The sequence below is a fragment of the Neoarius graeffei genome, chromosome 16 (assembly GCF_027579695.1).
Source record: "Neoarius graeffei isolate fNeoGra1 chromosome 16, fNeoGra1.pri, whole genome shotgun sequence".
NCBI lineage: Eukaryota > Metazoa > Chordata > Actinopteri > Siluriformes > Ariidae > Neoarius > Neoarius graeffei.
In genome coordinates this window covers 50125946-50181852 of record NC_083584.1, presented here as the reverse complement: position 1 = coordinate 50181852, position 55907 = coordinate 50125946, and the positions used below count along the sequence as shown (strand labels likewise).

Below are 55907 nucleotides of genomic sequence, written 5' to 3'. Positions count from 1 at the left end.
TGCTAACCACTACACCACCATGCCACCCAGACCTGACCAGAGAATCAGTATACTCTCGGAGTCCTTTAGGTGCCTGCCATATTCTTTTTACTTAGGAATGGTTTCAGTCTAGCCAATCTTCCATAAAAAGCTGATTTATAGAGTATTTCTGAGATAGCTGCCCTTCTGACAGGTTTCCCATTTCTATGGAGAACTTCTTGAGCTTCCTTAGAGTCACCATTGAGTTTTTGGTCACCTCCCTGACCAAGGAAATAGATGATGTGTAGAACCACCAGGACTCTTCCCAGGGCTAACCATCTGGTCAAACTATAATGGGGCTATAAGGGCCTTGGTCACTTCTCTAACCAAGGCCCTTCTAGCCCCATTATAGTTTGGACAGATGGTCAGCCCTGGGAAGAGTCCTGGTGGTTCCACACTTCATCTATTTCTCAATGATGGAGCCCATTGTGCTCCTCAAAGCTTCAGAAATGGAGAATAGAATTTTATCCCCTCACGCAGATTTGTCTCCACACAATTTCATAGAGGTCTACAGAGAATGTCCTGGACTTCATGGCTTGGATTTTGGTCTGACATGCATTGTGAATGGTGGGACCTTTTATATATATTTTTTTAACCTCATTCGTTTGTTCCTGCAGATGCTGTGCCCATCTCCCTCTCTGCTCTTAAGCTTATGGCGATGTTTTGGCAGTGATTGCACTTCAGTGTGGCATGAGTGCAACTCTCTGATTAAAGTGAAATGCAATGCATTTCACTTTAAGTGTGTTACTTTAAGTGTGTTACACTTTAAGAGTGTTACATTCCCTTCTGACATGAAGTCAGCATTTATTTCTGGAAAAAAAAATCAACCCCCTCCTGATTGCGTTTCAGCTATTTTTCACCAGCCAGCTTTTTCACTGACAAGATCAAGTGACGTAAAAAGCAATGAAATGCAGGTTTTGCTTTTCAGTGTGACATGTTGGCTTTATGTCTCACAAATGAATAGCAACATCATCTGTTTTTTTTTTCTTTTTTTGTGGCACAGAATTTTCTCCATATATATCATGTATGGAGATATCATGAAGACATCATTGGAAATATCTCCACATATACATTCAGACATAGCATCTAAGTGAAACCATATTCTGAGATATATATATATATATTAAGATTGGGAGTGGCACGGTGGTGTAGTGCAGCCTTTCTCAACCGGGGTGCCGCGGCACCCTGGGGTGCCGTCTGGCTTTGTTAGGGGTGCCATCAAAAAATTATATATTCTAACATTGAAATAAATAAAATGAATTAAAATTCCAAGTTAATAGTTAATAATAATAATAATAATAATAATAATAATAATAATAATGCATTTTATTTAGAAGCGCCTTTCAAAACACTCAAGGACACTATACAAACAATAAAAACAAGTAAAAACAACAATAAAAACAGTAACACAAGACACAATAAAAGCACAGAGAAAGTAAACAGAGAATTTAGAGATGGTAAAAGTCACAATGAATATGCTAGCTAGTTACACTAATGCATTTTTTATATGGGGGTGCCTTGAGAATTTGCATACTCCTGAAGGGTGCAGTGACTGAAAAAAGGTTGAGAAACACTGGTGTAGTAGTTAGCACTGTTGCCTTACAGCAAGAAGGTTCTGGGTTCGAGCCCTGTGGCCGGCGAGGGCCTTTCTGTGCGGAGTTTGCATGTTCTCCCCGTGTCCGCGTGGGTTTCCTCCGGGTGCTCCGGTTTCCCCCACAGTCCAAAGACATGCAGGTTAGGTTAACTGGTGACTCTAAATTGACCGTAGGTGTGAATGTGAGTGTGAATGGTTGTCTGTGTCTATGTGTCAGCCCTGCGATAACCTGGCGACTTGTCCAGGGTGTACCCTGCCTTTCGCCCGTAGTCAGCTGGGATAGGCTCCAGCTTGCCTGCGACCCTGTAGAACAGGATAAAGCGGCTACAGATAATGGATGGATGGATATTAAGATTGGTAGCAGAAAGGAACAATTCACTTGTGTGCTGTCAGGTCAGTGAAACTGGAAACGATAAGTTTTTTATGCAGTGTTTCAAGATACAGCCTATTTAGATTTATCATCCACCTGCTTCCCAGGAAAATAAAACAAAATGGCCTCACATCCCGAAGCATACTGAAACTCAGACCACTATGACCACCACTTGTAACCACCCACCCATCTGCAGTGCCTCTCACAATCGTGCTGCTATAAATAGCTTCAGACACATTAATTACATGGCTGCTAGAGTGAGGTGCCTGAAATTAGCCAATATACAGGCGTCAAACCAAAGGCAGGCAGTTGCCAAAATACCAGGGAAAACTCTTAAATGGCTTCAACCCATCATGAGTGAATGCTCAGGGACCAAAATTTTATTGTGAATTTGTCTCATGCCACTGACCATCTCACAGAGGTCTATCACATTTTCATGACTTATACTACAGTGCTGCTGAATTCTTGAATCTGATTGGTCAGAAGATCAGTTCATGTTTATCTTTTGTTAGTAACATGATGCCTGTATGTTGATTGATCTGAAGCTAATACTTGCATACAGAGTTCCAGTCAAAAGTTTGGACACACCTACCCATTCATAGGTTTGGATAATTTTCTACATTGTAGAACAAGACTGAAGACATCAAAACTATGAAATAACATATGGAACATGTATGGAATCGTGGTAAACAAAAAACGTTAAAAAAACAAAATACAACCCCGATTCCAAAAAAGTTGGGCCGCTGTGTAAACTGTAAAGAAAAACAGAATGCTATAGTTTGCAAATCATTGAAACCCTATATTTAATTGAAAATAATACAAAGACAACATAGCAAATGTTGAAACTGAGAAATTTTATTGTTTCTTGAAAAATATATGCTTATTTTGAATTTGATGTCAGCAACACATTTCAGAAAAGTTGGACAGGGGCACGTTTGGGAACTGGGGAGACCAATTGCTGTAGTTTTGAAAGAGAAATGTTGTCCCATTCTTGCCTGATATACAATTTCAGTTGCTCAACAGTTTGGGGTCTCCTTTGTCATATTTTATGCTTCATGATGTGCCAAATGTTTTAAATGAGAGACAGGTCTGGACTGCAGGCAGGCCAGTTTAGCACCCAGACTCTTACTATGGAGCCATGCAGTTTTAATATGAATATGTGCAGAAAGCGGTTTGGCATTGTCTTGCTGAAAGAAGGAAAGTCTTCCCTGAAAAAGATTTTGTCTGGATGGCAGCATATTGCTCTGAAACGTATTTATATCATTCAGCATCAATGATGCCTTCCCAGATGTACAAGCCACCCATGTCATGTGCACTAATGCACCTGATAACAATACACTGATAACAAGCCAGATGATCCCTCTCCTCTTTAGCCTGGAGGATGTGGTGTCCATGATTTCTAAAAAGATTTTCTACTTTTCATTCGTCAGACCTCGAGACAATTTTTCACTTCGCCTCAGTCCATTGTAAAAGAGCTCGGGCCCAGAGAAGATGGCGGTGTTTCTGGATATTGTTTATATCTGGTTTTAACTTGCATTTGTGGATGCAGTAATGAACTGTTTTCACAGATGGTTTTCTGAAGTGTTCCTGAGCCCATACAGTGATTTCCACTACAGACATGTGTCTGCTTTTAATACAGCATCTCCTGAGGGCCTGAAGATCACAGGCATCCAATGTCAGTTTTCAGCCTTGTCTCTTGCATACAGAGATTTCCCCAGATTCTCTAAATCTTTTCATGATATTATGTACCATAGATGATGTGATCCCCAAATTCTTTGCAGTTTTACATTGAGGAACGTTATTCTTAAATTGTTGCACTGTTTGCCCACGCAGTCTTTCACAAAGCGGTGAACCCCTCCCCATCTTTAGTTCTGAGAGACTCCACCTCTCTGGGATGCTCTTTTTGTACCCAATCATGTTACTGACCCGTTGCCAATTAACCAAGTTAGGGTTTTTTTTTTAGCATTACACAACTTTTTCAGTTTTTTATTGCCCCATCCCAAGTTTTCTGAAACATGTTGCTGACATCAAATTCAAAATGAGCATGTTTAAAAAAAAAAACAATAAAATTTCTCAGTTTCAACATTTGATATGTTGTCTTTGTACTATTTTCAATGAAATGTAGGGTTTCAATGATTTGCAAATCTTCACATTCTGTTTTTATTTATGTTTTACACAGTATCCCAACTTTTTTGGAATTGGAGTCATATGTTTCATATTTTAGATTGTTCAAAGTATCCAGCGTTTACCTTGATGACGCTTTCCACACTATCGGCATTATCTTACCCAGCTTCATGAGGTCGTCACCTGGAATGCTTTTCAATTAACAGGTGTATCCCATCAAAAGTTACTTAGTGGACGAGTTTCTTTTCTTCTTAATGTGTTTGAGATCAAACAGTAAACAGTAAATAATAAAAATACAGTAAATAACCCTATTCCACAGCTGTAGTAATCCATGTTATATCAAGAACGGCTCGACTAAGTAAAAAGAAACGACGTCCATCATTACTTTAAGACATGGAGTCTTTTAATTAATAAAAATAAATCAAAACCACTGACTTCGAAGGTGTGTCCAGACTTTTGACTGGTACTGTACAGTATAACTTGTTTAAAGGTAAGATGTGATGCTGTGTTTACCGTTCATGCTGTGAGCAGCCATGTTGGTTTGAGGAGGCGAGTTCCCAAGGAAGAATTCATGTTCGTAGTGGGAGCATTTTCTTTATGTTGTTCCTCATAGGAGGCATTATGAGTTACAACTATGGTGTTTTTCATGTGTAATCACACTCACTAAACAAAACAATGAAGCTGATTTTATTTAAAGTAATAATAAAGAGGTCGGCACGGTGGTGTAGTGGTTAGCGCTGTCGCCTCACAGCAAGAAGGTCCGGGTTCGAGCCCCGTGGCCGGCGAGGGCCTTTCTGTGTGGAGTTTGCATGTTCTCCCCGTGTCCGCATGGGTTTCCTCCGGGTGCTCCGGTTTCCCCCACAGTCCAAAGACATGCAGGTTAGGTTAACTGGTGACTCTAAATTGACCGTAGGTGTGAATGTGAGTGTGAATGGTTGTCTGTGTCTATGTGTCAGCCCTGTGATGACCTGGCGACTTGTCCAGGGTGTACCCCGCCTTTCGCCCGTAGTCAGCTGGGATAGGCTCCAGCTTGCTTGCGACCCTGTAGAACAGGATAAAGCGGCTACAGATAATGAGATGAGATGAATAATAAAGAGAGGACATTACACGGTTGCTCGAAGATATGAAGTTTATCATTGAGTGGTGAACATATTTATGAGTGATTGAAGCGAATGAGTGAAAATGTTTTTCAACACGAGAAGATAAACTTCATGTTTTCGGGCCACCGTGTAATGTTATTTATATTATATGGACACATCCATTAATCAATCAATCAATCAATCAATCAATCAATCAATCTATCTATCTATCTATCTATCTATCTATCTATCTATCTATCTATATATATATATATATATATATATGCAAGTTAATCAAAGGAATTTTAATTTTGAACTGGTTCGCCATTTTGACAATGCGCATCTACTCAGCAGGAAACACTGGAAGTGACATCATCAGAGTGAAATATCAGAAATTATTATACATACAGAAGACATTTTTTCCATGGAATAAAAACATGTATTCTATTCCCTTCTAGCGGGTTTCGTTCATTTGGTTTGATAGCATGCAAAATTGTTAGCATATCACTTATCCTTTGTGTATTATGTCACTCTACCTAATGGAAAATAAGCGTTAAATATGGTTTACGATATTGCATGGTTGTCAAGACAACATGACATCACACGTCAGAGCTGATGCGAATATCCAATGAGAAAGTTTTCTGCTGTGCATCCGCATAAGCATCTTTGTTTGCCGGCGGCGCCCACAGTAAACTATCACAGTGAATTGAAAATGCCGTAAGATACATATTACACATAAAAGTTCCGCGCTAGTGAGCAACTGTGACAATTTGGAAACAAACATCGCCACAAGGTTTCCTTCGTTAAATACGAAAGATTTTGAGAGAATTTTGAATGCGTATGCATAGTAATAATAATATTGGCTGGCTTTTTTCATGGTATATCAGATACATTCCATTCAGCTAGCATGATATTGAACGAGTCGAAGACTCTGATAGACCACAAAAAAAAGCCAGGCAATATTATTTAAATATGTCACTCAGATCCATGATGTATTTTGGATGAAAAATGCGAGTTTTTCAACACAAGAAGATAAACTTCATATCTTTAAGCCAATTTGTGATTTGCTTTTTATTATATCGACACATTCACAAACAAAAAGTACCCAAATTTATCAAAACTATTCATCGATTTCCTCACAAGTGACATATAGAGATTTATATCAGGGTTTTGGTTCTCCATGTCCCGGATGGAGCTTGTATGAAAAACGCAAGTGGTGTATTCCCTAGTAAAACATTCATTTCAATATCTCATCTCATTATCTGTAGCCGCTTTATCCTGTTCTACAGGGTCGCAGGCAAGCTGGAGCCTATCCCAGCTGACTACGGGCGAAAGGTGGGGTACACCCTGGACAAGTCGCCAGGTCATCACAGGGCTGACACATAGACACAGACAACCATTCATATTCACACCTACGGTCAATTTAGAGTCACCAGTTAACCTAACCTGCATGTCTTTGGACTGTGGGGGAAACCGGAGCACCCGGAGGAAACCCACGCGGACACGGGGAGAACATGCAAACTCCACACAGAAAGGCCCTCGCCAGCCGCTGGACTCAAACCCAGGACCTTCTTGCTGTGAGGCGACAGCGCTAACCACTACACCACCGTGCCGCCTAGATAGATAGATAGATAGATAGATAGATAGATAGATAGATAGATAGATAGATGATCACAATTACAGTAAATGAGTAAATACAGTAAAGAGATTGAGACTGGTTTCATTAGAAGGTTTTTATTATATTACAAAACATTACTTTTTGCTCACTGATTCTGTATCTGTATCATACAGTATTTTTACCATGTATGGTGCTGGTTTTGCACGTCATTCTGAATCATGGATTATTATTTTTTAATCATGTGTTGAGGATAGGAAACAAAGTACTCAGGTCAGCCAAGATCAGATGCACCTTATAGGTTCCAAAATAACAAAAAACCCAAGGTTACCCAAAATGGTCAAAACTGTGATATTATGGGCTTGAACATATTGGGGTCCCATACCTAAAATTTCATGTAGCATTCTCTTTCCGTTTTGAAAATATACCTCATTTTATACATGCCCCATTCTGCTAGGTTGTTGAAGTTACGGACAGTACATTAAAAGATATAATGGGATAGATCCACTTAAAACACCTCAAAAGCAAATGTTGATGGGGCAACGAACTGTTATGCCATAAAGGGCCCTGTCGAATGTTACAATTGAGTATAGTTACATATATTTGCTGGGTCTTCTAGTTATGTGACACGTTATCAGGGACCCCGATATTAGACAGAGAAACACAAAATTTCACAACAATTTATTAAAGCTCCAATTATTGGGCTCACAAAACATCATTTTATGCATAGTATCGGCTTATTATACTAGTTCCTTAATTAATTGACAGTTGGTTGTCCTTTCCATCAAAGATTACATAGCTTATATACTTGTTGAACAATGTTACACATAACGTTACGGACACTACACAATGTGTCTTGGGTTATTCCCAAAGTCACAACATGGGACGTGTTTCAGAGAAATGTTTTTAGTACAATTAGTCATGACACACTGCATCTACTACACATTACACCTTAACGAATTATTAAAAAACAAGGGTGACTACTCGAACATTGCATCATGCAGCAGGGCGAAACCTACCGGGTAATACTAGTATATCAATATCAACACAGGATCAACACCACATGTTATACGTACTTAAACACGCTTTTGGAAAATACTAGTAATTGTAATACCTCTCTAGAGAGGTCACTTATGTGAGCAGCCACCTCTTATGAAAGGCCACATTTGGCTGTCTCACAGATGCATTTGGACCTCTCGTGAACAACCACCTCATTTATAAGGCCACTTTTGGCCGGCAATAGGGGAGGCCACTCAAACGAGGTTCAACTGTACATGAATAGCCATCTCAAAAACAAAAGTGTTAAAAAGCACATTATGTAAAAAAATATGTTATTAACAAGCCAGGGCTGTATCTTGAATGGTCAAAATATGTCTTGGTAACATCTTGATTATAATAATTTAGTGTTCAAATAGTTAGCCTGTGGGGTCTTAATTCAATCAATTACAACTTTGAGAGAAGAATATAGTCCGGGAGCCAAAGGCCCAAATTTGGCTGAACCTGGCTTCGTCGGTTAAAGTTTTTTTTTTTTGCTGTTTGTTGTTGTCCAAGGTCTACTCATTAAGATAAGAGAGGGTGCCCGGTGATATCCCTTGGGCAATTCCGGATATTGGCCCTTTATTTTTGGATGTGCTGCAGTCATAGCCTAAATTCTGACATTTTGACATTCTTCACTTTATGTTCACCAAAGTCTATATATCATACTTATTTTTGTGTTTGTTAACATAATAGGATGAGTTTAAGGTCTGGGGGTGGGGTTCCAGCCATGGTTGGGGGTGTGGCCAGGCAATTGGGGGCGGGGCTTATACCAAAAAGCCCTTTATTACTCTATTACTTTGGTTGTTAATGCGAGCCTTAAATTATTAGGCATACACTCCATTGTCATCCTTGTGTTTACTTCTGCAGGGGCATATGAGGGACACAATTAGCTAATTCAAGCCAACTTGTGTAGCTATCTTGCTAACTCTGTCAATCACACTGCCCCCAAAAGATCACAGCACGCATAAGCTAAGCAGAGAAACTATTTGACTGTAATCATGAAAGAGCAGTGACATGTACTCACTGCTCACCAGTGAACTAGACCCATAGTTTCACAACACTGGCTAGCACACCCAACTCTCACCTAGTAAATGCTAGTCACTGATTTTTTTAAGCTAATACATTAAGCTAATAGATTGCTTATTTTAACGATATTGACTGTTGAAATAGTAATGTCCCTGGTTCCCTAGTAAAATTCAGGGCATTGTCCCTGATTATCATCTCAAAAGTCTGTTAACCTTACCCTCACCCCCACTCCAAACCACACTGCTTGTGGACTGAGAGTCATGTGCACTAGCCAGTCCACTGACTAGCACGACTTTTAAAACGTTGGGCAGTAAGGTTTCCTTAAGCTAATACATTAAGCTAATAGATTGCTTATTTTTACGATATTGACTGTTGAAATAGTAATGTCCCTGGTTCCCTAGTAAAATTCAGGGCATTGTCCCTGATTATCATCTCAAAAGTCTGTTAACCTTACCCTCACCCCCACTCCAAACCACACTGCTTGTGGACTGAGAGTCATGTGCACTAGCCAGTCCACTGACTAGCACGACTTTTAAAACGTTGGGCAGTAAGGTTTCCTTAAGCTAATACATTAAGCTAATAGATTGCTTATTTTTACGATATTGACTGTTGAAATAGTAATGTTCCTGGTTCCCTAGTAAAATTCAGGGCATTGTCCCCGATTCACCCCCACTCCAAACCACACTGCTCTTCCACTGACTAGCACGACTTTTAAAACGTTGGGGAGTAAGGTTTACTTAACATTCTCCTCTGTACTAGCTGGCATCCAGTACATAAGCATATTTTTACAGACACTAAGCAATGGCAAAGGGTTTAGAGGGTTTTTTTTTTCATCTGAACTCTTAGTTCTTTCCTTAAATAGTTTTTGTGTTTTGTGTGTGTGTTTGCATACTGTATGTAATTATTTTACATAATTATTGCTCATTAGTGTGTGTGCATGTGTATGTGTGTGCGTGTGCATGCATGCATGCATGCACGCACATGCTTTATGTACTGTAGTTCTTGTATCAAAACTGTTAATTTTGCAAATTTATGAAAGGGTCAATTACACGTTTGACTAATTTGAATGACAGTAAAGCATGAATACTGTACAGCCAATTTGGTTAATTGAAAATCAGTATCTTTTGCTATTCTTGTGTGTGTGTGTGTGTGCATGCTGTATATGCCATTTTGCATGCTTGATATATTGCATACTGTAGTTTTACATAGTGGATCACTGGTGTGAGTGTATATGCATGCTGTATATATTTCTATTTCATGCTGTATATACAGTAGTTCTTTTACATAGTGGATCACTGGTGTGAGTGTATGCATGCTGTATATAGTTCTATTGCATGCTGTAGTTCTTTTACATAGTGGATCATTGGTGTGAGTGTATGCATGCTGTATATAGTTCTTTTACATAGTTATTGGTCATTAGTGTGTGTGTGTGCATGCTGTATATAGTTCTTTTGCATGCTGTATAGTTCTTACATAGATATTGATCATTATTTTGTATTAACTGTAGAGTTTATGTAATACTTGTATAAAAATCGCTAATTTGGAAAAGTTATGAAAGGGTTAATTAATCCACATTTGATGTATTTGAATGACAAATATAGAGAAAAATGTGAATACCTATCAGATACAGCCAACTTGGTGCATTTAATATCAGTATTTACACTGATATTATTTTTTTTTGTATTTTCTTCCATTATTTGGGCATATAGGGCATTAAAGGGTTAATATATTAAATTGCCCAAGGGATATCACCGGGCACCCTCTTAAATCTTGAAGAGCTACCTCAAATCTATAAGATAAAGCAAAAAAAAAAACTTTAACCAAAAATTCCGGGTCCGACCCCATGGCTCCCGGACTAATATGATTAATTTGCGTCATTCTCACATGAAGGTTTCATTTAAATTTGTCAAGAAGTCTCAATTAACTGGCTTTACCAAAATATCAATTTGGCGTTACGGACACTACACCCGTTACGGACACTACATATTGCTAATATATCTATTAATATAACAACTAAAGACGTATGAATATGTAACTAGAGCCCTACATGAGGCCAACAGGACCAATGCATGTCATAATCACCAAAAATGGTAAAAAATTCTGCAGCATTCTGTTACAGCAAGACCGTTACAGACACTACAGAAAACAACGGAAATGACACGCAAAATCTTTGGCATGTGAATTTTGCAAACGTATGCCCCCAGCAACAAGGTTTTTGTATCAAATCATATCACATACTACATAAAATGTCTGTATTTAATTTAAAGTGTTTATTAAAATGCATTAAATAAGATTTCTCAGGCCATTTTCAACTTTGCAGTGACAAAGAAAACAAATTAGGTTCAGCACCCCCCATTGGCAAAACTATTGTGAAAGATTTCATTTTTATCGGAATTCCGTGATTCAGCTGTCAATTTGTTCCTCAAAAATCTGCTGATTTACTAAAACAGTTAGTGTTTGACAAATTATTGCCAAGTTTAAGCAGCAATGATGCATTCTGGGGTATTAAATCAAATGAACATGCGTTACATGGTGAAAATGTGCAATATGAAGAGTTTGTCTGATAAAAAAAACTGAAACATGGATTCAGTGGTGGTAAATTATGATCTGGCTTTGAAACGTCATACATTGGCAATGATAGTCTACCATTACAACATATGAAATAGTTTAATAAACATAAATAGAAGGCTGTTACATAGTGTTACATGATCTCAAACAAGTAGGTACATCTGATTGTGGCTGACCCGACTGTATATTGGTGGAATACTGGTGAGATGTGCCAGCCAATGAGAAACTGGCATCGCATAAAGGGCGTAACTGTGATATGTTAGGATTGTAAAAAGAGAAAACCCCACGATTATTGTTTGGATCACTCTGTTTTTATTATTTGATTTAATAAAAGTCTATTTTCTGCAAATCCTTAGCTTTTAGTGGTCTTTTGTGAACAAGTTTCTACGACGCAACCTCGAATCGAATGCGGCTTTAGCCTACTAATAAACAGAGTTTGTGTTGTTATTTAACAGATGTGTAATCATTGATCTGGTGAAGTTTTGTAGAGATGTGTGTTTACTATTTATGAGGAGAGTAAATGTTGTGAGCGCATTGTAATTAGTAATTACTAGGATTCAGAGTTTTCAAGACAGAGATGTTTGCAGTTTCCGGTTTGTTGGTAACATAAGCGGAAGGAAAAAAGAGACGCTGGTCAGGGAACAGATGCTTGCAGCTGCTATAGTGTAAGTGATAACAGGAAATGCTGTGGTGTAAGAGAAATAAAACACTTCAGGACGTGGCTCACACCAGCTCACTGTTGATTATTTTACTTACTGGACACACCCAATGCTTTTCGAACGCTTTAAATCAATACCAAAACGTTAACATTATGAAGAAAGCACAGCTACTTGACCAACAGGGAAAACCATAGCAACTGGTGATGCTGGTTTTCATCCATAAATAGATGACGTTGTCACGTGTCTGGTAGCTCATAAGAGGCTCTCTAAACTTCACATCCCATAAGTGAGCCTTTCTGTTGTTTTCATATTCAAATCTGCAGAGCTTGGTTGAAAAGATCAAATGGCGATATCTGTTTTAAGATCCTTTTACTGACCATCCCTGAAGCATTCATATGTAAGCAGGCATTAAGAAGATGTGAACCGTTAAGTATTCGCGTAATGAAACGGTCTTTGATTATATTTTTGTAGTCACGCCGCATATAAAAATGCAACACAAATATTGCTAAATTGCTTTTATTTGAAGATTGAGGCAGCAGGTCTGCTTTAGCTTATTTTATTACATACTGAGAGAAAACAGTGTGTCTTACGTATTCATGGGTTGTTATGTAACCTGTGTACCTTTGTGGGGTTAAAATGGTTTTGCATAAGGAATATGTGAGAAGTAGAAAAAAAAAACGTCTCGTTATTAGCACAGATTATTTTGTCAGCATTGGGTGTGCAGTTGCAGTTTGTGGATCGGCTACAGAAGGACGCTGGCTGTTATTTTGATCAGGAAAAAAAGGCTTATAATGGCCCTCTGCTCCGTTTCCATGGGCACATCATTTACCCACCCAGCTGGTGCGAGATGCGTGAACTGGCTGTCTCATGTCATCTTTAAAACAACTGTTCTTCTAGTAACCTGCCAGACTGTCAAGAAAGGAGACAATGAAAACATCATTCGGGTTTGCTCTGTTTGTGCCCATTGTTTGAATTTGCTTCACGGAAGACACAAACCCATGGCCTGATCTGCACCCATCTTCTTATACTATATACACACACTAGTATACCAGGGTCCTGTCAGTAATATCCATGACATTCAAGGACTGTATGATTGTTCTTTGATGAAACTTGGCTAATTGGCTTTATCATCAGCAGCCTAATAAAACTAAAACGCAATTTCCATTCAAGTCCGAAATGTGAGGTTAAATGTAATGCAATAGTAATGGAAGCCCCTAAGGAAAGAAGCATTTGAAATGCAGAATTAGCCCTCATCGCGTCAACTTTTCTAAGGCCCACGGGATTAAATAAGCTGTACGAGTCCAGTGTGCAGGCCAATTACGGCAGCACTAATGATTTAATTTGCATTGCAGACCTGTAATTTGCATTGCAGACCTGTAATTTGCATTGTGCCTTAATTTTGTTTAACCTGCTGTTTAAAGACAGCAATCAGCAGCCGGACCCTTGAGCTTGAGGCTCTGTGAATTCTTCTAAATAGGACACTGCGAGTGTCATTTATAAGCACTTTAAAAAGATTTTCTTGCAATACAAAAGTACGAGAGTGTATAAATGATCAACGACTGGCAATTTTGTAGTCGAGTCACTAAACCTCTGGTCTGAGTCCAGTCTCGAGTCCCGAGAACAAGACTCCAACTGCACCATGTGACGGTGGCTGTTTTAGCGCCATTAACATTAGTTTGCTCCTGAACATGACGTATGAACAGCTGAATGCGCGTTCTCTTTATCAGGGAGTGTGAAGTATTCTGCCAGAGATGGTTGGGAGTGCAGAAGACGCATTTGTTTAATACAAGTGAAGACATGTAAACAATCCAGAACGGCAGGCAAAATCGTTTGAGCGAGGCACAAACAGGCCATCGTAGACTCGGCGGAATCAAAGACGAGAAACAGGAAATCAGGGATCAGGAACTCAAACAAGGAAATAAGGCTCGGTAATGTGTCAGCAATGCAACTCAATACTTCGCAAAGAAAGTGTTTTCTCACAGTTTTTATATAGGCACGCTGATTGCCCTTAATCCTGTGCAGGTGCGAGTCGTTTACGGCGCACGCCTGAGATTCTATCTGATGTACGCGCCAAGGCGTGACACTCTTGCGCGAAATTAGTACAAAAATTAATGTAGATATAAATCTCTTACAGCATGTTACAAAAAATAAAGAAAAAAAAATCAGTGTCCTCGTCTCCAATTTACGAGTCTGAATGCAGTTAATGCACGAATCCGAGTCCAAGTCGAGTCACGAGTCCTTAAAATTAGGGCACGAGTCAGACTCGAGTCCAAGTCCTGGACTCGAGTACGACAAGCCTGATGACCGTTAACTTCATATGGCAAAGGACACAGGGGTCAGAGGCAGAAATCAGGGGATAAGATCCTTCAAACCAAGGACAGAATGTGTTTCCATCATTCCTAATAGTTGGATTCTGTGGAATGTAGGAGCACTCTGAGAACTGAGCTACACCAGAAAGTGATTTTGAAAAGGTTACCCTTAATTTAACGAATGATTTACACGTGTTAATATTGACGACACTTGAGGAACACCAGGATTCTTTAAGTGATGCTGCTTTTGCAAACTGCTGAGATGAAGACCAGCTAACTGCTTATGTGTTTCTCCTAAAAACAGTCACTTAAACATGGAAGATGACATTTAAATACATAAAATAGAAAGTTATTTCATTGTGTATGAAGAAGCCTTTGATTAGAAGGCAATGACTTTAATTTTAACTAAGGGTTGTTTTACAATCAGGGGACAAAGTTTGTGTCACAGGGGTCCAAAATTCAAATTGATTCAAACTGGTTCCTGTACCAGTTTTTAAGTGAAGGACAAGTTAAAGAACAGATTTCAGGTCATTTTTTGACATGTGTATGGTAGTTTTGTGTAATCCGCTATAAGATAAAGAAGATTAAGTGGAGCTTTAAGCAGGGCTGGGAGAAACAAATGAAGTGATTCTCGGAGAGGACTTTTTTTTTTGACAATTCAGAATCCACTACTTCCATAGTGCTTTTAAATATAAGGCTGTAAGCTTTGTGTTAGTTGTCTCTAATATTTATGTCCCAATATCTTGACCACATTTTAGGATGAAAATAATCATTTTAGATATGTTATTTTATATTGAAAAATTAGCTGTCTCGGAGAGGACTTTTTTTTGACACAGTTACATACTAATTTGATCAAAATAGTCTGAAAACTTACTGGCATTCAACATTAAAACTTAACTATGTTTCCAATGATATGGAACCAAATATGTGTTTTATGGTATAAAGAATGATTTAAGTGCATCCCTTTTGGAGCTACCTGTGGTCAAAAAAGCACTTTTTCTAAATGACACGAGTAATTTTGCTAAATATGACACATATTGCCATACATTCACCAAAAATAACGCTATCACCAAATTTTTTTTGCATGGTAAATAGAGCTATCACAGGGCTACAATAAACAACCAAGTTTATTTAGTCAAGCCTTTTGATATTGAAGATAATAAGTGTTAAATGTGATTTTTAGCTTGCGTACCCTGATTGTAAAACAACCCCTAACTAATGATGTAGAGAAGTACCAAAATGATCAACATCAGAATCAGCTTTGCAAGGTTCACGATGATTTTACCCAGTAGAGACATTCAACCCATAATTTAAAAAAAAAAAAATGAATTTTTTTTTTTAAATTGTCAATACTAAACACCAGCATTGATATGTTCAATCACAGTAGAGTCATATTTAATTTACCACTCAAAAATAAACACATTTAGGTGTGCAGTTCCTCTTTCAGCAGTCGCAAGAAAAAAAAGACAGCGTTTTATTCACACAAATTTGTACAGAGACACCACCACTTTGGTAATGTAGAAACATTTTATTTACTCTAAACACTTACAAGAACAAAAACACCAACACAGATCGCTGTATATCTTTCAGATTTTACTCTGTGGGCTTTTTTCCTTCTTTTATTTATTCATTCATTCATTTATTTATTTATATAAGTTGGCCAAGGCAGCAAAAATCTATCATACTGTACATTACAACATGCTGTCTACACTGCCCACAGCAGGAATGGAAAGTAATAAAGACACACTAATTAAAAAAAATAAAATAAAAAAAAAAAAAATTCATGAAAGTATAAAAGCATCGTTTTCGAGCAGTTGGAATACTGACGTTTAAGGAACGGCGTGTCTTACATCATTAAAATCGTTGAAGAGAATAAATGAGGCCAGTTTGAAAGAACAAAAATAAAAACAGAAGCACAACAAAATTACCTTCTGGTTTAATCATTATGTTACATGATCGTTTTCAGTGCTTTCGTTTTTATCTGAAGCTCTGTAGCAAGACATCCCTCAGCGCTCATCAGCTTCTGACCAGGGCGATGTCTCAGGAAGCAGGTTTTACATGAACTGGGTTCTAATCTCAGAGACCGGCTAATATACAGCGTATGGTATAAATGTGCTATTAACGCACTCCGTTTACTCTCCTCACACACACGGTGTGGTCTGTTGATCCAGGTTTACATGATCGCTGGTTATACGTGCTCACCAGTCGATTGTGGGAAGCATGGAAAAGTCTCAGGCACCATATTTTACAGAACAAGAAAATGTGATTATAATCAAATGTTTATAAATATCTTCGCTACTGCCAAGGATGAGGTGTGGCAGAAAATGACTTATAATTAATTCGTGAGTCTAAATTAAAACGTGTAATGTTGAGCAAACAAGAACACCGTGTCCTGAACAGGACAAGAGACGGTCCACAGGAAGAGGCCGTCCGGTCTAATAACGGTGAGGGTTCATGAAGGTGTGTGAGCCTTGACGTCTACCTCTAGCAACTCCAGCCAAACCTTTCATACACGTTGGCCAAGTATTTGGACACCCTAGTACTGAACATCCCTCTCCATTATAGCACCGTTCGTTCCCCTTTTGCTGTACCGCCAATCTTCTGCGAAGGCTTTCCACTAGGATTTTGAAGCATAGCTGTGGGAATGTGTTCTCATTCAGCTACATGAGCATTAATGATGTGGGAGGAGGTCTGGGGTGCGGTCGGTGTTTCAGTTCGTCCCAAAAGGTGTTAAATGGGGTTGAGTTCAGTCAGGGCTCTGTGCAGGACACGAGTTCTTCTGCTACAACCTTAACACAGCATGTCTTCATGGAGCGCTTCGTGCACAGGGGCATTGTCATGCTGGAACAGGTTTGAGTCTCTTGGTTCCAGTGAAGGGAAACACTCGTGCTACGAAGACATTGTGCGCTTCCAACTTTGTGGCACATGCTGATGTGATGGTCGGATGCACGCGCGTGTGTGAGAATACCAGAGTCCAATTTTTCCTTGGAAAAAACACACTGAATATCTGGTATTCAAGCTTGTGAGCAAACGCAGAGCCTCTGCAAACTGCATGTAGGTCAGATGCACAAGCAACACATGGAGAAGGGGGAGAACAGAGGAAGTCACTGAACATACTGATTTTAGCAGTCTGACTGAAGCTTAGCGGATATCACCACCACTATAACATCCATCCCTACTATCTCGGTGCTGAAAACAAATCAAGTCGATATACGAAATGAATGCAACACCTGAACATTTATTAGCTCGTGAATAGATTTATCCATCTTCTCGCAAAAGTGGCCTCATGTTCTGTCAGGGATCTGGTGACTGAAATGCAAGTACGCAAATCAGAACACGGTCTGAAAATTAACACTTTAATTCTGCACAAATCATCTTACGTTGCAAACCAACAGGAAAAGGAACCCCGACCTACAAAGTGACCCTCGCATAAAACCTTAGAAAGTTTCAAAGAAACAAAGTTGACACCATTTCCAGAGTCCTGGACAAGCTGGATTTGGTAGGAGTGGTCCAAGAGCTGTCTATAAATCCGTGATCTTGAACTTGAAGGCGTGGCGCGGCGCAGTGTAAGGTTAAGGCGTGTGGTTACGATGACAAGGCAGGACACACGGGGTTAGACCGAACCAAGCTTAGATAGCGAACTGATAAATCATGCTTCGTGAGACAGGCCTTAGGAGGAGAAAAGCCAGAGTGAGGTGTAGTGTAGTCTTGTTTTCCTTGATCAAACACACTAGATTTCATCTCATTAGCTAATTATCAAGCCGGTTGTGATTCAAGTGTGCGAGAGGAAGGAAAACATGGAAACGGTGCAGAGCTGTGGCACCGCAGGATTCCTGGAACGCATGCCTGTGCCACAGAATCACTTCAATCGGTGGGACGTGGCGCCCGCTTGCTTATTTATTTAATTGTTTCATAAGAGAGAGACCGTCAAAATGTCAAATTATGAGCTGATAGAGCGCTCGGTTAGGTGGGTGTCACTGGACATGACAATGGCACATTCAGTTTTCATCACACCTGCATGGAAATTAGTGGAAAGTGGATAAAGGTAATGAGAGGAGCGGCGAAGGAGTACTGCAGGGACGCCGTCAAACACTCGCTCCGTCACAGCACAATCTTCAGGCTTATGGAGAAAACTTTTTGGCTTGTGCTCGGACCCGTTTTTCATATTCCACTCTGTTTTGGCTGTCGGGGGGGAAAAATAATAAATAAAATTAAATTAAAAAAAAAAAAAGACCATTCAATTGAATCGAGTTCGTCTTGGACAACAACCTTCCCTAATCACGCTCGTGGAAATTTCTCGTAATCTGTCGCTCACTAGAGATGACATTTTTACTGACACAATCTCAAACATGCTCTACAGAACCCCCCCCCATCTCCACCCTGGAGTAAGGTCAGAAAAAGAATACTGAAGCTTAGCAACTGTATTGACGTTACCAGTAAATCGTGTACGCCTCCGCTTGTGCAGGATCCTGAATGTTTGGCTCATTTAGGAGTTCTTGGATTCCTAGCAAGATCTAGAAGAGAGAAATCCAACGAGAGGTAAACAGGACTGACTCTCTGCCTTTCATGAGAGCATTCTGCCCCCTTCAGGCACAAAGTGTACAACTACAATCTCCAAAGTGCCACTTATTAGGGAGATAATTGGAGCTCTTGGGAATCAAAGCCATTAATAGATATTATATTGTGCGGCTTGTCAGGAGAGACTGCGTTTTCTTTTGAAACGTTTACACTTTCTCTTTCGGCAGATGCTTTTATCTACTTACGGCTGCCGATGCAAATGACATCTGCACTTTATTATTCACACAGAGCATGATAAAATTAACTATTAAAAAATTATCCATGTAAATATGTATTTTAGTCAATTAAATCAGACAACATGGCAGCGCTTGTTTTCCAGACGGCTTGCAACAACATTTAGATCAAGCCAAAACCGAATGACACCCATCCACCCACGGACTTCCTTTTTCTGGAGATATTTTTAGCTCTTGTTTGTGAGTTCTTGTTCCTTATTAGCTCTCGTTCTAGGCTCCTTTCCAGCAAATGCAAGCTTTAATGGATATAAACAGAGAGGACTGATGTGGTGAGTCAACTCTCACTTCTTTGTCTGACCGTCTGGTGTGTCCTACATGCACCTGATCAGCCTTCAACCGAGCATGCGACTGACCCCAACGGCAATTATTTTCATCTTCAGACTAAAATAGCAGTATAATTATACAAATGTGTACAAAAACACCGCCTTGGCTCATTTATTTATTAGTCACAGTTTTCCCTTTCTGAACACATTTTGTTCGAGTCAAATTAACATTAAAAGACTTGCTTGGATTTTTTTTTTTGTTGTTAGTGAGGTTTAGATTAACACATTTGACAGGAATAGATTTTAAATCACTGTATGTAAGCGGGCTGTGATTTCCACCACTGTAACACATTACACGATCACAGACACACTGGCCCCACTCTTGCTCAAAGTGTATTTGGAGGCTATCATGCCCCTGCTTCTACAACCGAAGACGCTGGATAGTAATTGCTCCCTCCACATTAACCCTCTCATCACCTAACTTTTTATACCACAGCACACTTTAACTCTCGAATCGGATTGGCCAGAAAGCATGAACTATTTTTGTAGCTTCGTCTGTAACGTGAACTCTTGGTTTGTATTAATGATCTCGCTCGAATACATTATTGTTTCGAAAGCAACAGCTCATACACAGAGACTTGTATGTAGACTTTACATACCACAATCTAAAACTGAAGATAAATGGATTTTTATAAAAGTAAAATGTATAAATCGCTGACATGATGTTTTTAGTTTGACGACATTTATTTAACATTAAGGTTCCGGCGCTTTGTAAGAGAGGACGTTACACCGTCTGGTTTCTCTGTAAAATGATAAGCTGAATTTTTGCACGAGTGTGCACACGTGTGTGTGTGTGTGAGAGAGAGAGAGAGAGAGAGAGAGAGAGAGAGAGAGAGAGAGAGAAAGAAAGCGAGACAGACAGAGCGAGCAAAAATGAGAGAGACAGACAGCGAGAGAGACACTGAAAGCAAGAGACCGACAGCGAGCAAGAGAAGAAAGTGAGAGACAGACACTGAAACACTGAGAGACACTGAAAGCAAGAGGCAGACAGACACAGAAAGCAATACATTTTACTGTGATAAACATTTATAAAAATCCACTTATCTTCAGTCTTTGATTGAGGTATGTAAAGTCTACACACAAGTCCCTGTGTATGAGCTATTGCTTTAGAAACAATAATGTATTACAGCGAGAAAGCAAGAAGAGAGAGACAGAGAAAGCAAGAGGCAGAGAAAACGAGAGACAAAGCGAGAAGATAAAGAAAACGAGAAGAGAAAGCAAGGAGAGAGAAAGCGAGGAGAGAAAGCGAGGAGAGAGAAAGCAAGATGAAAACGAGAAGAGAAAGCAAGGAGAGAGAAAGCGAGGAGAGAGAAAGCAAGAGACAGAAAGCGAGGAGAGAAAGCAAGAGACAGAAAGCAAGAGAGGGACAGAAAGCAAGAAACAAAGCGAAAGGAGAGAGAGAGAGACAGAGAAAGCAAGAGGCAGAGAAAACGAGAGACAAAGTGAGAAGATAAAGAAAACGAGAAGAGAAAGCAAGGAGAGAGAAAGCGAGGAGAGAAAGCAAGATAAAGAAAACGAGAAGAGAAAGCAAGAAGAGAGAGACAGAGAAAGCAAGAGGCAGAGAAAACGAGAGACAAAGCGAGAAGATAAAGAAAACGAGAAGAGAAAGCAAGGAGAGAGAAAGCGAGGAGAGAGAAAGCAAGATGAAAACGAGAAGAGAAAGCAAGGAGAGAGAAAGCAAGGAGAGAAAGCAAGAGACAGAAAGCGAGGAGAGAGAAAGCAAGAGACAGAAAGCAAGAGAGGGACAGAAAGCAAGAAACAAAGCGAAAGGAGAGAGACAGAGAGAGAGACAGAGAAAGCAAGAGGCAGAGAAAATGAGAGACAAAGCGAGAAGATAAAGAAAACGAGAAGAGAAAGCAAGGAGAGAGAAAGCAAGAGAGAGAAAGTGAGGAGAGAAAGCAAGAGACAGAAAGCGAGGAGAGAGAAAGCAAGAGAGGGACAGAAAGCAAGAAACAAAGCGAAAGGAGAGAGAGAGAGAAAGACAGACAGAGAGAGAGACAGAAAGCAAGAGGCAGAGAAAACGAGAGACAAAGCGAGAAGATAAAGAAAACGAGAAGAGAAAGCAAGGAGAGAGAAAGCAAGGAGAGAAAGCAAGAGACAGAACGCAAGGAGAGAGAGAAAGCGAGGAGAGAGAAAGAAAGCAAGAGACAGAGAAAGTGAGAGGAGAGAGAAAGCAAGAGGAGAGGGACAGAAAGCAAGAAACAAAGCGAAAGGAGAGAGAGAGCAAGAGGAGAGAGAAAAACAAGAAGAGAGAAAGCAAGAGGCAGAGAAAATGAGAGACAAAGCGAGAAGATAAAGAAAACGAGAAGAGAAAGCAAGGAGAGAGAAAGCAAGGAGAGAAAGCAAGAGACAGAACGCGAGGAGAGAGAGAAAGCGAGGAGAGAGAAAGAAAGCAAGAGACAGAGAAAGTGAGAGGAGAGAGAAAGCAAGAGGAGAGGGACAGAAAGCAAGAAACAAAGCGAAAGGAGAGAGAGAGCAAGAGGAGAGACAGAAAAACAAGAAGAGAGAAAGCAAGAGGCAGAGAAAACGAGAGACAAAGAAAACAAGAAGAGAAAGCAAGGAGAGAGAAAGCAAGAGACAGAACGCGAGGAGAAAGAAAGCAAGAGACAGAAAGTGAGAGGAGAGTGAAAGCAAGAGGAGAGGGACAGAAAGCAAGAAAAAGCGAAAGGAGAGAGAGAGAAAGCAAGAGGAGAGGGACAGAAAGCAAGAAACAAAGCGAAAGGAGAGCGAGCGAGCGAGCGAGGAGAGAGAAACAGAGAAAGTGAGATGAGACAGAACCAAGAGAGAGTGCGAAAGTGAGAGAGACAGAAAGCGAGATGAAGTGAGAGACAGCGAGACAGAGATTTCAAGCAGATTATCTTATCTACTATTTTTTGTTGTTGTTGTTACAAACCCTTTTATTCTCCCACCAAAACTGCTCACCTTTCACAGGCAGCCCTGAAGACATGCAGCTTTATGAAGAAGAGCGTTAATACCTTACAGAAACCCGTGCTGAGGAGGCAAACGCCATCGAAAAACACATTCCAGGTAAAGTGCAAAGCGGTCATTATAATCCGCTCACCTGCTTGATTGTAATCGCTGGCCTCCAGTCCTTGTCCTCCTCTAAAATGGATAGACACACCGTGCCAGATGGATATACGTTGGGATGGAAGAGCGGCGGCTCAAATTTACCTGACAGAAGTTAAACAGCTGTCAGAGATCAATCCAGCGAGCGACAGCTGTACACCGAGAACGGCGCTGAGTAAATAACACTGAAAAACTCGACTCGTCACTCACATTTTGGAGGGGAGGACGGATAATCGTCCTTAAAGAGCATCCGCAGTTTGAACAAGCCGCCTTCCCACGGTGTCTGAAAGAGAGAAACAGAAGAATTATTAAAATCATCAATTGATGCTGTGATGTCATCCAGAAGCTATTTACAAACGACAGCGCTAGTCACAGCTAGTTTTCTAGATTACCTTCTACACACACACGAGCTCGCTCTTTCTGTTCAGCATTTACACTCAGTGGCCACTTTAATAAGAACACCTTCTACAACTCCCTCATTCACACTCGTATTGAAGATTGGAAGAAGGACCAAGTGATGCTTTTCCAATCTGATCCTGTGCCCACTGTAGTCTCGACAGGAGAGGAACCTGACATGGTCTCCTGCTACTGTAATCCACCTGGCTCACGGTTCAGACTTGCTTTTCTGCTCACTGCAGTTGCACAGAGTTACCGCAGGCTTCCTGTCAGCTCGAAACACAGTCTGGTCATTCTGCTCTGAGCTCTGCCGTTGCGCGTGAAACTCCAAGAACGCCATCCGTTTCGGAAATACTCAAACCAACCGTGTCGCCAACAACTACGCCACGGTTAAAAACTCAGATCACATTTTCTTTCCCCCATTCTGAAGTTTGATATGAACTGTGTCAATATGATTGGCTGAACGAGCAGGTGTTCCGACTGAAGTGAAGTGTATTCAGCACAACTCGTATCAGGTTTCAGCTCTAAAAGACCAAACCAGCTGATATTCATAAGCAATTGAATTTATTGTATTCGTCATGTGTCCGTGCCATTCAACTGCAAAATTTAAGCACACAAGTCATTATTTATGTTTACTGACACATTTGTGGCCAAAACCCAGTTTATGAGCGTCCAGTAGAACCATCTTGATATGATGCGGCGCATATTGGGGGGCAAGTGGAAATTAGCCCCCACTTAAAGGTCACAGGCAAGGGTCGGAGGTGAAACTTAGAATATCAACTTCATTGTCTAGAAGAACGACCCAAAAAGCAAATTCAATCTTCCTGGTGTCTAATTTGCACCCTAAAATTGAATAAAACGGTTAAAATATACTGGTTTGCCCAATTTCCAAAGGTTTGTTTACATCTCACTTATGCGCACTTTCACCGCCAAGGGACCGTCGTCGTGACGTCATTTAAGCCAAACAGACTGGGAGCAGGCAGCACGGTGGTGTAGTGGTTAGCGCTGTCGCCTCACAGCAAGAAGGTCCGGGTTCGAGCCCCGTGGCCGGCAAGGGCCTTTCTGTGTGGAGTTTGCATGTTCTCCCCGTGTCCGCGTGGGTTTCCTCCGGGTGCTCCGGTTTCCCCCACAGTCCAAAGACATGCAGGTTAGGTTAACTGGTGACTCTAAATTGACCGTAGGTGTGAATGTGAGTGTGAATGGTTGTCTGTGTCTATGTGTCAGCCCTGTGATGACCTGGCGACTTGTCCAGGGTGTACCCCGCCTTTCACCTGTAGTCAGCTGGGATAGGCTCCAGCTTGCCTGCGACCCTGTAGAACAGGATAAAGCGGCTAGAGATAATGAGATGAGATGAGACCGGGAGCAGCTCTGTGTTTACCTGCGAACCGAGCACACGTGTACGGACTTTGGTCGTGAGAGGATGCGTAAAATGTCTGAAAGCGATAGTGACAAATTAAATATCGAGAGGTGAAACCATACATGTATGAGCCTATGGCCGTTGCGAATCAGTCGGTGAATATGGTTCACTGGTTTGACCGTGCAGCCTCGGAATCGGCCAGCGACTTGGCCGACTCTGATCGCGGTGACCCCGGACCTCAACAAGACTCGCGCCCAAACAATTTATCTTGGCAATTATGATAAATTCCTACTTTCATCGTAATACTAAATAAGAGCCCTTTTGAAGAATAATTAAACCGCCCTCCCTAGTGGATATAGGGAACGATTACTTGACAGTGTGCCGGTGAGCCACATTAACCTGCCATCCACGGCATTATACTATTTATAGCCGACTCTAAGCGAGGAAATATCCCTTTGTCTCATTTCCACAATGATTGTACAGGATCCCTCAGGATTCTTGACTTGTCAATTGCAAGCAAAAGTCAAAATGTTTACCTCCAATCTTCTCCTTTTTGCTTGAGCGTTGCTGCTCCGTTTCTTCTTTGACTGCTTGATTTTGTTTCACGCGCACAATCCACTCTCTCCGTCTCTTCTCCTTTTTCGGAAAAAAACAATCCCCTCTCTCCGTCCCTTCTCCTCTGTCAGTAAAAGGTAAAAACTTCTTCCTGAACCGGTCCCGTTGTTACAGTGCACTGCACAACAATAAGGCCTGGGGTTTTGTTTGGAAATTCCTGAACGCTCGTCTGCACTCAAGCCGAACGGCAATGTAAGTAAACGGAAGTGGACTCAACTCAAGCGGTTTGTTTGTCTTAAATGACGTCACGCGCCGAGCGGTCATGAAAATAGCCGAACAGAAATTTGCCGCGATCCGCGCTAACTTATTTTAATTATTACTTAACAATACTTCTTGGGACCAGAAGAAAATTACACAGGGTTTTTTTAACATATAAAGTTTCAAATGTGCATAAAATTAAAACCGCTGCCTATGACCTTTAAGTGGGTTTAAAAGTTAACATCGAGCCCTGATTACAACCCGACACTCGAGTCCGGATAGGAATAAGACGCGGCGTTATAGTCGTCTCTTAACAGACGCTTCTTCAGCATTACTACTGATGCTGTGTTTCTACCTTGGCAGCGTAAACAATTTGCAGATGAAAGTGATCATGAGTGCAGCAGTTTCCTACCTTGGGGTTTTGGCTTCCTGGATGGTTCTAGCTTGTTGCTAACCAAAATGATTTGAGTAAAAGTAGGGCTACTGTACAACACAAATGGGCTCACCGTCGAGCATCACATAACTGATGCTTCAGGATCCTCATGATTCGGACAACACACACGTTCTTCACTTTTCATAAGCGGGTACATCTTTCAGCGAGGACATTCATACAGTAGTTCACATCAGAGCTTCAGACACCATACCATTTATAATCTTTTTCTCTCAATAGTTTCTTAATCATGTTCGTGCAGTGCAACTTATTTTCATAACTGAAAATACATCCATGATGGTGGTAGTGTGTGTGTGTGTGTGTGTATCACTTCAAATAAACAAAATGTTAGCTACTAAAGTGTACTAGCGCTCCTGAACTTGTACAAAGACCCTCACCCCTTTCTTTCCAGGGATGGCACACTCCCAGTTCATCAGGTTCATCGTTCCGTCTGGGTTTTTGGTTGGCACAGCTACAAAACCCTGCAAACAAACAAAAAAAGTATCAGAACAGAGCAGAAACAAACAAGAATACATTCCTGAATACTAAAAACAACCTTGAAAATAAACAGTCTTCAACAAAATGCATGCTCTGCGTCCGCCGCCTTGGGTAAAAGTTCGTTTTAAAGCAGCAGTATGCATCATTTGGAAGAGGTTTTCCAAGGGCGTTATCACCATCCCCTGTTCATCAAATATAAACTGCTTAAGGACTTCATATTTATTACTTAAATATACAGTAGTTTGCACTTTAAAACTCTACCTCTTCGCTTTGACCTGTAGTTCCTGTACATTACGCATCCTGTATTCGCTGGCTGTGCGCCAAGTGTCTGTCTATCAAGGCAACCACAAAAGTTGCCTGATACCAGGGTTCCTGCTGGCACTCATCATGCTCACCATTAACCAAATCAATCTATCAGTGACGAAGAGGAAATTACTAGCAGTTGTCACAGTGACGTACACTACCGTTCAAAAGTTTGGGGTCACCCAGACAATTTTGTGTTTTCCATGAAAAGTCACACTTTTATTTACCACCATAAGTTGTAAAATGAATAGAAAATATAGTCAAGACATTTTTCTGGCCATTTTGAGCATTTAATCGACCCCACAAATGTGATGCTCCAGAAACTCAATCTGCTCAAAGGAAGGTCAGTTTTATAGCTTCTCTAAAGAGCTCAACTGTTTTCAGCTGTGCTAACATGATTGTACAAGGGTTTTCTAATCATCCATTAGCCTTCTGAGGCAACGAGCAAACACATTGTACCATTAGAACACTGGAGTGAGAGTTGCTGGAAATGGGCCTCTATACACCTATGGAGATATTGCACCAAAACCCAGACATTTGCAGCTAGAATAGTCATTTACCACATTAGCAATGTATAGAGTGGATTTCTGATTAGTTTAAAGTCATCTTCATTGAAAAGAACAGTGCTTTTCTTTCAAAAATAACGACATTTCAAAGTGACCCCAAACTTTTGAACGGTAGTGTAGGTCACCATTATCATAAGTCATCTTTTACAGAAATCCCTCCGTTTGCTGAAATCCAGCCCCAGTGAAGAGACGGCAGGAAGCCAGAGTGTAAACAATGAGCGTGTGCTTGTTACCAATAAAAATCGACTACACATAACAACCAAATGAGTGCCAAGCTTTTGACCAATCGCAATGCATCTTAAATGGGTCTGGTGTGGTGGCGTAATTATCTCTGCGTGAACCAAACAATTTTGGGGTGGGGCTTCTTCAAGCACTGAAGATGATTTAAGGGCTGAAACAGCTACGGAGGAGGCATGCTCAGAGTCCCGACCGTCCCTGAGCACACCGGATAGTGTCAGTAATACAGGGGTCAGTTTAAACCCCTCCCTCACCAAAATGAAAGTGCCGTCAGTCGATAAGCGACTGAAGCAGGGGTCGAAATTAACTTTTGAATGTACTTGCCCTCAGGGCAACCAACCCCAAAAATTTACTTGCCCGCATGCATGTATCAGTTGCCCTACTTTTTTGCAGGTTGACTGGGTAAGTCTAAGTCTAAAGTCCTTCCCGTGCCATATGGAATTTGCATAAAAAGCAATCTGGATGTACATTATAGAGTATGCAATAAAATATTTCAACTTGTTTTGCCAGAAACGCTTCGTTCGTTCTAGCCTACGTGATAGTGGCACCTCGTGCGAATAATCATAATATCATGTAGCGCCATCTCGCGAATGGAAGCGTCAACTACCGCAATGAACCAAAGTCAAGGACAAACGAAAGAGAAGACAGGAAAAATAAAGTTTTTGTTCTGTTTCTGTTAGGAATCACAACAACTTAATTTTTCTTGGTAAAACAGACATTCAAACACAGTTGTCCGACGGACAACTAGTGATAATTTTATTGTTGCCCGAGTATGAGAATGACTTGCCCATGTCCGTCGGTACATGCTTAATTTCGACCCCTGTGAAGGGAGCTGTGTTTCGGGCGGTGTGGTGTGTTGAGTCCCTGTGGCTAACGCTGTGGCGTCATTAGACCCCATCACTCAGGGTTCTAAGCCCCGGGTATTGTCACGCTCAAAAAAAGTAAGAGATTAATAGAAAATAACTGATTTGGATGCCAGCTGGGATTCTGAATGTTGTAATATTATAATTTAGCTTAGAATTTGTCTTTATGGTCCTAAAGGAGAGATATGCGAGTGAGAAATGATATTTTTATTAAAGTGAGGATCCATTTTACTCGTGATATTTAAGTCAACTGACACAAACCTCAGTTTCCTGAGACATTATGAGTGTTGATAATAAATGAGACAGAAGCTGAAGTGCATAAATTTAAAAAGAGCAGTGCTAAATCACTAATAAGGACGTCATAACCTTTGAATGTGTGTGTGGGTGATATTTCTTGTAAAGTTAGATGGAACCTCCCCAGCCTGTCAATACCAACCTCCCTTCAAGCCCCAGGAACACTTAACTGAGCCCCTGGTCTTTTCAACAGCTAGAACAGAAACACCCCGGTTTAATGAAAAACGTCGTCTCGTTCTGCGTTCGGGTCGTAATTCGGCAGGAAACTCAGAGTCCTTCACCGCCGCTTGTTCCAAGATTCTTCCCGACTCTGTTCAATTGTAAATCAAGTTGTGTGTTGAAGTAAAGCCTACAGGGAGTCCTAGACCCCTTTTGAATAATTCCACGCTAAAATAACCTTCAGTACGATCAAACTAAAGAGGTTTATTTTAGCTCGATGGTGCACCGAGCGCCCAAAATCAAGTCTCTCTTATTAGAGGCTGGAGTGGAGCCCAAATTTTAGACGTCATTGAGACGCCTGGATCCGTACAATTATTTGAATTGTGCCAGTTTGGTTGGTATAAACCTGTATCAAGTCCACTTTGATATTTCGGGAACTAAAAAACAAAACACAGACTAAGAAAAAGTGAAGAATGCTTAGTGGACTTTATTTTCCAAGGAAGAAAGTGGAGAATATTTTTCAGAACCCAGCTAATAGTGTTTTGTTATACCGTCCTGCTCTAATGACAAAGTTGAACTGAATGGAATGATGGCTGGGAGAAATTTTATACATGATAATATTTTGGTAAATGTCAAGCTAACCTTTACTGAAATATCAAGATATCATTTCATTTAAATTTTATTTGCTCTAAAATAAAATAAACAAAAACCACCTGATAAACTGGAAGGAAGTAGATATTAAAATTTTGTACTTGACCTCTGGAAAAGGTTAAAGTTTGTATTTGTTATTTCTAAAATCCCCCCAAAAAACCCCTAGAGTTTTTTTTTTTTTAATGGAGGGTGAGTCAAATGATGATGCTTGCATTAAAATTTGATTTTTTTTCTTTTTTCCCCTGGAGGAATCTGGATACTCAAATGCTGGAACAAAATGGAGATGACGCAGAAAAACAATATGCTTTTGTGACTCTTGTATGCAATAAACAATAACAAAAAAAAAAAAAAGTAATAATTTTACAGAAATTCAATTCACACTTTTTTTTTTTAAATGCAACACTACTGTACTATTGTTCACAGACAATTTATCCCAGAAATGCCTCGGAGACTCATGTGACGCTTTTTCACTTCATTTCTCATATTCTGCCGTTTTACACGACAACAGGCCAAGAAAATAAGTGCAAAAGTAAAGTGAGAGTTGAAGTGAGGCTTCAAAGTCGATCTCTGAAAGCAGTTGGACGTTGTGCGTGTAAGATTACGATGTCTGTGAAAGTCTCACCGAATCTTGTATTTACAGCAAGTTAAAGACAAAGTCTCAAATATTCAAGCTGTTCATCTATGTGGACTGGAGTTGTTTCTATGGCAACACCCACTTCAGCTTAATGTCTTTCGGAGAGAAAGTGCACCGTGTGCTAGATACGAGGGTAAATCCAGACGTTATACTTACAGGTACTTTAATAGTCGTGCGTGTTAATTAAGTGACATACCAAGGCACGTCCAAATTTCTAGCGGGTCATTACAAGTTCGACAAAAACATTCATGTTTTTTTTTTTCCTCTTTTATTAAAAAAAAAAAAAAAAAAAGGCAAGCCAGAAGCTGCTAATTACTGTTATTCTGACATGATGACAAAAACAGTACAACTAGTGCACACACACACACACACACAGACACACACACACACGCAAGCACGCACGCACAAAAACCCAGCAATGGAAACGTCGTAGGTGGGGTTATCACTAAATTAAGGGGGTCAAACTGCGTACATTTTTAAAAGCCCACTTTGAGACTGTTTCCACACGAGGAGTCGAGTGCGCCGTCCTGTACAAATTTATTACAGTTTAAAACTTTTTTTTTTACAGGTTCGTAGTTGGAACAATGAAGTCGTTCTGACTTGTTGAAGAGACAAAATCTCTGCTGCAAAGGTGAGAACACACACACACACACACACACACACGACATTTCTCAAATTGGGGATAAATACTGAAATTGAATCATCACTCTCCTTCTGAGTGTGTATTTACGCCTCTCTCAGGGTACATGCAAGAACCCTGAAGTTAAATTCAATACCATTCAGGATCTTTTGAATGTATCTGAAGACCTCAACACCCCTTTGAGCTGTAAAGGTTACATCAGTGACACACCAAAAAAAAAAAGTACATCAAAATCACTAGATACTGATTGAGATTAAAAGTTAAGTTGAAGTCCTTCCCACGCCTCAGTACCTGGTATTCCTAGGCAGTCTCCCACTCAAGTACTAACCAGGCCCAACTGATCGGCGCCGGTCTCCATTTCCGTAGCCCTCGGCCTCTCGCCTATTACATAGCTAGGGTTACAGTGGGGGGCTAGTCCTCTGGTAACCACGAGAGTTTAACTCCCCATGCACATCTGTATTGCAGCGTGCCTTGCCAGATGGTAGTGGATTTTATGATGGTCTTTGGTATGACCCGACCGTGAATAGAACTCCCGATCTCCCGATCGAGAGGCGGACACGCTACCACTAGGCCACTGGTCGGTACTGATTGAGATTGCAAAACCACAACCCCAAATTAGGAAAAGCTGAGATGATATGGAAAACGCAAATAAAAGAAAGCCGTGATTTCTAAATGTACTTTGACTTGTTTTTCACTGCAGACAGAATGAACCCAAGATATTTCATGTTTTGTTGGTCAACTTCATTTCACTTGTTAATATACAGTAGACCCCCGCCTATTCGCGGTTCAGTATTCGTGAATTCACATATTCGCGGGATGTTATATAGAACATATCTCCGATACATTCGCGGAAATCTCAGCGATTCGCGGTCATTTGCGGCGAACATACGCACTGTGAACGTTTATGCACTGCTACATTCTCGGAGCCGAATGTTCGCTCGCTATTGGCTGAAGTTTGAATGGCGGGCTGCTGCTCATTGGTTCCCGTAGTTCAGACTTGTTCACGTGTTGTGCATTCTTGGTATTTTTGAATAATTTTTACGCCCTACAATGGCTCCTAAAAGCTCTGCGTCTTCTAAGGCTCCTGCCAAGGAACCTAAGCGCCAGAAGAAGGTAATGACGCTGGAGGAGAAGGTAGGACTTCTCGATATGCTAAAGGAAGGGAAGACTTTTGCGGCAGTGGCTCGTCACTACGGGGGGGGGGGGGGGGGGGGTTTACAAGTATTCGCGATTTTGGCTTATTCGTGGCCATGTTCGGTCCCTAACCCCCGCGAATACTGAGGGCTTACTGTACATCCATTCCTGGGTTTCAGACCTGAAATACATTCCAAAAAAAGTTGGGTCGGGAGCAATTTAGGACGAGTAATGAGGTAGAACAGTTAAATAATCATGCGATTTAAAACTGTTGATGGCAACAGGTGATCGCAATCATGATTTGGTACAAAATCAGTATCCAGGAAAGGCCGAGTCTTTGAGGAGCAAAGATGGGCCGAGGATCTCCAGATTGTCAACAGAAGCATGAGAAAATTATTGAAACGTTTAAAAACAATGTTCCTCAAAGAAAGATAGGAAAGGATTTGGATATTTCACCATCATATCTTTAAACAATTCAAGGAACCTGGAGGAATTTCAGAGCATAAAGGGCAAGGGCTCAAGCCTAAGCTGAACACCCGTGATCTCTGATCCCTCAAATGGCACTGCATCAAGAACCGTCATTCATCCATAGCTGATAGAACCACATGGGCTCGGGATTACTTTGGCAAACCTTTATCAAGCTACAATACGGAGTTACATCCACAAATGCCAGTTAAAACTTTACTGTGCAAAAAGGAAACCTCATGTTAAGTTAGAAGGAATGCTTTGCAGCCAAGAGGAAAGAACAAGCGCATGAAATGTGAGATGTGATGTATTCACCCATCTCCATCCCAGGTTGTGATTCAGGTCCTCTCTCAATCGTCATGACCAGGGATTAATCCATGTTGATTCACTTGGTTTGAATTGACAAAAGAAGGGTAGAACAAGACCTGGGTGATAAAAATGATACGTATCGTCGACAGACACTTGATCAATAGCAATAAGAAAACCGTGCAAAAAGCACGTCCGATAGTTTGACTGAAGTGCATTAAATACAAACCGCCAGAAAAGCACATCACGGACACGCAAAGTTCAGCTGCATAAACAAACCCCAATTGTGCTCCCAACTGCACTCTATGTTGGCATGGCAACGTTGACAGTAACATGTGCACTGATTAAGACTGCACAGCATGAAAACTCTCAGTTCATGTGGTCGGCTATTGGACAATCATTCCAGCACGACACGGCTTCTTTTAGTGATGCAGAACATTATAGTCAATATAATTTCTCTATTGCTCACAGAACATTCTAGTTCTTCGAACTTCTGTTAAAATGTCCGTCTGTGTGGGAGACAGTGCAAACGATGAGGAAATTGGTGATAAAAGTCAAACAGGTTACATTCAACCTTTTTTCTCCTGGTAACTATTAAAAATAGGAAAATCTGAAAAATCATCAATATCGATTGAAATGAAACATTATCATGATAAAATTTTCAACTATAAATCGCACCGCCCTAGCCTGAACATTGGTTAAATAGCCCACAGGGCGCGCGCGAGCGAGACACCGAGAGAGACAGGGCGCGCGAGACACCGAGAGAGACAGGGCGCGCGAGACACCGAGAGAGACAGGGCGCGCGAGACACCGAGAGAGACAGGGCGCGCGAGACACCGAGAGAGACAGGGCGCGCGAGACACCGAGAGAGACAGGGCGCGCGAGACACCGAGAGAGACAGGGCGCGCGAGACACCGAGAGAGACAGGGCGCGCGAGACACCGAGAGAGACAGGGCGCGCGAGACACCGAGAGAGACAGGGCGCGCGAGACACCGAGAGAGACAGGGCGCGCCCGCGCGAGACACCGAGAGAGACAGGGCGCGCCCGAGCGAGACACAGAGAGAGACAGAGCGCACCCGAGCGAGACACAGAGCGCACCCGAGCGAGACACAGAGAGAGACAGAGCGCACCCGAGCGAGACACAGAGAGAGAAAGAGCGCACCCGAGCGAGACACAGAGAGAGACAGAGCGCACCCAAGCGAGACACAGAGAGAGAAAGAGCGCACCCGAGCGAGACACAGAGAGATACAGTATACACATCACTCCTACCCAGAGAGGATGCCCAATTGTGCCCTCTACACATCTTTGGGATTTGAACTCATGACGTCTTGCTCTTTGGAGTCTCTCCTGGCTGTTTTAAGAACCTGGCATACTGAAACAGTGCATGCGTGCGTGTGTGGGGGGGACCCAACAGCACTGTTCTGTTTTCACTCGATCTAACACTTCACACTCATAGCAGCAGAGTAAGGCAGAGTGAGATTCAACAACTCTTCTGGATAGCCATAAACTGCTAAAGCACACATCGCTAAAGGTGCATTCACACCAGCAACTGACAAATCAGCAGGGGACTGCTGACTCTGACTCGAGCGAACCAAACGGAGAGATTCTCTCAACTTTATGCACATTCGGTACGCTGAACAAAGCGACAAATCCAAACCACTGACTCGAATGATCCGTCAGATCGATAGCATGTGGTCAAAAGTATACATACAGCACACCTAATATTTGGTTACATGTCCCTTAGCGAGTTTCGCCTTGACCAGATGCTTTTGGTAGCCATTAACAAGCTTCAGTCAGAATTCTGAGTGGATATTTGACTGTTCTTGACAGAATTAGTAGAGTTCAGTTAAACGTGTGTGTTTCAGGGCACAAACCAGACTTTGAAGCACAACCCACATATTTTCAGTAGTGTTGAGGTCAGGATGTGTTTTAAACTTAAAGGGATAGTTCGGGATTTTTGACATGAATCTGTATGGCATCCCCATCAATAGTGTCGTGCAAACACACTGACTTACCCCTGACAGCATCCTGTGAGTCCAGTTCTTGTCCAGTTTTGGTCCAGACGAAAGTAGTCCGGCAAGTTTGTTGGGGTCACGAAAGTAAAACGTTTTTCGTCTCAAAACAGTATGTGTTCAAAAGAGTGATATATTTGCATCACAAAACCGTTGCCAAATAAAAAGTCAGACCTCGAAATCGCTTGGCACTATTTTCTCTCCCTTCTTATCACTGCGCGCTGCCGGCTTCATCCAGCTGCGGCTCCAGCTTCAAGGATAAGCTGGAGCCGCATAAGTAGGAGTCCCGGCGGGTGGTTTGTATTCGATTCGTTTATATCCCGACCTTGTCAGCTGTCACATTTATGTTCATGGACCCGGTAAGCTGGTAAATAATATTTATTTTTTTCTTTACCAAATTCTAACAGAAAACGAGAGCGCCCGAAAGGGAAAACCGAGCCGCCTCATGGCTGTAATGCAAATTGCTTTCCTCCTCAGTATACAAGTGCGCTTCCATGGCAGGGAAAAAGAAACTACCACTGCTGCCTATGTAGTGCCCTATTTATACAAATAGGAGTCATTCAGGATTCAGCCATGACACGGAGCAAAAACATGGCTGAATCCTGAATGACTCCTATTTGTATAAATGGGGCACTACATAGGCAGCAGTGGTAGTTTCTTTTTCCCTGACATGGAAGCGCACTTGTATACTGAGGAGGAAAGCAATTTGCATTACAGCCATGAGGCGGCTCGGTTTTCCCTTTCGGGCGCTCTCGTTTTCTGTTAGAATTTCATAAAGAAAAAATTAAATAAATATTATTTACCAGCTTACCGGGTCCATGAACATAAATGTGACAGCTGACAAGGTCGGGATATAAACGAATCGAATACAAACCACCCGCCGGGACTCCTACTTACTGTATGCGGCTCTAGCTTATCCTTGAAGCTGGAGCCACAGCTGGATGAAGCCGGCAGCGTGCAGTGATAAGAAGGGAGAGAAAATAGTGCCAAGCGATTTCGAGGTCTGACTTTTTATTTGGCAACGGTTTTGTGATGCAAATATATCACTCTTTTGAACACATACTGTTTTGAGACGAAAAACGTTTTACTTTCGTGACCCCAACAAACTTGCCGGACTACTTTCGTCTGGACCAAAACTGGACAAGAACTGGACTCACAGGATGCTGTCAGGGGTAAGTCAGTGTGTTTACACGACACTACTGATGGGGATGCCATACAGATTCATGTCAAAAATCCTGAACTATCCCTTTAATGTTAGCCTGCTTTATCCACAACCAGCTCTGATGTGTGTTTTTGGGGTCATTGGCCTGTTGGAACTCCTAATTACACTCACGTTTCTGATGGTCTGAGGTTATGTTGAAAAATTCTGACATAGCCCTCCTTCATTATATAGGCCTCCATCTATTTTGTGCAATGCACCAGTTCCGCTGGCAACAAAACAGCCCCAGAGTGCAATGCTACCACCACCATGCTTCACAGTTGGTACGGTGTTCCTCTGTACCTCGACAACTTAATCTTTGTCTCATCTGACCAGAAAACTTTCCTCCAGAAGGCTTGTCCTTTGTCCATGCGATCAGCCTCAAACTTTATTCAAGCTTGAAGGTGTTGATTTTAGAGCCGAAACTTCTTTCTTGGACAGCAGCCCTCAGCCCATGGCGACGTAAAACTCACTTGACCGTATGGTGTTTGAGCAGCTTCCAGTTCGTGGCAGGCCTGTGCCTTGGTGGTTCCTGACTATCTGAACCAATTTCCTCTCAGCTTGGACCTTCTTCCAGAAAAGTGGCTTGGCAAAGTGGCTCCACCTCCCAAGAATTTAAACTTACATACGGTTGCTTGAACTGATAATGCTGGAATCTGAAGTTGTTTAGAAATGGCTATGAGGGATATTCCTGAGTGTGTAAACCTATGATCTTCCTTCTCAGATCTGCACAGAGCTCCTTGGACTTTCCCACCATACTGTGCGTTGGTCAATCCAATGAGTGTTGAACAAACCCTTTTTATGCTGTGCACAGAGAAGCTACTAGCTGTAAATCAATCACCACTAACCTCTTAGGAAGTTATGAGGTGTTGGACTTGGCAAGTTAAGACATTTTGGAACATTCAGCCACACGGAATCAATAATCTAAATGGGTGTATGTAAAATATTTGACCCTGTGTTACTTCAAAGCACCCAAAGTCAATTACAACTTGTACAACAAATTCTTGTTTTTTCCCTGTTAAAGGTGCATGTTGTACCATCATTCCGTCACAGAAAAAGAACAGTTCAGAGAAACCACTGAAAGCCTGATATTGCCATGGCACTCATATCCCTGTGTGTAAACTTCAACTGTACCTTCAGAGCAATTCCACAACATTACTAAAAGGTTATTCAAACATTTTAAATGAGTAATTGAATTTATCAAGCTGTTGGGGACTGGCACATATCTTTAACATCTGGATGAGGCCTGGCAGGTATGTCACGATTCACCCGATTCAGGATTCAAGTCGCAATTCAATCTCCCCAAAATAATTTTGAAAAATAAAGAAGTAAAATAAATAAATGAAAAAGGGTTAATGCAAAAAAAGCAACACTTATTTTCCTATCATCGACTCTATTCCTTTTGTTAATTATTATTAAAGAAAAAAAATTCCATTTTCTTAACAACCAACGATAATTATTTACCCACATCTGTAAAGGTTGGAGTGAAATACGATATCCTCATCTCATTATCTCTAGCCGCTTTATCCTTCTACAAGGTCGCAGGCAAGCTGGAGCCTATCCCAGCTGACTACGGGCGAAAGGCGGGGTACACCCTGGACAAGTCGCCAGGTCATCACAGGGCTGACACATAGACACAGACAACCATTCACACTCACATTCACACCTACGGTCAATTTAGAGTCACCAGTTAACCTAACCTGCATGTCTTTGGACTGTGGGGGAAACCGGAGCACCCGGAGGAAACCCACGCGGACACGGGGAGAACATGCAAACTCCGCACAGAAAGGCCCTCGCTGGCCCCGGGGCTCGAACCCAGGACCTTCTTGCTGTGAGGCGACAGCGCTAACCACTACACCACCGTGCCACCCCATACGATATCCTATTATCTGAAATATTCCTTTTATTAAAAATGAAAAACATTAATAACAAATAAACCTTTTCTTAATAAACTTGTATGAACATTTGTTCTGCCTCCATTTACTTCTCTTTTCATCATCTTTCAGCAGTCTGGAAAAAGAGAGCTCTGATTTCTTGCTCAATCTATTTGTACAATCAATCACACAACAGCTCTTTCATTTTAGATCGGTTTTTAGTATGTTTTTACGGCATTAGAGCTGTGTTACTTCTACCTGCAGTGAAGTCATGCATATTCCTGCTATTTTACATTACCGCTCTCTCCGCTGGCTAAAACAACAAAAACGCAATTACAGCTTGATAACTGAGATTCTTTTTTATTTCATCGATTTGAATCAAATTTGTATCACGATTTACCATCACATGATTAAGCAGTAAGCATGTAACAGTTTATGTTGGTCATTATTTAGGAAAATAAAACATGTCTAACATAGAAACTGATGAAATAGTTTAGCTCTTAATGAACAATTTAATGTTTGGCAGGCTATACGGAGTAGATTATACGCGCATTAAAAATGAATAAATAAATAAAACTTCAGAACAAGCTTTAGTTACTTTAGACAGTTTCTTTTTTGCAGTCCTTCTCATTAATTCTGGATAAAACACAGATATAACAGAAGACTCCGATCATTCAGTCTCACATGCATCACCACTTATAAAACTCCAGGATCGCTTTCCTTATCAGTGACCAAAGCTTCTACAGAGCCTAATCTAGGAATTTGAAAATAGGGGACAGATCCCTCACTAGTCGTAGAAACAGGGGACAGAAAATATTAACATGGGTAAAAATATCCCTCATTTGTTCCAGTTAGTGGGGACAGAAAAATAAGCAATACATTGGTAGATGTTTTCAAGAGTACATCTATAAACAGAACAGTTTTATTAATAAAAATAAATACATGTAACAAACATTCATATCGGATGTTAATCTATATAATATCATAATTATGGCACTATACATATCCTTTAATACAGTGATATGAAAACCATATCAGGAAACACTTATCCACAGTTTATAGTATTGCACAAACATTATGATCAGATCTGAACTTTAAAAATGTAAAGATTTCGGGGGCGTCGTGGCTCAGGTGGATAAGGTGCCATTCCATAAATCCGGGGGACCCGGGTTCGATTCCGACCCGAGGTCATTTCCCGATCCCTCCCCGTCTCGCTCTCTCCCGCTCATTTCCTGTCTCTACACTGTCCTATCCAATAAAGGTGGAAAAAGCCCCCCCAAAAAATATTTAAAAAAAAAAAAAAGTAAAAATTTTAGATCAAAAACTATATGAAGAATTATATACTGCAAAACCTTACAAATATGACTAGTTTTCTGTTATATGACTAGGTTACTGTTTTACTATAAATCATGTGACTAGCCTATTTTCACCAATCTGACCACCAGTAGTATAATGTTGCATTTCAAATATGACTAGGTTAATATTGCATATCAAATATGACTAGGTTAATATTGCATATCAAATATGACTAGGTTAATATTCCATATCAAATATGACTAGGTTAATATTACATCATTTGATATAGTTAAGTCTAAAATCCATGTAGTCTTGCCACTACAAGATGAAAAATCTGACTTTCTGAATAAAATAAAATCACTATCAAATATTTAAAAATGCTATCATATTTTTGTTCAGACCACCTTTCATGAAAATGAAAAACATTAAACAATCTACCTATGTTTAAACTAGATTTTGACATAAATGACTGGAGATAATCTCAAAATTCAGACTTCCTAAAAGGTATATAATCTCTATCATTTACAATCTTACAGTACCTACAATTACACAAGAACAGATTAAATATATTTCATAATATTTGTAAATAAAACTTACATTATCAAACTAATTGTATATTGGCATTAGGAAAATATCAAATTCAAACTACAAAAACCATCATCAATCAGAATCAAATGACTTAGTACGTCTTCACACTGTCATATAATTACTCTAAGATCATATTTGTACACAAACTTATATATGTCTTATATATCAACTAAAGCACCTTTACTATTTGAATATGATTAATAACATAATACTCACTTCTGTGTCTTCGTTTTGTTTCCTTTTTCATCTAAAGGTCTTTCAGCGTGACCACGCATTTTGACATTGTTATGTTTGGATGAGACAGAACGATATGCATGTGCTTTTGGGTATTTTGAAAACACTTCACACGATTGGTTGAGATACACTGTCTTCCGGTTCAGTGACCAATGATATAATAGTTCACAAAACTGTTTTACCCGCTAAATAAACCAATCGGAATACTTCGGTCCTTTCCGATATTTTCCGATTGGTGTGTAAACAACGCTATATTTACTGCAGTGCTTGCTAGCTGGTGCTGACAAATTGATACGCACAAGATTCAGTAAAACGCGACTACACGCTCTACTTATAAATGCGCGACAAAATGAATAGATACGCGATATCACTCTTGTGCCCAAAAAGTGGATGTGCGACAGACAGATAAAAAACGCGTATTATCACGTATTACGCGCCCTAGATTAGGCTCTGTTCTATATATGGATATCCCATTCCTACTTTTTTTTTTTATTTACGTTTTCAATACAATCCGAATTCCAGTTTACTTACAAATGGATGATCTTTCCGCCAAGCCTTTCGCTCTTGAGCGAGGCGACTCAACGCTATACCAGACATGCCTTTTGCAGCTCCTTAAACTGATGGATCGGAACCTAGAGGGGAAAAACAAAAGATATGTCAAATGGTGACAAAGATCAGGAAATAAAATCCTTGGTTCTGTCTATTAACCAGAAAAGAAAAGGAAAAAAAAAAAAAAAAACACATCAAAGGGTGCGTTACATTTGGCTTTTTAACTTCTTGAGCCAACGCCTGTCAAAGCTCAAGTCCAATAAGCGAGCCGTTTAAATAAACACGAGCCCACGCTACCTTCGTGTGCTCCTCAGATCATCTGATTCTTGACTGGTAAAGAGGTTTTCAAACAAACACACTGTTAAAGGTGCCATTCCACCAAAAAAGGTTTAATACTGTCTCTTTTTGAAATACCATAGTTCACTCCGAGTTGCATATGCAAGCTGCATGTGAAAATGTTCTTCTACCCCCATTCCCTGTATTAGCCTATGAAAGAAAATGCGCGGAAAAACGAGCGAACCAGAAAAAGCTCTACGAACCTACGCAAGTGCGAAAATTAGTCGTCATGGCCTCGCCTACCTTGGCTTGCGACCGCCCACAGGACGAAAGTTCAGATTTAAGCGCAAGGAGGTTCTTGTTCTATCTCTCCTTCCTCCTCGGATTCAGGATCAAAACACATACGGCTGTATCTCCGAAGACATTATGTGCAACAGTTTCCTGAGTTTTAGCTTTCAAGTTGACTGTGAACAGCCAAGGCCAGTAAAACAGTAGACCCTTGACAATTACCCACTGCAGAGCCAGAAATGGTTCTGACCCACTGGAGGCAGCGTCACAGTGCTGTTAGCCAATCAGAGGCGACACGTTTACATGTCATGAATATTAATGATAAGAGCTGAAATCCTGTCGTTCGCCCGCCACCCACTCCTCCACCAAACTAGAACAGCCTGAAACAGGAAAACCACAGCATTTTGTTCATCAAAACCGTCTCACAGGGCGTTCATTCATACTAGAGACCACCGCACAATTAATGAAAAAAACGATGCAATGAGACCTTTAATGTGAGCTCATTAGTACGCAGTGTGTGGGAACTGGATAATTAAATCATGACCTCTCTGTCTATCTGATAGTGAGCTCAGTGTGTGTGTGCCGGATGAGGTGAGGGGGGGAAAAACATGTCCACTGACAAATGATTGAATGGTTCAGTAAACTTGATGATACGACATTTTTCTGATTAGTGGCAAAGATGAAATTAAACCAGGTCACAAAGTCAAAATCAATAAATAAAACAGCCCATGCCTTAATAACGGTGTGGGCGTGGCTTTGAACTTCATTTGCATACAAGTTTGAGGAACAGAAATGATTTCATTTCGAGCAAGGATTTCAATATTTCTTGTTTTGTGTTGGCTTTAAGGCCCAGCGCTGGTGTGTGATGAAATGCTTTGCAATAATAAGCGTTTCAGGGGAGAGAAAGAGAGAGACCCAGAGTGTTAATATAAACAAACGCAGGGATCAGGTGTGTAATAATTTACTCATCTCCCTCACACACTCCCCCCTAAAATATGTACGATACTTAAAAGTTACTTTATTAGTCTGACTCAAAATCCACAGTTTTTGTTTTTCAGACTGAATTTCTGTAAACCGGATGTGACTGGCTGATTGCTCTGTGGATATTTTGGTCATTCGGTTTTCTTTTCAGAAACAGAAATGAGAAAATGAAAGCTGAATGGTGTTCATTTCAAAATCCACAAATGAAAAATAAATAAATTAAAAAAAAAAAGTCGTATTTCATTTTCCTGTTCAGATTTTCATTTTCTCCTTGGTAAAACAGAAAATTAAACTGTAAGAAAACAAAAACAGAAAATCTCCCACCCAGTTTTCTCATCTCATCATCTCTAGCCGCTTTATCCTGTTCTACAGAGCCGCAGGCAAGCTGGAGCCTATCCCAGCTGACTACGGGTGAAAGGCGGGGTACACCCTGGACAAGTCGCCAGGTCATCACAGGGCTGACACATAGACACAGACAACCATTCACACTCACACCTACGGTCAATTTAGAGTCACCAGTTAACCTAACCTTTTGGACTGTGGGGGAAACCGGAGCACCCGGAGGAAACCCACGCAGACACGGGGAGAACATGCAAACTCCGCACAGAAAGGCCCTCGCCGGCCACGGGGCTCGAACCCAGAACCTTCTTGCTGTGAGGCGACAGCGCTAACCACTACACCACCGTGCCGCCCACCCAGTTTTCTGATCCTGGAAACCCAGGACATAACTAACATTAGACCAGTTATATTCTCGTGTCAGTTGCTGATTAAAGTAAAAGCAACACATTCATCCATGATTTATTTTATACATCTCAGAGAGAGAGAGAGAGAGAGAGAGAGAGAGAGAGAGGGGGGGGGGGGATATTACACAGCTGTCTGAAGTTAATCTTTACGTGGTGAATGTATATAGCACAAGTGAGCAAAGCAAACGAGTGAAAATATTTTCAACATGAAAAGATAAACTTCATATATTAGCGCCACCGTGTAATGTTCTTTATATTATATGGACACAGCCAAAAAAAAAAAAAAGTTCAGAATTTTAATTTTGAACCAGTTCACCATTTTGACAACGTGCATCTAGTCAGCGGGAAAACACTGGGAGTGACAATCAGGAATTATTATACACACAGGACACTTTCTCTGTGGAATAAAAACATGTATTCTATTCCCTTCTAGCGGGTTTATTGATGGCATGCGATGTTATCGCATATCCTCCATGTATTACGCCACTCTGCCCAATGGAGAATAAGTGTGCAATATTGTTCTAATATCGCACATTGTCAAGACAACATGGCATCACACGTCAGAGCTCATGCGAAGATCCAATGACAACACTTTTCTGCTGCGCATGCGCACAATTATTTATTTGTTGGCTGGGAAAGAGAGAAGACGAGGCTAATCCAGTGCTTGGTTTAAGCACTAAATAAATAAACTGAAGATGTGCTGAACACCTGAAAGGTTATCAAAACTTCATTATATATTCTTCACGCATATTTACAAGAGAAAAATATACCAACGGACATCGAAAAACTGGAAAAGAGACACGTCGGAGATGTAAAACTTCTGTGCTGGTGAATGACTGTGACAGTTTGTAAGCAAAACATGGACACGAGGTTTGCTTCGTTAAAAGCAGAAGATTTTGAGAGAATTGTGGCTGCCAGGTCGCTCCGTTGTATGTAGTTGTTGATGTTGATTTTAAAAGTAACAAATTAAATTATACTGGGAAAATAAATTATAATATTTGGCTTGAGTGCGCTAGCACTATATCAGCTAGAAGGTAACTGGACTGCCACCCTAATGCTCATGTTGGCCTTCAAGAATGCTCGTGCGTGTATATAATATTGGCTGGCTTTTTTTCGTGGTCTATCAGATATATTCTATTCAGCTAGCAAGATCTTGAACTCATCTTTGACTCATTCAATATCACACTAGCTCAATGAAACATATCTGATATCCCACTCAACACCAGCCAATATTATTTAAATATGCGTCACTCAGATCAGTGATGGATTTCATATGAAAAAATGCGACTTTTTCAACACAAGATAAACTTCATATCTTCAAGCCAACGTGTGATTTTCTTTTCATTATATCGACACATTCACAAACAAAAAAGTACCCAAATTTATCAAAATAATCCATCAATTTCCTCACAAAAGTGACACAGAGATTTATATCATGGTTTTGGTTCTCCATGTCCCGGATGGCGCTCGTATGAAACATCCGAGTGGTGTATTTCCCAGTAAAACATTTATGTCTATGTAATATAGACACATGATCGTGAGAAAAATATGTTGTGAAAGTAAAGTTGTTTTCTTCAGACCACAAAGGACTTCTTGAGCAACCTGAACACAGGGTTTTAAATATGCGAACGTCGAAATAAAACCTGAACTTTGAACAAAGTTCATTCAAAAACATAACTAGAGATGGGTTTGTTTTGAATTAATATATTTTAAAATGTTCACGTCCTTAATGTTAGTAAGGATTCACATACTTTTTACTCAAATCTTGATGCCACTCTTTTGTTTCTGTACTACAGACCAAGGATTTGTGCAGAAGTGGAGAGTGAACAGATTTCTTTTTGCAAAGTTACGCAGATATTATTCTCTTTTCTTACCCTCTGTGTGTGTGTGTGTGGTAGTTTACTGAATCTGTATTTTACTAACGTGGATGTGTTTGGATGTATATACGCTACCGTTCAAAAGTTTGGGGTCACCCAGACAATTTTGTGTTTTCCATGAAAAGTCACACTTTTATTTACCACCATAAGTTGTAAAATGAATAGAAAATATAGTCAAGACATTTTTCTGGCCATTTTGAGCATTTAATCGACCCCACAAATGTGATGCTCCAGAAACTCAATCTGCTCAAAGGAAGGTCAGTTTTATAGCTTCTCTAAAGAGCTCAACTGTTTTCAGCTGTGCTAACATGATTGTACAAGGGTTTTCTAATCATCCATTAGCCTTCTGAGGCAATGAGCAAACACATTGTACCATTAGAACACTGGAGTGAGAGTTGCTGGAAATGGGCCTCTATACACCTATGGAGATATTGCACCAAAAACCAGACATTTGCAGCTAGAATAGTCATTTAGCACATTAGCAATGTATAGAGTGTATTTCTGATTAGTTTAAAGTGATCTTCATTGAAAAGAACAGTGCTTTTCTTTCAAAAATAAGGACATTTCAAAGTGACCCCAAACTTTTGAACGGTAGTGTAATTATGAGGCCGTTTTGGTCAGGGATCTCCAACATAGATATCCATCATCTCAACAGACTTTCTGTTTAGACAGATAAAGAAGTAAATTGTCTGTTGCTATGTGACACTGATCTCGTTCCCTCGCAGGATAACTGAGCTGGAAATGTTCAAACGAGACCCTTATTGATAAAGAATAAGAAGTCATCAGTGTGTGTAAACAGGTAGCTCGTTAATGAAGATGCTAAAATCCGCTCATCCCAGCGCTAACAGAGAGCTAGCATCCCGGCTAACGAAATTACAAACCAAACACGACATTCACCTGCGAACTTACGGTTTTCTTTTTATATCGGCTTCACGCTTACCTTTAATAAGATTTTAAAAAAGCACCGTATTTTCTCCTGCCAACGCGCAATAGTTTTTAACCGAATGGGAATCAAACTCCAAACAGTTTCTCGCTGTAGCCTGCTAGATATAGCGAAGTTTCCCTCCTGTAAAAACACAGGATCACTAGGACCCGTAAGGCGGCCCTCCAAGTGCCTGAGTAAAAATATTAATTAATTATCGGTTGTTTAGCTCTGTAGACTGCGCTTCAAAATACATATATTTTCAATGAATACTGATAGAAGTTACCTTTAACCGTGAAATTAATTTATGCTAAGGAAGAAAAAAGAAACAAGCGAGCTGGTGTAAAAATAAATAAATAAATAAGCAATAAGAAACAGTTTGGAAAAGGGAGGTTATAAATTATAAGCAACTCGTTGATTTTTTTTTTTTTTTTGAAATTAACGTATATACTTAAATATATAAATTAATTTCCTAACAGGAAATTATCGAAATATTATGGACCCCTCAGGCAATAAACCGGGTTCCAGGCAGCTCGCGCAGAACTCTGTTCAAAATGGCGCCCTGAAACCCGTAAATCCCGCCCTTTAGTGATGTCATTGAGGCGCACGAGAGAGTACTACTGTACAGTCCCTCATGAGTCAGTCAGTCATGAGTTAGCTTGTATGCTAAAGCTAATCAGTGAAAACTTCCTTCATTTTCTCATCTGGAGATGAATTAAAGTTCAGTGCAAATGATATAACCTGCCTTTATTTTATTGCTAAAAGAGAAATAAATGGGAAAATCTGAACAGAATGTGCCTACAATGTCTCGATTTAATTGGCTGTTTTATTTTTATACCCACTTAATGCCAACATCAGAGTGTTTTTACACCTATCAGATTGAATCTGAGAGAAATTCATGCTTTTGTTTCATGGGCTACTTGGTTTGATTTGTTTTCTCACTGCGGATAATTAAACAAACCAAAAAGCAAAGGAGAAAAATGGCTGAGTGTGTAGGTTCTCTGAAAAACACTCAACACAACTTTATTCGTTCTACATGGATTAGGGTGACCAGACGTCCCGGTTTTACCAGGACAGTCCCAATTTGGGGTTGTGTGTCTCGAGTCCCGACAAAAGTCTGTCGGGACACGGATATGTCCCGGTTTTCGCCACTCGCGACGTTTGCGACTGAGCAGCATGGGAATCATTAGCGGAGAAATGTCTGCATTTACTATTTTGATGAATTGACAGGAATCGCAAACTTTCCTGGTTACTGCCCCCTGGCCCTGTGGCATGGGTGTTTATTTAGCCACATTATTCCAGACAACAGAACGTGTTGCCATGCAACAATAAAATAAACATTAACTGGCGCAAATGTTCTTTGTCTAGCAGCTAGCAGCAGTAATGCCGCAGCAATTATGCCGAAAAGAAAATGTACCTTTTCCAAAGATTTACAGGGCACCTACCCCTTCCTCCAAGAGGTGCAGAACAATGTGCACGAAGCCTACTGCACACACTGCAAGTGTTCCTTCTCCGTAGCCCATGGTGGTAACGCCGATATACAGGATGACATTAAAATGGCTAAACACAAGCGGTGGGTTGAGGCAGGGGCTAGCAGTGTGACCAATTTCTTTAGCAAAGTCAGCGTTGGGAGTGCTGAACTGAAAAGGGCAGCAGAGGAAGGTACCTTTGCCTATCACGTCGTTCACCACAACCAGAGTTTCAGATCTATGGACTGCACATCGGGGTTGATCCGGAAATTTTATGATGAACGTTTTACATGTGCACGTACAAAGGCCGAAGCAATAGTGACTAACGTAATCTCACATCATGCAATGGATCTGCTGAAGGCCGACCTGGGAGCAGTACATCACGTCTCGGTGGCCATCGATGCGTCAAACCACAAAGCCGTCAAATTGATACCTGTTGTGATCCGGTATTTCAAGGATGACGGGGTGCAGGTGAAAATCCTTGAATTCACCTCTGTTCCAGGCGAGACTTCTGACATCCTGGTTGAGGGGATCAGCCGCAGCCTCAGAACTTTTAACTTGCTTGACAAAGTTGTTGGGTTCTGTGCAGACAACACCAATACCAACTTTGGTGGGAGATGTAACATGGTCAGAAATACAATGACAGAAAAAAGGAAACAAACCTTTGCCAAGTGTGTGTTAAAATAATAAAAATCGCCCAATCATGAAGAACAGAGAGCTGCACGGAGTGTATATATATATATATATATATATATATATATATATATATATATATATATATATATATATATATATATATTTATTTATTTATTTATTTTTATTATTTTTTAATGTATCGCATCCAGCTTTATTGACTCTTTTTCTTTGTCAGTACAAATCTCTAGTACTACAGCTCTGATCTTTGGCTTAGTTCAGCAGCTCATATTGACAGACTAATGTCATTTGCAACCCAAAACACATGGCATGTTTGGTTCACTTCCTGTATTTGGGCCGCTTCGAGATCTAATCTCTTCCTCACTGCAAAACCTTGCTAAAGTTTTATTAGAACCATTTCATAAACATGCCACAGAGACAGTCTCGGGCCGGTTCAATTGCTGTACTCTCTGCACAAACAAACCACACCAAACAGGAAAACACACCAGGGTTCTATTCAAACAGCCAAAACACTATGTGTAAAACTACAGAAAAACAAATGTGTGAACACAGGAACAAATTTACTTTAAAAAAAAAACATTCACTTGTGTTGTTTACTCATATTCCACTTCCCTTTTTGAATTCTACAGAAAATTGTATATAACTTTCATTTCAAAAAAGTTATGATGCTTTGTAAAACGTAAATAAAAACAGAATGCAATGAGTTGCAATTAATTCAACAGAATATAATACAAAGACAATATGTCTACTTTGTGAAAAACTGCATAGGCAAATAGTCCAACAATTTAAGAGCAACACACAATGTTTTTCAGTGTACAACTGCAAGGAATTTAGGGATTTCACCATTGACAATTCATAATGTCATCATCAAAAGTTTCAGAGAATCCAGAGAAATCTTTGCATGTACGGGGCATGGCTGAAAACCAACGATGAACACCTGTGACCTTTGACCCCTTAGGCAGCACTGCATTAAAAACTGACATGATTGTATACAGGACATCACTACATGGACTCTGAAACACTTTAGGAAATTGTTGTCAGTAAACGCAGTTTGTTGCTGAGTGTACAATGCAAAGCGAAAGGCATATACCAACAACATCCAGAAATGCTACTGAATTCTCTGGGCCCAACCGCATCTGAGATGGACTGACATAAAGTGGAAAAGTGTGCTGTGGTTTGACAAGCCCACATTTCAAATTGTTTTTGGAAATCATGGACGTAGCGTCCTCCAGGCTAAAGAAGAAAAGGACCATCCAGATTGTTACCAGCACAAAGCTCAAAAGCCAACATCTGTGATGGTATGGGGTGTGTTAGTGCCCATGGCATGGATAATTTGCACATTTGTGAAGGCTCCATTAATGCTGAAATGTACATGCAGGTTTTGGAGCAACATGTGCTGCCATCCAGACAACATCTTTTTCAGGGACATCCCTGCTTATTCCAGCAAGACAATGCCAAGCCACATTCTGCATGTGTCACAACAGTGTGGCTTCACAGTAAAAGAGTGCAGGTGCTAAACTGGCCTACCTGCCTCCAGCTGAAAACATGTGGTGCATGATGAAGCTCAAAATACAACAACCAAGACCCCAGATTGTTGAGCCAGCTGTCACATCTATGGGCAGTTTCAAGTAGCCAGTTGACCTAATCCACATGTCTTTGGACTGTGAGAGGAAACCAGAGTACCCAGAGGAAACCCCCACAGGCATGAGGCAAACATGCAAACTCCACACAGAAATGCCCCAGTCAGCCAAGAGTTTAAGCCCAGAACCTTCTTGCTGTGATTGGACAATGCTAACCACTGCACCATCGTATCCCCCACTTAAGGAACAATAAATATTAAATATCTTGAATAGTAAAAAACAACAACAACAAGACGATATACATAACGCAAAAAAAAAAAAACTTTAAGTTGAAACGTGAACTAAACAGCACCTTAATTTGGATCAAAATTCTAGCTAGATTTTAAAAAATAATCAATTAATAAATTAATAATAATAATAACACCAAAAGCATAGTGTGGCATTGCTAGATGCATATTCATTACTAGCAATTAATCTAACATGGATCTACATGATATGGCCAAACGTTTGTGGACACCTGACCGTCACATCCATCTGTGGTTCTTCCACAAACTTTCGCCACAAAGCACACAATTGTAGAGAATGACTGTTTGTATGCTGTAGCATTTCAATTTCCCTTCAATGGAACTAAGAGGCACAAACCTGTTCCAGCATGACAATCCCCCTGTGCACAAAGCAGGTGCTATGAAGACATGGGCCCGGATTTACTAACAGTTTCCACCAGCTGAAGCCCTCTTTTGGAGTTAAAAAAAAAAGAAGCTATTGTCTGACATTATCAGAACATGTCAATTACAATGGCACATTATTCTGTACTTGTTTATGACCCTACACTAATTTGTGCTGCTCTTGGTGGATTGCTTTGGTCATTTTTAAAGGGGATATATTATGAAAAACTTACTTTTTCAGTGTTTGTGCACATACATTTGGGAACTACCATTGAGAAGGATGTGCCATTTTTTTCTTGCAAGTACCGGACCTGCTAGCATTATGTTGAAGCAAGCGAAGCATGGGAACTGCCCTGCTGTTGGCTGGAGAGAGCTAATTGGATTGAGTTTATTTTTGATGGAACGTCCCAGCTACAGTTGGCAAAATCTGTTTGAGTGTTTGACAGCTTTGTGTCTCACTGCTTTCCCAACCTGGGTCAGTACAATGCAGGACTAGCAGTGAAGATGTTCCTAATGTTTTTCCCCATTCTGGTGTTTGAAGTGAACATTAATTGAAGTTCTTGATTTGTATCTGCATGATTTGATGCGTTGTGCTGCTGTCAAGGGATCGGCTGATTAGAGAACTGCATCAAACAGCAGGTGGATGTAGGGGTGTTCCTAATAACAATCGCAATTGGAGACCAAGTACTTAAGCAAGTGACATCATATAAGTACCTTGGGGTGCATCTTGATGCTGCATTCACATGCACGAAGAGCACATTAACAATCTAGCTAGGAAGGTTTTGCAGTGTCTTGGCACCCTCAGAAGAACCAGACCAAACCTGACGACAGAGGCAGCCAATACCATTTACAGGGCATTCATTCTGCCGGTCTTAGACTACTGTGATATCTGCTGGAGTAGAGCTAGCTCAACACTCCTAAAAAAACTTGAGAGACTGCAGATAAGAGCAGCCAAGATTGTACTGAAAGAGAAGCATAGCAAAGACATCAATCTGGAACGACTGGGCTGGAAAGACCTGCGAACCCGACAAAAACAGAATATGTGCATCTTTGTTCATAGATGCCTGTATGGCTTGCCCCCTCAGGATCTCCCCATGACTTTCTGCTGGATCTCCTCGAAGTACAACACTAGACAAAAAAGGATAAACCTTGAACTTCCACAAGTTAAAACAGAATTCTTCAGAAAATCGATTAAGTATATGGGACCGAAAACATTTAATACCTTACCTGTTGAAGCAAAATTAGAAAGATCATTAACTGGCTTCAAAAGGAGAATCAAGAACATTCTATAGTTTAACAAATCTCTTAGAGTAAAAATTTTGATTTTTTTAGCTGTTTTTTTAGTTGTTGTATTTTGCTTTTTAATTAGTAATCTGTTTTTCAATTGTAATAATTTAATGCAGGACCCCCAGTGATAGCAGACACTGTCTGAAGGGGTTTATCCTGTTGAAATATTGGTTAATAAATAATAAATAATAAATAAATAAATAAAGTGGCCGGTGAGTGTATATAAGTCTAAACAAAGCAACAACATTGGCTAAGATGCATTCTTTAACACCATTATGAATATTCATTCATCAGTTGCTTTAGATGACATGGCTTCACTCCAACATGAGCTGTTTATTTCTGCTTGGCATTTCCTGGTCCAAATTTTACACATGCAATGCTGTCATGTAAAACATTTTTACTACTTTATTTTATTTATTTACTTTTTTACCATTAATGCCTCCAATGGACACACTAAAGCAGGGCTTCCCAAATGCTTTGGCCAAATGACCCCAGGTGAACTTTATGAATTTTCTGCGACCCCAAGCCTTGGCCACACTACAAGTTCTTTAAAATTCCCGATTTATAATTTAGGACTTCTGTAAGATTTGAGCAAGTTATTATTTCAGTAACAGACATATGGAAGTGACTGAAAACCAAAGGAATATTCCCTGCACTGATTTACTAGTCTATTGAGAGGTGTTGTGTTGTCACATGAAAATAATCTACACTGGGGTGGTGTGATATGACCTTCATGTATACTTGATGTATGCAGAAGCAGCAGCAAAATGAGGGCCATTCACTAGACGGCGTGTCAGAGCCAAAAACAATCCCTGTCCATCAGGTTTCCAAGTGAAACTGTACAATGTTTAGCGATTACATGCACAGCGATGTTAAACACAATGACGAGCTCTGTCTCTCTGAAAACTTTCTGCTGTCATTGTGATTGTTGTCATGAGCTGCATCTCAAATCATAAAGTCTGGCTTTACACTCAACAGTATTTTGTAATTTAAAAAAAATCTAGAAGACCAGATCTTTTGGGAGGTTTGAAGGCTTCATGAGAGGTTAGTAACAGTCCCATTGAAAAAGTTACTACGGTAGCGTTAGCAACATCATCAGTGGACACAGCAAAGGATGCATTTTTTATTAATATAACATTTGACTTAAAATATGAAAGCTCAGGTTTGAAGGCTTTATGAGAGGTTTTACGTAAAAAATTCTAACGCTAGCTGTAATATAACAGCTAGTTAGTGTTAGTGCTCACACTCACAGAAAATAAAGTTCATTATTGTGCCTTTAAGGGTACAACAGCTTGTCACTGGGTCAGTACCTTCTAACGTACTTATTTGTACCCTTTATATACTGCTTGGGAACATATGTGTACCTTTTTGGCCCTAAAAAGGTACACATAGTTACCTTGAGGTCCAATAATGAGCCCTTGGGGGTCCATTAGTGTAGAATAGATTGTACTTTGAGGGACAGAAATGGACTCCTACTGTATCCCTATTTCTGACAGTACAGTTATGGTTGTGATGTAATTGGATGTAATTTGATTCATAACCCTGTTAAGTAGAGGCAGATGGATGGCGAAATTTGTCTATTTATATTGCTGAATTACATTAGTGCAGCATATCAGGATAGTTAAAAAGACTAAAATAACATGCACCATATTAATTTAACTGTGGCTTGTCTGAATGTGACTCCCAGTACCAGCACACCAAATACACCTTCTGTCACATCGGCGCGCACACTCAAGTTTGGCTCGGCATGAGCAGCTGCACTCGTCCATGAGTATGGAGCATGTTGCATGTGCCGTAAGGACTATTCATTTTAGGAAATACCTATTGCTGATTTGAGTGCAAACAGCGCATTCATGTAAGGATGCTGGCCACACTAAGACTAAGATGCCTGCAACACACTCAAAAAAAGTTGGGACAGAGGTATTATTACCATCGAATTACATCACCTTTCCTTTAATAACACTTTCTAATCGTATGGGATCTGAGAATACTAATTGCTGCAGTTTTGCTATTGGAATTTTTGTCCATTCTTGCTTGATACAAGACTTCAGCTGCTCACCAGTCTGTGGTCGCCGTTGTCTGATTCTCCTCTTCATGATGCACCATACATTCTCAATAGGAGTCAGATCTGGACTGCCAGCAGGCCAGTCAAGCACACGCACTCTGTGTCTGCAAAGCCACACTGTTGTAGCCTATGCACAATGAGGCCTGGCATTGTCCTGCTGAAATAAACATGGACTTCCCAGGAAGAGACACCACCTTAATGGCAACATACGGTATGAGCCCCTAGGAACCAGGGTGGGCCATCCCACATTTTTGAAAAAAAAAATGAGTTAGAGGGTCTATGAGGTGGGGCATATAAGTGTAATTCATAAAAATTTTACCTTTACTAGTGATGTCTTTCTATTCTAGTTTTTGTTAAATTTTGTACTTCAGAGATGCAACAAAACAAACTTTAAATTGAAATTTCTCGAAATCAAAAAAATGTGGGATGGCCCGCCCTGGTTCTTAGGGGCTCATATGGCTCTCTAAAATCCCAATATATGCCTCTGTGTCAATGGTACCTTCACACACATGCAACTCACTCATGTGGTGGGCACTGATGCTCCCCATACCATCACACATGCTGGCTTTTGCACCTTTTTCTGATAACAAACTGGATGGTCATGTTCAACTTTGGCACAGAGAACTCAGCATCCAGTTTTCCCGAAAACAAGCTGAAACATGACTCATCTGGCCACAGCACATGTTTCCACTGTTTTTCGGTTCATGTGAGATGAGTTCAGGCCTGGAGAAATCGACGGCATTTCTGTATAGAATTAACAAATGGCTTTCTCATTGCATAATACAGTTTCAGGTTGCATTTTTGGATGCAGCAGTGGACTGTGTTAAGTGACAAGGGTTTTCCGAAGTGGTCCCATGCCCATGTGACTATATTTGTCACATTAACATGACAGTTTCTCAGGAAGTGCTGACTAAGGTCTTGAAGGTCACAAACATTCGACAGTGGTTTCTGACCTTACCCTTCACACATTGAGATGTCTACGAATTCTCTGAATCTTTTCACAATATTACATACTGTAGATTTTGAAAGACCTAAAATCTTGCATTGAGAAATATTCTTGTTGAACTGACTAACAATTCCCTCATGAATTTTGGCACAAAGCAGTGAGCCATGAGACCCATCCTTGCTTGTTGCTCCTTTTATACCCAATCATGTTACTAATTAACCTGCTTTTTGTGGAATCTTCCAAAATGGTGTTAATTCTATCCTGTAAACTTTTCAGCCTTATTTTGCCTCTGTCCCAACTTCTTCATTTTTTTAGTGTGTTGCAGGCATCAAATTCTACTGTAACTTCATTAATATTTACAAAATTCAAGAAGCTGTGCTGTTATACTGAATATTATCTACCATATACAATTATAGACTATTCAGTATAACTGCACTCTTGCTTTATTGAAACGTTTTCTTGATAAACGTTCAGGAAAAGACTTTTTTCAAATATAAACTTCCGAAAAAGGGAACCGCAGACATCTCTGAGCAAACAGCACTCTCCATCTGCAGTGCACGTGTGTGATTTAAACCGTTGATTGTAGTGTTCTTGTGGGAGAGGGAGGTTCTCTGGCACTTGCCCCACTATAGAGCAAAACAGGACACGCTGCAGTTGTACAGCCATAGACCTTAACCCTCTGGAGTCTGAGGGTATTTTCTGGCACTCTAATGATTTTGGCATGCTCTGATTCTGTTGTCAATTTCAACAAATCCTAGCAGTATTTTCAAAGTCATATGACTTTTTTGTATTCAGCACAAGTTCAGCTGCAATAATATCTATGTAGTATGTATGTCATGATTGTACTTAAAAAAAACAGATAAATGAAGATGTTGTAAAAAGCAGTTTTAGAGCTGTGTTGGAATGTGTGAAAAAAGCATTACCTTACTCATTGTGATGAACTGTTTTGATCACTTGAGGTGATTCTGCTCAGTCTTAGGAATGTATCAAGCACAAAAACTTAAATCTGCTCCATTGATTTGGACAATTAACTGGCCAACAAAAACTTTACACTACCGTTCAAAAGTTTGGGGTCACCCAGACAATTTTGTGTTTTCCATGAAAAGTCACACTTTTATTTACCACCATAAGTTGCAAAATGAATAGAAAATATAGTCAAGACATTTTTCTGGCCATTTTGAGCATTTAATCGACCCCACAAATGTGGTGCTCCAGAAACTCAATCTGCTCAAAGGAAGGTCAGTTTTATAGCTTCTCTAAAGAGCTCAACTGTTTTCAGCTGTGCTAACATGATTGTACAAGGGTTTTCTAATCATCCATTAGCCTTCTGAGGCAATGAGCAAACACATTGTACCATTAGAACACTGGAGTGATAGTTGCTGGAAATGGGCCTCTATACACCTATGGAGATATTGCACCAAAAACCAGACATTTACAGCTAGAATAGTCATTTACCACATTAGCAATGTATAGAGTGTATTTCTGATTAGTTTAAAGTGATTTTCATTGAAAAGAACAGTGCTTTTCTTTCAAAAATTAGGACATTTCAAAGTGACCCCAAACTTTTGAACTGTAGTGTATGTCTTATTGTTTTGGGATAAAGAGTTGGCAATGGGAGGGGTATTCAATGGGAAGAGTAAAAAATTCCATTCCACTCAATGAGAAGAGTGAAAACCCCTCCCACTGCCAACTCTTAAACGGTCATTGGCTACAGCAAACACATACTCACGGTAATCTGTAGGGCCTGTAAGCAGCTTTAAACAAATGTTGGACTTATACAGGTCTAATTTAATGCCATAAATGTGTTATTTACCTGTAGTTTTACACCAAACTGAATTAAAATTTGAAGTTGAAAAGTTGTGTCTCCTCAATATTGTAGTGTTGCTGTGATTCAATAGAGCAAGCAGTAATTTGCATACCTGTGGTTCAGTCATATGATGTTTCATGTCCTGGTTTTGTTCGATTTAATGTTGAACGTTAGCACAGAATTGAGTTGCGTATGTGTTCATCTGCGCTTGGTACAGATTATAACACCAGTCCATTGGTTTACAGTATGT

At 40.4% G+C, this 55907-nt stretch overlaps 1 protein-coding gene across 1 annotated transcript; it reads right to left on the bottom strand.

Moving 5' to 3' along the window:
- Positions 1 to 15908: 15908 nt before the first annotated feature.
- On the bottom strand, positions 15909 to 45344 carry ube2ia (ubiquitin-conjugating enzyme E2Ia). Its single transcript, XM_060943124.1, has 7 exons — positions 45203 to 45344; positions 40080 to 40180; positions 25995 to 26078; positions 22811 to 22883; positions 22596 to 22705; positions 18835 to 18914; positions 15909 to 18582 (listed from the first exon to the last, which is right to left on the bottom strand). Exons 2-7 carry the CDS (start codon positions 40143 to 40145, stop codon positions 18522 to 18524), a joined length of 474 nt encoding a protein of 157 aa, XP_060799107.1. The 5' UTR covers positions 40146 to 40180; positions 45203 to 45344; the 3' UTR covers positions 15909 to 18521.
- Positions 45345 to 55907: the final 10563 nt, after the last annotated feature.

What these genes read in the sequence shown, in the direction of transcription:
- ube2ia (XM_060943124.1), bottom strand. Translation starts at nt 40,145, where the DNA reads ATGTCTGGTATAGCGTTGAGTCGCCTCGCTCAAGAGCGAAAGGCTTGG. An exon ending in GGCGGAAAGATCATCCATTT is followed by an intron (nt 26,079 to 40,079) that starts GTAAGTAAACTG and finishes GTTTGTTTGCAG; the next exon opens with GGTTTTGTAGCTGTGCCAAC. An exon ending in GAGGCGTACACGATTTACTG is followed by an intron (nt 18,583 to 18,834) that starts GTAACGTCAATA and finishes CCCCCCCGACAG; the next exon opens with CCAAAACAGAGTGGAATATG.